This window comes from Chenopodium quinoa, unplaced genomic scaffold, assembly GCF_001683475.1.
Source record: "Chenopodium quinoa cultivar QQ74 unplaced genomic scaffold, ASM168347v1, whole genome shotgun sequence".
NCBI classification, from domain to species: Eukaryota; Viridiplantae; Streptophyta; class Magnoliopsida; order Caryophyllales; family Amaranthaceae; genus Chenopodium; species Chenopodium quinoa.
In genome coordinates, this window is record NW_018745533.1 from 2,452,177 (window position 1) to 2,524,265 (window position 72,089).

Consider the following 72,089-nt stretch of genomic DNA (forward strand, 5'->3'; position numbering starts at 1 on the left):
AAATAAATTGTGGTGACAACGATTGGGCAAAAGAAAAACACTTAAAACACATAATGATCATATTGAGATCTTATAATAAGTGCAAACTTTGATTCGATGACAACGATTGAAAAATAACAAACAGAAATTTTCTTTGTTCCACCTAATTGGATATATTGGCCCTCTACGTGTGATTGAAGCATGTGCTCACTATTTACTACGAGTACATTTTATTAGATTTGATAGTTACCATAACTTTGGTACCGTGTGATATTGTCAAAATTGTGATTATGGTCTTTATATTTTGCTTTGTAGATTGTATTTTACTTATTGATTTTGATTTATTGGATTATTGGCTTAAACGGTCTTATCAAACAATTAAAAGGCTCTGAGTTTGTAGATTGGTAAAAAATAAAAATAAAAATAACCATTTAAAAGTTATTATGACAAAGCAATTGTTGAATCTTATGTGATACATTCATATGGAGTAATATCAATTGTTACTTGTATATACAATACTTCATATTTATATGGAACTAAAAATATTAAATCTAAATTGTAAATTGGAGGTTGCGCAATTGCAAACGAATTTATTTTTAATGAACGAATGAAGTACGGTATTCTTAGTTTTATAAACAGTACAGTTCATTATGTGTCCATTTTAAAATTGTGCTTAACTTGAATTCGTGATGTATATGTGACTTCAATTTCTGCCTCTTAAATAGACTACTATTCACATCTTATTATAGAAAAAAAAAACCCTAGTTTGCTAATTTGGGGCATGTATAGTATAGTGTGTGTCTCAAAGATCATAGTATAGCCTATGAACTAGGTGAGTAAATGGGGACAAACATTAGCATATGCCTTAAGATATCCGTATTAAAAGGCCCACTAATTAGAAATTCATAAGTTGGATTAGGTAAAATGTTGTTATCACACATTGATGAAATTACTTAATCATCTTTCTTCTTTATACGAAGTTGGGAAACACATGACAGCTTCCATGAACCTAAATATCTTCCAAAACTATCAACATCATTTAGTATGGTGATGATTTCGGGTAATATTAGCGTGCATTGTACATTGTAACATAACAAGATCTCTCCATCTTGTATTCTATCCATTTCATTTTGCTAGTTTTATTCGAAATCTTTATATATATAAATGAAAATGAAATCTAAAACAACAACAATAAAGCCTTAGTCCCAAAATGATTTGAGGTCGCTAGGTCGGCTAACATAAATTGTCATAAGGAATCTACTACTTTATTGATATATATAACAAAAATCATAATCATGGGGAAATTTATTTGACCTTTTTGATGTGTAGTTTTACAATATTATTTTTGAAATATTTTTAAAATTATGGTTTAGTTTATTTTGGTTTGGAATTATGAGTATGATGTTGATTGCCAATCTTCATAGAATATGTTACATCTCAATTCGAAAAAGAGAAAAGCGGTTACATGTCTTGCCAACATACGGAAATTTCCCCAAGACTTTTAGTTTTACTTTACTTTCTCAGATGCAAAGAAACTCTTTTAGCCTTATTACAACTAATTATAACCAACTAATATAACCAGCTAGTCAAATCAGCTAACAAAATAAGATATATCAATCAGCTAGCTACCAGCTAATTACCAAACAGAAAAGTCGATTGTAAGGAACTTATTTAATTAGATGATTGTAACAGTTCGTGTAGAGGTTTGAAAGTTCATGTGAGTAGCAGATTTCGAGTTTCAACATCAGCTTACTAAATACCTGATTACAATATGCTCATTTGATTTACTACTAATCTACTACTCGTATTGTATATTATACTCTCATGTTAAAATGTACGTATCAACTTGAATTTTCGCAATGACACAACAATGGATGAAATTATTATTATTAATTTTATTATTATTCAAAGCTATTTCATTTATCAGTAAGTAAAGTAGATTAATTCACATTAAACTTTTACATTGTATGCATAATTACAACCAACCCATGTCAATAATGACAAAACCGCCTCTGATTTTACGATACAAAAATAACTCTCCTACAGTATAAAACAGAGACAATAGAACAGCAGCCGAAGGTAATATGTAAATTTTAAGATGTTAAATTCAACTGAAACAATTAGCCAAGAAAATAGAATATCAGTGATCTAAACACCCAGTAAAAACGTTGTCCCTGTAACAACCCCAGAAAAGAAACAAGCTACGAACAGTACAGCATCTTCAGGTTATGTCAACGCGCAACAATGCATCTTCTTTTCTAGACGGTCACCAACAACAAAAGTACGGGATGACAATACAGCACAAATTGCATCGACTTTCAAAATTTCCTAATGTGAGTCAGCTAGAACTTGTGAAGCTACAACAACAGCAGTTCAAGAATCACCATCCTGTAAAAACAATTTAAGCAAGAAAGTTCAATTGACAGAGTACCCAGTTTATCCATACAATACAATCAGCCCCACCAATATTTGCTTATTCTGTGATTCAAACAGGTCTATTTAACACTTGTCTGGTGAATCTAAAATATGAAGGATATTTAGCAGTCTTGCGTCTTAGCAATCAAGATGAAAAAAATGACAAAGATGCCTGTCCAGATCATGAAGAGTATCCCTATGATGGTATTTAAAATATTACTCCGTAGTCATATAATTCATTAATCCAACACGTCAGACAAGACAAAGGATATTCTTCTTCCTAATTATACCCTTTTGAATAAGAACTAAGAAGGTAAACATTTTTCTTCCTATTTCCGTTTTCTCTAAATTTGGTAATGGGTTTACCTCTCTTCTTTCCCCCACCCCCCCACAAAAAAAAAAAAAAAAAAAAAAAAAAACCCTCCTACCCCACCAAATTGACCCCCAAAAAATCACTAAATCTGCATAACATAGATTAACCTCATTTGCCTTGCCCTAATAACAAGTCAAACTAGGTTGCATAAAAGGAGGGAGTATCAGTAAAATTTTAAGAAGGGACCAACTTGTAGTTGTTTCCTTCAAAAAGTTAAGGCATACACAAGTATACAATCATAGGTTCTGTTTATTCTAGAGTTAGACACAGCACTATGGGAGTTCTAGAGTGAAAGTACACAAGGGTTTCTCCATCCTAGTATTTCTCTAGTTTGAGTTATCAAGACAAATCCAGTTTAACAGAAAAGTTTCCAGCAGCTTAGCATTGCTCAAGCCAAAACCAATAACAATTCTCAAGTCCTTAGAAGTAAATACCAGATCAAAACATTTTCAAAACGAAAGAAAAATAACTTGTGGATTTATATTATGTCCAGATTCAATACCTTCATAAAGTTGGACATAAGTGTGAAGCTTTGAACATTCCTCGTCTATATGCTTGTGAAGCATGAATTAGCAGGGCATATTTACATGAGGATGCAAATGTTCCCAGCTGCTTCATATACTATTTAATTGCCCCAGCCAACCAACACAGCCGATTGTCTTACGTGCCTGACTTTGGTCGATCAAAATAGATAAATCCAGCAGCCAGCCTCAAAATATCATTGCTCATGTGATCAGAAAGGAGATTGACACAGTGGGCATGTTGACTTGTGGGAAGTTGAAAACCATTTATAGAGGCATGCAGCATGGAATTTGTGCTTGCAAGTCTTGCAAGCAAGACGCGGAAGACTGTGGTTAGTAGTATGAATCACACTGTAACAGATGGGGCACTCTTCAACTCCTTCAAATTCCTTGTCAAAGTTACTCTTCCATATCCGTATGGCCTCAGCTAAAGCACCATTCTAAATAAGCGACAAGAGTAATGTCAATAAAGTGTCAGTTAGCCTCATCACTGCTTATATAAACATGGAAGGTTTAAGAAAAATAAAAGATGTACGTATTACATATGATGATACACAAATTAAATAAACACTTTGGAATTCACCTCAACTTATTATACATATTTATGTAGTAAGCTACATAAAATATATTATTTTATTCAATTTTATAAAATATTTCCGAATTTTATATCTACTTTCTTAATGTCTTTCATCATGTAGAAGAAAATTGGAACCATAAAGCTCTTGTATTTCTTAAAGACATGTTGTCATGCATACAGCAGAGAAAATTTATGATTAAAGGCAAGCTGGTTGCTCACATTCTAGCATTAAATGTCTGTCAAACGGTACAGTTCCTACTTAAGAAAGTGTCAAGCTGCTGTATAATTTTCAAATGATTAATGGGTAAAGAGATGGAAGCCATGCAACATTATGAGTAGTCTTGTGCACCAATTCATCAGCATTAAGCGTTAGGTATTCTTCTTGCAAGGTTATAAAGACGTAGATAATATGTGGCAGTAACATATTGCACATATTTTCTTATCATAAACGCCCAACTCTTTGTTTTTCCACAGTAGAGCTGGCAGAAAATATAAGGACTGCCTCCTCTCTTTCAGTTATGAGCTGAAGACTTTGGATAACTCATACTACCTCCGTTCTTATTTAGTTGCTACATTCTTTATGTTGACACTATTCACATAATCAACTTTAACTACCTTTTTGATTTACACTAAAGGAAAAACAGTCATGTAAAGATCTTGTTAGAATATCTCCATGTGTATTTTTATCAATATCAAATCACTATAAGTTTTGCTTATTGATGATTAAATTTATTAGTGATTGACATCGTACATTGGTAAGTGTGGCTAAAGAAATGTAGCAAATAAAAAAAACGGAGGTAATATTTTCTGGATCATCAAAACAAGAACTCAAGGTATTACCTGATTACGAACAAATGCCATCATGGACAACAGCCATTTTCTTTGCTTTACTTCACTTATGCCAAGACTCCTTGTACACTCCACATCCACAGACCTTAATGGGTAGGAAGCAGGAAGACGGATGACCAAATCCATACTGGTCTCATCCTTGGTATAGGTAGCAATGACTTCATTGGCAGATTTGCTTACACTTACAGCGAAACATTCGTCTACGAAATCAGATTTCTTTATCTGCATCATTAATGGGAGAACAGAAATTAGAGACCAGCTTCACAACTCAATTCGAGAGGGTTATCATAGAGATGCGGAACTTGGTAATGCATAGCCTAACAAATTTCAGATTAAAAACTTAAGTATTTGGCAAAATATGAGTAACTGTGTAAACAAAGTCCATGAAGTTAGCAACGTACTGAAGATGCTAACCTGAGATAATTCATCTACCATCAAATGTGGGCTGCACCATGTTTTTGTGAAAGACTCGATTGCAGATGACGAATAACGATCACGTAAATCATTGAACCAAACCCGAACGTAAGCAGGGAGAACTCGAAGCATCAAACCAAATATTGCAGCAGCAAGTGATGCCATTTTTTCTGGTCCAATAGGCCATAGTGATTCTACAGCGAAGAGTATAGACCCCGTACTTATAGCACGTGTTGCCGCAGTTGCAATATTCAAAAGCTCAGGTGGGGTTTCTAAGTCTCTCTTCTTTAATCCATGTGCTACACATAATTCAACAGGAATATGTTGGAAAAGACAGTCCAATATTGCTGAAGAAGCAGACTCCTGTATCTGTTGAACCAATTTCTCCCTATTGGAGGAAGAAGATGGTAAAGACACTAGATAGCTCAAAATTAGACACCAAGCAAGGAAAACGTGCACCTGCACATTTGACATAAATGATCATAGATTGTTAAGGTTGGACAAATTTTTAGCCACCAGGTAGTAGAACAACAGGACCAAGAAATCATTGCTGAGAACAAAAAAGCCTTACCCTTTCTTGTGCTTCCAAATCCATATCTAGTACATCAAGTGGTAGTTTGTGTATCAGGCAATGTATCCCCTCCCTCAGAGTAAAATTATTCTCAGAAGACGAATCAAGATCACGGGATTCGACATCAACAGTAGAACTTGATGAGTCTGAAATATGATCGTCCACCAAGGCCCAACTAGAGAAAGGCTGACTTGAAAGGAGAACAAAAGAAGTAAGCTGCAAGACAGACACTGGTTTGGGGGAGAACAGGATGGCCATCAAAGAACTAATAGCACCTGTTCTTAGACCCCAAAGCTCAACTGCCTTAAAAGCTTGTTCTCTAGAATGTGTGGAGGACTTCAATGCAATCGAAGATACTAAATTCCAAAAGTGAGGATAAGTGCGATGGCTCTTTGCTATTATTGACAAACTCTGGCATGAAAGCGAACTTGAAATAGCTTCTGCAATACCAACTGAAAAAAATATCCGCAAAATGCCCTCCAGGACCAGATCAATAGTTTGATGGCATACTTCTGTCCTTAAGACTGTTAAGTTTTCAGCTTTTTCCAATGCATTACATCCAACAAGCTCCATGACTAATGAAAATGCATAAAGGGCATTGGTTGCAATATTCATAAGGGATGTATCCAAATTCTGCATGATCTTCTTAAGCTTGCTTATCACAAGATCTAAGTTATCACCAGATTCATTTCCAGTTTCAAGATCCAAGCACTCAGCAGCCTCCTCCATTGTTGTAACTACCAACTCTATCCAGTGCCTCAAGTTATATAATACAAATTTCCAATCTTCTTCATCAAATTCCTCCCAACAGTACCCTACTGCAATAACCATCAAACGTGAAAGCAGTAATGACACAACTGGCAGCTCATTAGTGACAACTAATGAGTTAGCATCATGCCTTTGCTTACGGAATACAGCAAGTAAAAGTTTTTGCTCCAAGGAACTTGCATCTAATTTTAGATGACCAACATCAGCTGTTGTGCTTAAAGGATAGCATGACAGAACCAACTGGAACCATTCCTCCATCTCTGCAAGTACCCATAAAATTGTTTATCAGGCTAATCAAGATTAAAGAGAAGGAACAAAAGATAATATACAGTTGGTACCAAGAAATCGAAATTGTAAAATAGGAGTATACAGAGAACCAAATCCTAAATCTACCACCCTGTGACAGCCAGCCAAGCTTGAAGATAAATATGCAATTTTGCAATCATTTCAACAGTTTAAAATGTGTACATGACGGTAAATATTGAGTGACTCCAAAATCTATTGACTTACCTTCACCAGATGTCCATGAAATCAGGGACGGGAATGTCAGAGTCTTTTCAAGCCATTCCCGAACAATAGTTTCTCTAAAAGAATCTGGCAAGGAGTCTTTAACTAAATCACTGGATCCTTTATTATGGAACAAGAAGTGCGCAAGAACAGATACCAGGGGTGGAAGAATCCTCAAACAGTTCATATTTGCTTCTTGACCTACATAAAGCTTGTTTAGAAGCAATTCCCAGAGCCCAACAGCTTTTTCTTGGTTCCATATGCCTTCATTCAATAGTGTAAAAAGTAAAGTCACCAGGGCTCTCAAAAAAGGCTCTTCAATATAATCGAGATCTTTACTTGAAGGTGGCCATGTATTGAAAAAACTCAACTGACTTTTTGTTCCGCATACAAGAGCACCCTCCAGCAAAATATTTACGGTGGAGTCAAATAAGCAAATTAGGCTACCATCACTTTCACTTTTAGCGTGAGAACTTAAAGAAGGCAAAAGAGTATCTAAAGCACTGCCATCAGGCCACTTCCAATTGCAAAGCATTTCAGCAACTACCCAAGCTCGGGAAAATTCATGCTGAGAAGAAACTAGTCCATTGCCTCCTCTCTCCTCTACAGCAAAAGCTTGTAGATCAGAGCCAACAAGCACTCTGTTAATGCCCATTTCTGAGATAAGCTTGTCAACTAGAGCAACAAACACCTGGCTCTGCAAAATCTGCATGAAAAAAAAAAAAAAAAAAAAAAAAAAATTCCTATTGTGAGTATCCCAGCTATATACCCAAACCTAGATATAACAGTGCTTGTACAATAAGCTGCAGGAACGAAAAATTAAGACAACTATGAAACATATATGAGTGATATGACAAGCATATTTCTTAATAATTAAAAAATAGGGACTTCAATTTCAGCATTGTTAGATTCATCAAGAGCTTACAACATAAACTAATTTATGTAAGTCGGAAATTCATACTTCCTAAGCTCTTTAAAGTTGGCTACATACTCATTTTTGCCTTTTTGGTAATGTGCTCACATTCCTTAACATGTGCCCGCCAAGCATTTAGCAATTTTTAAAGAACGAAGGAATAATAAATTAGAAGCATTGCCAAAATAAGTGCCATGAAAAACAGTTTTCTCTGGCTGGCAAATACAATTTCTAGGGAATCACATGCAAAATACAAAAGCAATGCAACAAAGGTTCAAGATACATGTGCCTATTTTGATAGTCAAAAGGATGCTTATGTTTATGAAAGAATTCAAAGAACATAAGAATCCAGATTTAGCCACACTCCTCCCCACCACACAATAAAAACACATACACACTTTTTATTTTTTATTTATTTAACATAACAAAGGAGATGGAGCTTCAATTTCATCGGAGTAAATTAACCAAACATTGTTTATTTCTAATTCCATGGAACAAAAGTTTGCATGTCAACTTATTGCAAACCAAAGAAAGCCTTACAAGTCTAATAACAACATTGTAACAATTGGCTCCTTGAATTTGTGCTACAGGAATAGCCCAGGAAAACGACATGCTGAGCTTACACCTAATAAGTTAATCCCTGTAGCATAAACCTATTCCATAACCAACCTACTTCTCAATTTAGTATGTGTATTACCAGACCCCTCCAAGGCACCAAAATTTTAAGATACTATAAGAGATAAATAATATGGTCTGCACTTCTTCATATTATGAATAATAACAAACTACAGATCTAAGGACATTGGTCAATACTTAATACACATGCATTAACTTGAAAATAATACTAGAAATATAGTAAATAAAGCACATTAGCTCATAATATTCAGAACTTATAAGGAATATGGAGATTCCACTTACCTGTATATCAGTTATAACACCCTCGACTTTAAAGCCATGCTTTCTCTCATTATTAGTGTTATCTGGATTGATCCACAAAGGCCATGATTTATCAACGTTAAGAAGCAGCTCTACTAACTTCTGCTCCTCTAATTGGTTCAGACAAAGATGCTTGCTAACTTCAATCATCCATTTGCAGCATAGAGATGTGATCACGCCAGCATCAAATACATCCTGCTCGAAAATGGCAGACCTAATAAACTTTATAAGAAGATTTCCTAGTGTCATCCGACTTTGTGACACAAGGCTTCTCCAAAATTGTTTACTCATACTTGTACGGAAAGCATGCATCACTTTACCAAACTCTTGCCTGGGCATGATACTTTTCACTGAAGCACCATTGTGCTTAGTGTCTGATGCTCTTGACACATCGTATTCCCAATCAATTACAAAGATAATGCCTCCAATACCAACAAGCAACTCACTTTCCTCGCAATATGATTTCAAGCTAAAAAGGGTACTTCTGAGAACTTCTAGAGAAGTGTAAGCCATCCTTACCACGTCTGCAGAATTTTGAATCTCTGGTGTAGTGGACTTCATTTGAGAGCAAGTTAAAGAGACAAATTCCTTTACGCAAGCAAAAGGAGACTCCATAGCATAAGCTAGAAGCTTTCCAAATGCTTCGGTGTATATCTGAACGACGGCATTCTTAGACAGAAAAGAAGAATCGTTCTCCTCTGATGTACCACCAAGTACAGCCCTGAGATATACCCAAAAAAAAAAGAAAAAAAAAAGTAGTCAGAGACAGCATAAAACAAGCACCAGAACAATTAAGTATTAACACACAATACTGGTTTATATTATTGTAATGTATCAAGAATATTTGCCAAATTCAATAGATAGTTAATTAAAAAAAAGGCAGTGTACAGAATGCTATCCTCTTAAATTAACAATAGCTTGATAAAACCAAACTAGGGAGAGAAAAAACTGTTGGTCACCGACCAGTGTATAGAGGAAAAAAGTGGAGATGGGCCATACCGTATAAACTGCAAATCAGAATCTGTAGAGGTTGGAGCATTCTGCATCATAGTAACAGCAATTGAATCCAGCAGTTCATGTTGCCAATTTGCGATTTGAGAAATTTGATCATCACCAAGTTTTGACAGCCTTTTTGTCAGATTCCTAGCCTTTTGAATAAGAATTGATAACCTTCCAATGTGAGACGTTGCAGAATGGTACATGTTGGTAGCATATGTGATAATAATGTTCCACTGCTGTTTAAAACATTTATTATCCAGCAATGCAAGCAAAAGGTCCAGGTGAGCATCCATGGCACTCTCACTTCCACTGAAACACCAAGAGACAAATGTCTCCTCAAAAACTTTCAAAAACATGCTTGCTTCTCTATCATCCTGACCAGTGGCACTGCCACCAACAATTCCTTCACTTGGAACAAGTCTCAATACTATTTTCCTTGGCCCAAAGATTGAAACCACAACTGATAGAAATTTAACCACCTCAATAGATTCCTGATTTCCAAATCACAAAAACAAATCATGAGAAAAAGCTACTAAACCATTGAATACAATGCACAAATTTCTCTAAAAGGCTCCCACCAAAGGGTCAATGAATATGACATTACTCATTAGTCTATTACACTGCAAAGTAGTTGTTTCATAAAAGTACTGACTGACAAGATATAATTATATAAAACCACAAAATCAAGAGTTGACAAATTTCTGGATCAATGCATGCAATCTACAATAAAATAACTTGCAATGGGAAACAACTAATGTCCAATCTTCATCTCTAGAACAGAGTGACAATTATTCAGCCATCATCTAGAATATATTGACCAGAAGTTATGAGTAGAATTACTCATTACTATATAGTTTTGTGTGTGTGTGGGGGGGGGGGGGGGGGGTCTGGGTGGGGCACAACTGCACAGTAAAATAAAGTCATCACTTGAACAAAAAATAAGCAGACTTGTTGCCAAGGGGGGGAAAAAGAAATTTACTATGCAGCATCAGATGGAAAAGAAATTTACTATGCAGCATCAGATATTGAAACAATTCTTTTGCAGTCCTCTTAATTTCTAGTTTTCTACAACTGTCTGAAGATTCTAAGTATCGGCACCCAATATAATTCAAACATTTGACTTGCCTGCATCAGATCCTTTCAGGCCTAGCAGGCCAATCCCTACAATATGCCACATCAACTATAGAAACAATTCTATGCATACCCCTTTGATGCCAGTTATAGTCAAGTGTTCTCAGTTGATTAAAAACAAAAGTCTAGCGCTCATTGCATCAGACCTTTTAGAGAAAATTCCTACAACTAACCTGAACAGCCTTTGATCCACTATCCCAAAAACACGATTTCATTACATAAGCCTTTTGAACTTCTACTGCAATTGGAAAAGGCAAATGAATTTGGCCAAGAGAATAATTAGGACTTTCGCATCAGGGTCTCAAATTCATTATCACTGATGAAAGATGAGGCGCAAAGTTGCACTTCATTTTTTTTATTTTAATTAAACAAAATATATTTGTAATAGCTTAGTAGCAAATGTAGAGTACAAAGTAGGTCATGCTGTCCTCCCATTGAGTAGTCCCACAAAAGCAAAGATCACACTTTTAATCATTTTTTTTTTTTTGGATTTCTGCAACTACAACTACATATCTTGCAAAAGGCCATTCCTGTTCGCTCAGAATGATGTAAAATAAGTTTATTTTATCCCACAACTAACCAGTGGCCTCAAAGGAATAAGCACACTAAACTATAACCATATGCATCGTGACATTGCCATAAAAACATAGCGCCATAGCAAGCTTTTTTGTTTGGCCCCTCCAAAGTCCACACCCACAACAAAACATAATTGTAACAAATCCAAGTATCCAACACAAAGAGTCATGAAATAGAAACCAACTTGGAACTTACATGTGACATAATTAATGGAAGAGACCTTTCCAGCATAGGCCCAACCAGATAATCCAAGGGCCAACTTTCATTTCTTAAAACTGCATATTTCTCCACCAACACCAAAAAATTTCTGGCTCTTCCTATGTTCCCAGAAGCTTCCTTTACATGCTCTGTTTGCTGAAATGTCTCAAAGCAGCAGCCCTGAAATGCTCCACAAAATGGATTGAGCAGTTTGCATTCCAAAGAGTAGATAGCAGAAAGGATATCAATTATGCAGCACCCCAGATCATGCAACTGCCCTTGTTTAACCTCCAGTTGACTTTTGTCTAACAATCTTGAGGTCTCTGAAAAAGCATCTCCATTAGTACTGGAAGTGCTGACATCTTCATGCCTTGCCTCAGAGTAGACCAAGAAATCGTGCCACAATAACTTCACTAGTACATTATCAACAAGAGACATACGGAAATTGTATATTGCATCGTCTCCACTACAATATCTGGCAGGAATAGAAAAGAAAATATAAGACGCTAAAAGAATCTGGATAAGAATTGCATATCCAAGGAACCTTCATGCCAATTACTCCGTATTAGATAATGATATAAGTCATATAACAGCTAATATTTAAAAGTAACATATAACTAACATCCTTCCAGTTTCCTAAACTTAGCCTTGTGGAGCCACATGAAGGCACCAGGTTTTAAACGACCAGAAGTATAATATGAATGTCAGCCCAGCCAACAGATCTATCTAGCATCTTATATGTGAGCTGCATCAGAAGGTCAGAAGGTGGCAGAAAACATTCTTTCACCCACACAATCCCTCTCCCCAATCTCTCTCCCATGAGTCCTAAGCAGAGCAAGAATAAAACTGTCCACTTATATAAAATTGCAAACACTTGCCATAAGATACTTTCACAGAACCCTCTCTGATGTTGCAACACTCATCTCCAAGATATACGAGCAAATTATAAGCAGAAAACACAATACAGTTAACGAATAATCTAATTTTTGGAATGAAATTATCTAGAATTGCTCATTTCAAGGGAAGGAAAAACGAAAGGTAGGCTCCTGGGAACTCACGAAACAAAGAAACCTCAGTGAATAAATGCCCAACGCCTTTGTTTTCTTCATCATGTTACAGTCATGAGCCTGGGTAGAATGATAGTGAGGTAGCAGTGCCTGTTGCCAGGCACCCTACACCCATATATGTTTCCTATTCCCCAACTTTTTCTCCCTCCCTCCAACAATAGCCTATATATCCTTTATTTGGTCATCCTCACTTGTAATCTTCTTAAATTTGTATGAATTGGATAGAACCAGAGGTACAAAATGTCAAAACTGCTGGATCAATTTTATATTTCAAATCATTTTATGACACCAAATACATTCAATTCCACAAGCCCTACAGTTTTTCATTGTTTCTTCCAACCATCCTAACCACCAACCAAAGGAGACCATATCCTAAATCGATTCAGGAGCACAAAACCTCTCAGATGCAACCCAAGTGCTTTGTGAATACAAAAGTTCCTTTTCTGAAAGTTTAACAGTACTCCAAAAACGTGGTAGCTACACACTTCTGCGCTTCATAGATTATACCTCTCCAAAAATGCAGAATTCCAATAATGACAAACTAAAAGCTAAAACCTCCTACACATTTGTTTTATATCATATAAAAATACATACCTTCCACAATTATGCAAGACCCAAAGGAGACATTCTTTAAGGGCCACAAAAAATGCCAAGCGATCAGCATTACTAGGGTGAGATGCATTCCTTCCTGCCCATAGGTTTTGGAAGAAGTCAACAAAGTACTTATGACCCCCAGTTACCTCAGCTGGCAAAGCATCTAGGAGAAGTACCAAAGCAGGATATGACACCTGCTGTGATCCAAAGCAGCCATTTTTCAGGAACTGCCAAAAGCGATTTGAAAAGATTTTTTGAAAGTTAACATATGACCAACTCCCAGGAAATCTTCTGGTAAATAGCAAAAACGTTTCCCACAATGCTGTATGACAAGATGGGTCCTTTTCTTGAAAGGCACCAAGTATTGCAGTAGCAAGACCTTTAACATCTTCACTAAAAACTTCACATATATTCTTGACGAAACTTCTGAGTACTGCATATGTAGCAGAGCGAACAGCAGGGCTCTCAGATTTAAGAAAGTCTAGAAAATAATGATGAGACACGAACAAAGTCTTGGCAGAAGAAATAGCCATATCTCGAGCTTTTGAAAACTTTGTTGATTGAATGTTTGAGTCTTCAATAGCAGGTTTCTCTGATTGAACGCCAATCAATACATCTAGTAGTGTAGCAAGAGCTAGTAATGATGACGATATAACCTGATAGTCAATGGAAGCAAGGAAACCAGGCAGATGGACAATATTATTAATGATGTAAAAATACAAAGAAAAGACAACGAAGAAGAATATGCAGGCAATACAGACAATTACTGAATTGAAGGCTGTGATATATGTAACGCATAGAGCCATAGAGCATATACAATCATTCTATACAACATCTTAAGCTACTGTCTTTTTCATCCAACAAATAGTTGCCATCCAAAACAAACTCATAACAACGTAAGTCCATACAGTTATGAAGTATTAGTATCAACTGGGAAGCACATACCCTTTGGTGCATATCTGCTAACTCATCTGAAGCGGCAGCAAGATCAGCCATACCCTGCTGTGTAAGCTTTAAATTTTCTTCCAAATACTCAAATACCTCAGAAGCGCAAAATATCAGTGCCTCTAGTCTTTTCTCCTGGGTTGGAAAGGCAGCCTGTTTCCATAACAAAATGATCAGGTTTTAGCCTGTGTCCAACTGAATTATAGTCATGCTTACCAGGTAACACGCATAAAACCTAAATTGTAGATATATTTAAGATTAAGTAAAACTAAAAATAAAGTTTGGTATGAGCCTTATGTACATACATGCAAAAGATAAGGAATACATATATACAATGCATAGAACATGAATAGCTGTTTAACATTATCCTTTTGAAACAGGAGCAACAATAATCATAAAATAAATGGTGAAATACTCAATGTAACAACAGTAAAAGTCAGCTGGAAATGGCCATACCAAGCGGATTTAAGTATGTAGTCAAGCTCAGCTCAATTAAGCCCAAGTTAAGCTCACTTCTTTGAACAATGAATATTTATAAGTAAAGTAGTAAACATACCAGGGTTTCAAACTTAGTTTCAATTTATTCATGGAGATCAATGCATCAAGATTATTGTGTCTCCTCGACAATGTTAATTTCCAGAAAAAGTTTTTGCTAGCTAATTTCACAATAATAAAATGTAGGAGCCAATCAACAAAATCCATTATATCATCAAGTATGACACTCAAGAAGCAAGTCATTAGTCCAATCATGAATCCTACTAGTAAAAAATTCACTTCAAACCTGTAGTGATCGCTTAGCGGCTTGAGAAACTTCAGAAACAGAATCGAACTGAGCAAACCACCATGGTCCCATCAAAGACTTAAGATGCACAGCTAAATCCCTTCTGCAGAAAGGGAGTAAATTGTTATTGTCACCTAATTACCTAAAGCCTCTTATCAGCCTCTTATGCCTAGACATCGACAATCAGGCATTGGGTAACAATTCATTCTCCTTCCATAAGAATAGAAAAAACCAATAAAGCAATTTCAATCATATAACTTGAAGCAGGTGCTTCTTTATTAGCCCTCCCCTGTGTGTTCCCCTTCATAACCCCCCCCCCCCCTTCTTCTCTTTCGAAATGACTAAAAAAGTTGAAACCAAAGAACAATACACAAGTCATGTCTGAAAGAAACAAGGACTGACCCAGCAGCAGCAACAAGGCTCGTCATTGTTTCATGAGTTGCCCGTCGAACTTCTCTGTTGTAGTCCATCAAAAGCCTCCTGTATTCAAAACCCTGGATAACAAAGTACAGGTCAGGAAGAAGAAAAATTGACTGGCATCAAACTTTCAGGAAAATTACAAATAAAACTAAGCCAAAATTGTATATATACCAGCTTTATATAACAAAGCTAAATTGCCTTCAACTCACCACTGTCATAAGGTTGACCTTCATCATTTAAACAAAAACCAAATTTCAATGACTACTTTGGCCAAACCAAGTGACAAGAGCCAAAGCTGATATAATCCACCTCCCACAGCCCATACCTCCCCAAAACTATAACTAAGTTAAACAAAAACAGACGTGTGTAAGCAACATAGACTTAATTAAGGAATAAATTGATAAACAATGAACAAGCTAAACTGGTGGAAGATATTCAGGTTCAAGAAGTGACTCTAAGCGAAGTACTAAGACACAGAAAAGCAAATGAATGGAGAACAAATACCCATTGTGGAATTATCGGTAATACATCCTTCCCAGACTTGTTCTTCAGTAGGGCTGATAAAGAATTTAATGCTTTCAGCTGCATAAACAAAGGCAAATTAGAAGATAGAAGTCTAAATCAAGACCCAAAACTTTAATCAAGTAGTTTTCAACACAAGCATAATTGGGTAATGACAAGAAATTTGTCTCAGCTGTTAATAAAGACAGGATATCTTCAAAGAGAGCAACCCAGAAAATATTTTCACATATGTTTAAGAATCAGGTACTCCACTATACGAACTGGCAGAGGTCCATGATAGCTATTTTCTGGTAGTTATTCTTTCGTAGCAGAAACAATCAGAATGAAGGAACTAACAGGAATTAAGAGATAGCAACTCATCCATGATCAAAGAGTAAAAGGAATAGTTCTTAAATGAAGGTCTGCAACGTCATTTGAAATTAGAAGGTATGTGTGAGAACCACACATATTTTCCAGGCTTCCTATAAAAATAGGAACACTGAGGATGATAGATCCATTTAGGACAAAGCTATAATATTAGGAAAGCAATCAAAGCATAGAAGACCATTTAAGCATGTGATACAAAGGATAAACAGAATGCATTATGTAAAACATGCACTAACAAAGGCACAACAGAAAACCTCAGGTAAATCTATAATTTTGAATTCATTATGCCTAAAAGTGATCACTGCATTTCTATACATCACCATACGCTTAATATATTTGGAAAGAAAAATAAAAATAAAATAAAATAAAAAAATAATTTGTCAAGGACAGTAAAAAAAAAACAAAGAGGACCAGTGTTCAATCTATTCATTAATTTAAATTATATAGCATGATATGCAAGACCAAGCAATGAATGTTTTCACGATAAAGCAAGCACTAGGTTATGGCTTCTGCATGTTAGTCAGTTTATGTCACAGCAGTGGGAAAGAAATACTGCAAAAAGATATCATAACGTCATTAGGCGTAGACAATAACTTGGATCAAACAAGTGCATATGTTCCAAATCTAACAGAAAATCCAAAGAACTATTGCAGTCGACGATATTGAACATGCCATTACATAAAAATTTACACCCCATAAGTTGACACAGTAAGCAATCATCATATTGCCCAAATTCCAAACAATTAAACCAAACTCTATAATTGGCAAATTTCACAATTGCTAAGGGAATCAGCATGATCAAATCTCTAATCAGACTAATTTGCAACATTAGTAGGTTTCAATGTTAGCTCTCAGATGACAGCAGTAATAAGTCAATTTTAGTTATCAACATCCAATTTGAATTCGATCGTAATTACCTTTGTGACGGGATCTTTTCGAGCTAGTCTTTTCAAGTATTGTACCATTTCACCATCAATACCCTACATTCAAACACCACAAAATCTCAACACCACAACTACATTAAGTCAAAATTAACATATTCAAACACAATCTCTCTCCCACTATAATTTTAAGCATTCTACTAACACCCACAAAAATTCAATAATCATAACATGAAATCAAAAACAGCTATAACAACATCACAAACTACTAAAAAAAACCCGAAAATCATACCGCGAAAGAAGTGGATTCATCCCCATGTACAGAATCAACCCGGGAACTCCCCACATAACCTCCAAACCCAATTGGGGCAGAACCCGTAGGCACCAACGAAGCAGCAAGACTGAAAATTTTTCAACAAAAACAACAAAATTCGATTACAATCCACCAAATTAAAGAAACTCATCAACAAATTAGGAGTAAATATACCCAATTCAGAATATTTATGGAGAAATCAGAAAAAATGAACAAAGAAATTGATGGGTTTTACCTGCTGCTAGAAGCACGAGCTTTGGTTCTAGCACTTTCACCCTTTTGTTTTCCCATCGATTTTCTCTCTCCTCGTAAACTCTAGCTTTTGCGGCGGTGTTTGTGGGTGTTAACACGGCGTTGTTGGGTGGTTTTTGCGGTGGTTTTGGGTTTTGTTAGAGGTGGTGCGATGGTTTGCTGCCGTCGGAAGAATAGGTGCAAGGTCTTTCAAAGTTTCTGTACACTTATAGCTTGAGAAATGTCAAACAAATAGAGTTGATCTTACATGAACAAGGTTCTCTTTGCACCTTTACGAATGCGTCTATAAGACTATAACTCTATATGTTGATGGCTATCGGTTCTCTTTACACCAAAATTTACGAATGAGCATGAGCCTATAACTCTATACGATGATGACGATATATGGAACTGAATTATTTCTACATCGGCTCTCTTTATGCCAAAATGTACAAATGAGTCTACAAATCTATATGTTGATGAGTTATTGGTTCTCTTTACACCAAAATTTATGAATGAGTCTATCACTATGTATGTTGATGCACTAGTTTAGAGTGATAAAATAATTAGTTGTATTAAAATTTGGGCAATTTCAAAGCTACCATAAAGGGAAAGACTTTATTTTAAAGAAGCATATCAAATGGCGATGTGTAAAGGGATATTCATCAATGTGAGAACTCCCGATAACAGTCATGATTTTGCAAAATATGATGAATTCTATAGTTTAGTTTGCTAGTTTTAAATTCTATTATAAGCATCATATGATTCTAGTATAAATGAATTATTGTATAGTATATTATTGCATACATTCAGATTATATATATATGTGTGTGTGTGTATATATATATATATATATGTGTATATATAAATATATATATGTGTATATATATAAGGTTTTTACCTGCAATTGAAAAAGTGAAAAATGGATTGTTTTCGGCCACAACACAATAATATAAGCGATTTTCATAGATAATACTAAAACTGAAAATTGTTCCTTGTTTCAAAGCAAATTCCCTATATATTGCCCATGTCATAGGCTCATGGCATTGGTGGAGGATTCAAAGCTTAATATCGTTAGGGGTTTTAATTATATTGCTAGTGGTGATGATAGAGGTTTCAGGTAATATAAGACCACTAACATTAGTCGAGTTCTATTAATAAAACTTTACTAGTGTGTGTTAAAAGGTTATACTAATAAACCACTTACGATATTAGTGGTTTAACATATGAGATCAATTTTATCAAGTCATGAGTTACTATATTTAACCTAAAACTCCAACTTTATTTCCAAAATATAATCTGTAACACCATTACCATACTCCTAATCTAGAACCTCTATTGGTGTTAGGAGCTTTATATTAACTAAAGCCTCTATCACCATTAGTGATTTTGGACTGCAGAAAACAAAAATAAAGCTCAACACTTACGTGGACGGTATGTGGGGAATTAGTTTGAAAACCAATTCATATAAGAAATATAGTTCCATTTTTAGCATTATCATTATAGAAAACGCTCGGAGTAATTTGCACCATGGATGGTAAACAAAATATAGTGTTAAAAAATGTTGTTTATTCATTGAACAGTTAACAATAATTTATTAATTTTGTTACCGCGCCACTTTAAATGTAAGGTTGAATTGACTAGTATAATACAAAAGCTAACATATACAGTTAATTAGTAATTGGTAATACAACTAGCCTTCCCTACCATATAATAGGCTCATGTAAAAAAAAAAAAAAAAAAAAAAAAAGGTAGGTCATATTTAATTTTAATTATCAAAAGAAGCTGAAAAATAAAAACTATTATTAACAATTAATTTGTTGAAGTATGTGAAATGAGTAAGGTATTTTGTTATTGATGAGAGCGAGGTTCACAAATTTTTATATGCGGCTTGTTGTATCGTGTGGCGCAGGGGTTACTTTAGTTTCTTATTCAGGGGTTACTTGGGTTTTCGGGGTTACTTAAGTTTTTCGAGGTTACTTGAGTTTCTCGGTCAGGGGTTACTCGAGTTTTCGGGGTTACTTGAGTTTCTCCGTCAGGGGTTACCCAAGTTTTTCAATCAGGAATTACTTGAGTTTCTCGGTCAGGGTTACTCGAGTCACAATTTTTTGTATGCGGCCTGACCGAGAAACTCGAGTAACCCCTGACTTAAATCCTCGAGTAATCCCTGACTGAGGAACCCTTAATTTAACCAAGTGAACCCCTTGAGCAACCCCTGTCCGAAACCCTCAAGTAACCTTGACCGAGTAACTTAAGTAACCCCTAAGTCCTTGATCGAGTAATTCAAGTAACCCCAGACTGAAAAACTCAGATAACCCCTAGCGAAAAAACTCGGATAACCCCTACTGCATGGTGTGGCCTGATGCACCAAAAAGTTGTTGTAAAAGGTTTACATACTGTCTCATCCGGTATTACATCATAAGATTTTGTGGTTTTAGTATTCAATTAAATCAGGTAAAGTTTTAGAGGACGATACTCATGAGTCATGATTGACATTTATAAGAACTAATCCTTCAAAATTATTACTATTAGTTTGGTTATTAATTGAACTTAATTTTTTATTTTTCTCCTGAAAAAAAAAGGGGAAGTAAGTTAAAAGCAACATGTTCTTTCCTCCATTTTTAAATACTTGTTCTACTTTTCTTATTCGGTCGTTTTTAAATAATTGCTCCATTTCCTTATTTGGAAATATTTTACAATATTTAATTCATTTTTCTCACCTAATGTACCCACCATAAATCATACTCTGTATTTTATTAATTTTATATTCTCTCTCCTCTAATTTTTTCAGATCAATTACTTTTGCTTTTAACAATTTTTTATTCTTCCCCTACTCCACCATCTCCATATTTTGTTACTTTCTCCAATTACTTCTAAACCTCCGCGTATGGAGAAGTGGAGCAAGTATTTAAAAACGGATGAATAGTAAAAGACACGAAAAGTCAATAATACCATTACAAAGTCAATATTGATCATACTTTTTGCTACTTGATTATTATAAACTAGTTTTGTACTTTCCAAAATAAATTCAAGCTAGTTAACATAGCAATGAAAAAACCATCATTTGTAACCTAAGAAAGTTTATAGCAAAGGAATTATTTGCAAGTCGTTCTCCCTCCTTCCTACTAACCCAAAAGTCTCATCCATGTCCTATTCTTCGGGTCTAGTCCCATTAGGTATTTTCCAATCAAAATGGTAAAGCAACATGGCTAACACGAGCTCAATTGTGGCAATACTTAGTCCTATTCCCGGGCACACCCTTCTTCCGGAGCCAAATGGAATTAGCTCAAAATGCATTCCCTTGTAATCAATTGAAGATTCTTCAAATCTTTCGGGATTAAACTCTCCTGGGTTTGTCCAATGTTTCGGATTTCTTCCAATAGCCCATGCATTAATCAAAACTCGGGTTTTTGAAGGTATTTCATAACCATCAATTTCACATCTTGCTAAGGACTCTCTTGGGGTCAAGCAAGGGAAAGGAGGATGAAGCCTTAAAGTTTCTTTGATTACGAGCTTCAAATACTTAAGTGTATCTAGACTTGCCTCATTAATTAATGTTTCATTTCCTTGCAATACTCGTTGTTGAATTGACTACCTTAATATTTTGATGATTGACTTACGTAAAACAAACTCTGACTAATGATGTTTATGAGTCTTGGTTGAACAGAAAGATTCAGGTACACAAATACATGTTCCGGAGTAGGAACAACAGAGTTTGGAAGACTTGATGATGAATGCAAGCTTTCAAGATGTCCTCACAACTCTATATACTTAGTTACTCAGTGTACGAGCTTAAGAAACAAAAGTGTTGGAAGGAATGGAAGGAATTAAGAAGAAACTCGAAGTTCCTGAAGGAACCTGAAGTTCCCGAAGGAACTTGACGATTGACTCAGAAAGTTTTAAACGAAAGTTTTAAAACAGTTTTCATATCCCTTAATTTAAGGAAGTGATAAAAATCAGTTTTGAAAAAGATTTAAAAAGATTTTATAAATAAATAAATAATTCATTAATTAAAAAAGATAAGTTTTAAATTAATTAATTATTTATCTTTTAATTAATAAATAAATAATTATCTTTTTTTAATAAATAATAATTATCTTTTGAATAAGTCTTTAACTGATTTTTAACTTGGTAAATATTGGCTGCTTAAATTAAGGAGCACGTTGAATTTAGGAGTCAAGCTAGGGAAATCATGTTCCTAAATTTCCTCTGCCTACATCCCAACTTCTCAGTCAAAGAGAACGTGGGATTAAGGGGGAAGTGGGAACTTGATGAAAGCTTGGTTTAACTCCTTATAAAAACAGATCAACGTTAAGTTTTGATAGTGTGGAAAAACAATCTTAAGTATTCTGAGCATAGAGTTTCAAAGTGTTTAAAAGAGAAGTTCCTTCCATCCTTAGTCTCTTAAGTTCTTTAGGAAATACTTGTAATCATTGTGTAATTGGGTTTGGGTTGTGAGAGTTGTAAAGTGTGAGACTTGAGAGAGTTGTTTACACTGTACAAGTGATTCGGAGTAGAATCACAAAGTGTGAGAAACTGTGATTGAGGGATCACAGTTGGGTAACTTGAGTTCCTCACGGAACTTGAGTCTAGGCAACGTATTAGTGATTGTAAATCATTTTTACATAGTGAATTTATTCATTGCCTATCTCAGTGTCTTTTCTCTTAGTAGTAGATTTAATTCCGCAAAATTTACCATAGTCTACATACACTACAATTCACCCCCCCTCTTATAGTATACATTGTTCTATCACTCGTCTCACCTCATCTTGTGCTTTTTTCATCTTTATAGGATTCTTTAACAACTCAGATATTGCCCATTCGATTACTGTTGAAGATGTTTCACTCGCAGCACCAAACAACTCCTGCATAATTTTGTAATAATGAAATAATAATCAATAAGAGACACCATATTAAAACTAACATGTGTGACATCTTATGATATGAGAATTATTACTTGTTCCCTACTTAAATTCTACATAGTTTTATAAGAATATGATTTTAATTTGGATCTTGCTAATTGACGAACGCCCCAAGCAATTAAAATATTACCTAAAGTGGTATTAATTTAGGAACACATGACAAAATCACGCATAAATCGGTGTAATTAATGTTCATTTTAATTTAATTTTATGACTTTTAGTTAGCTTATCAAAAGGCCCCAAGCCTTTTAATTTATATTAAATGTTTATATTTGCGTCACAATTTCCAAGAATTATTTCTTCCATTGAAATAATTAAACACTAGGAAGTGATGGACACAACAAAATTAACATAATGAAGCAGTGTGATAAATACATATATAGATAAAGAAAGATAAATCATAAACAGTAAATTAAACTCCTAACAACCAAAACTGGAAAATGTTTTACTTATTTAAAAGCAGAGGTAGTAAGATGTTTTTAGTTGTAACTTGTAATGACTTTTACAATTAATATATACATATTTTAAAAAAAAAAAAAATTTTTGATGTAAGCAACTATTAAAGAGGAACTTACCAAAACTATGGCCTTGATGTTGTTGGTAGTAAGAGAAAAATTGGTGTCAAGACATAGGTTGTCTTTGTGAAATTTTAGAAGAACATCAATCAAGTCTTCTTCTTGGTCTTCAATACCTTGTTTTTTTGTTAGTCATATGCTCTTCAATTATAGGATCCATCAATTATTTGTCACTTCTCTTGACTATACCTTGAAGTTGCCCTTTCATTCCACTAATTGTACTTATAAATTTCAATGATGGATATAAGTCTCCAATCGAAAAACCAGAGGAAATCGCGGTCATATCTCCTATAAGTGTTTTAAACTCTTCTCCATCTTTGCCTTTCTTGTTCATTCCTATTCTGATAATGTAAAACTTATGAGAAATCGGCTAATATTATTGAGAGTTAAGTTGTATATATATGTTTTTGTGTCGGGTGATGCCTCAGTTATGGCTTATATAATATTGAGAGTTAAGTTGTACATGTTTTAGATCGAGTTTAATTATGTTAGTTTAGGACGGACTTTAAACTTGCACATATTAGTATCTTATTATGTTTAAGATTTAAACTCAATACAAATTTAGTATGTAAGTAGTCAAATATTATTAATCTGGGAAAGTTAGAAAATTGAAATAATGTACTCATAGTTAGTATAAATTTACAAATTAAAGCATCTTAAATGGATCTTGTTTTAAAGCATTTTTTTAAAATGAATTTTGTGGTGCAAAAATTACATATATATTTATAATATGTGTAATGAAAAATAAAAATTATTTAATGTCTGGGAAATATTAAAGTTTATTAAATAAGCCTTTTTCGGTATTACTATGATTATGACAGATTTTAAATCTACATGTATTAATCGATCTAATATATATAAATAAAGTAGGCTTTTATTTGGGAGCATTTAGCATGCCACCTAAGCAAATGTATTATTTCGACCAATTAAAAATTAGATTTATATTTTGTTTTTAATTAGAATAAAAAAAATCATTCACCTCCTAAGAAAAAGTGACAAATTATATTTAAGAATAATGGGAAAATTGCTCGGAATAATCTCCTTTGGGACGTCCACCCAAAATAATCCCAACTTTGGGTTATTTTTAAATAATCCGACCTTTATACCCTATAATCGCCCATATTTTAAAGTAAATTATAGTTATATGTATTCTTTTTAAAAAAATGTATACGGATATTTATTTTGATTTTTATTATTATATAAACTATTTTATGTAGAATTTATTGGAACTCTATTAAATGAATAAGATCTATTTTAAATTAAAATCATTTTCCTATCTACTAACCATAGTTTGCCAATAGTGTTATAATAATATTAGCTCAATTTTGAGTGAACACAGTCTATCTTCACCTAACCCAACATAATGTGGCCCAAAATAAAAAACTTAATCTATCCTATTAGGATTAGGAAAAGAGCTTATGCATTAAGGGCATGTTCTCTTACGTTGAAATTCAGTTCAGTTCAGTTCAGTTCAGCTCCTAATTTCCTTCTCTTATAAAATATTCATTTTAGTTCAGTTTAGTTTAGTTCAGTTCAGCTCAGCTCGGTTCAGTTTAGTTCAGTTCAGTTCAGCTGAGTTCAGTCAATGAGAACAGGCCCTAAGTCCATATCCTTTAATTACCTAATCAACCGGTTACAGGTCACTTTGGACCATTTTGAGCGGATTAGGTATAAAGGTCGTATTATTTAAAAATAACCAAAAGGTGTGATTATTTTGGGCGGACGCCCAAAAGGTGGGATTATCTGAGTAATTTTTCCTTTACAAAACAACGAATAGTGATTTATTAGGACTTGAATTATTTAAAAAAAAAATTATCCAACTTTATAAAGAACTAAAAATTTATCTTTAGATATTAGAATTTAAATTATTTAAAAACGAAAAATTATATATGTGCATCGTATATCTATATGAAAATGCGTTATAATCAAATATACATCGTATATTTAATAAAGTTCTCTCTCTTCTTTAGTTTCGGCTTGGAGTGGGCTATGCAAAGGTGGTTCGTTCCGAGGGTTGGGAGTGGTCGGCTGACTGCTTTCGAGGTTTAGGGGAGACGGTTGACCATTTTTTGATGGGCTGGGGGTTGGCCCTTGGGTTTCACAGTGGCAGAGGGGAGGGGTGGTGGTTGCTAGTTTTTTTTTTTTTTTTTAATTTTAGACCAATTAGGTGCTGACATGTGTATTGCTTGACTGTTACATAAAGTCATTGATTTGGTGTTGACCGGTTGGAATTACTAGATGAAAAGTCATAACATAGTAAGAATAACTAAGGATTATTTTAAAAAAAAATATTTAATTAGTTGAGATTATTAAAAGTAAATCATCAATAATTATTAAAGTATATTTTTCCTTTAAATTAGACAAAACGCTGGTTAATTTTCATAGAATCAAGACAAAACGTACCTTAAAGTGATGTTAAACAAGATAGAAAATATCTTGCTACTAACATTAACCACGGAGCCAGACTGAGAAGCTAAAAACTTGACAAAATCCACCACCTCATCCTCTATTATGGGCCGAAACACCTGAACACGGCGGGCCGTAAAGAGCTCAAGGGTGGTGATCTTACCAACTTGGCGCCAGTAGTCTCCGTAGGGACTAAGAGCGAGGTTACTAAGGTTATAGAACGCTACTTCGGCCAATAATATTGATGGCCTATTACAAAGCAAAGCATCATGAGTTTTCATCACTTCTTTCGCCATCTCCGCCGAGGAAATGATCACCGTAGACACTTCTTATTGAGATATGATAGTATATTATTTTGATATGATAGAATATTTCCATATAATATCTTTTCTATTTTAGTTATTTTCCTAAGATCCTAAGATATTTTGTGATACTAGGAGTAGGATTTGTATCTCCTATATATTTCCCAATGTGATTAATGAGAAGGCAAGCAATTCTATTCCAATTAATTTCTAATTCTCTCTAATTTGTCATGGTATCAAGAGCAGGTTAATTTTTTTTCCCTTCAAAAATCACAACCATGGCCAGTGGTGAGACATCACCTCCGTCCCCCTTACCTATAATTGTGGGTAATGCAAAAATTCATGAAAATCATCTACATCGTCAATTTGATGATACTTGTTGGATTATAGATACCAGAGCTACTCATCATGTTACCGGCAATAAATCTTGGTTATTTGACACTCGTTATATTGAATGCCCCGTTGGATTGCCGAATGGTGACAGTGTTCTTGCTACTTTGGAGGGATCGGTCAAATTATCCGATCAAATAACTATCTCTGGAGTTCTTTTTGTGCCACATCTTAATTGCAATTTAATTTCTGTTACACAACTCAGTGATCAATTAAATGTTGTTGTCCAATTTCTCATATATGTGTGCTATACAGGACCGATTGAAGCAGTTGATTGGAACGAGAATTAGGCGAGATGGACTATATTATTTCTTTGGCAAGTCGGATGTGGTGCAACGTGTGTCTGTGGTTGAAGCAACTTCAGATTTGGAGCTTTGGCATAGAAGAATGGGGCATCCTTCGGAGAAAATAGTTAAGTTACTTCCGCACATTAGCAATAAAAGTACTTTAAATAAAGGTTGTGAAGTATGTTTTCGTGCTAAGCATCCTAGAGACAAATTCCCCTCGAGTGAAAATAAAACATCAAGAATTTTTGAGAAAGTACATTGTGATTTATGGGGTCCATATCGTCATGTTTCGTCGTGTGGGGCTCGTTATTTTTTAACTATTGTTGATGATTATTCAAGAGTTGTATGGATTTATTTGTTGGTTGATAAAACAGAGGTTTTTCAGATGTTTATGGCTTTTGTTTCTATGGTTGAGAGGCAATTTAATCAAACAATTAAAATCGTTCAAAGTGATAATGGAACCGAATTTAATTGCTTGATTGATTTTTTTTGTCGCTACTGGAATTATTTTCCAAACTTCATGTGTGGGAACCCCTCAACAGAATGGGAGAGTGGAGCAAAACCACAAGTTAGGTTTAGCCACTGGCGCAATTCTCTCTGATCCGGAGCCTTACATGCGACTTGTTGGTCGTCTAATTTATCTTACTGTAACGCGTCCTGATTTGGCGTACTCTGTTCATATTTTGTCTCAGTTTATGCAGCAACCACGTAGTGAACACTGGGATGCTGCTTTAAGGGTGGTTCGGTACTTGAAAGGGACTCCCGGACGGGGTATTTTGTTGAGCTCTGATTGTGATTTAAATCTGCAGGGTTGGTGTGATTCAGATTGGGCTGCTTGTCCCCTGACTCGCCGATCTTTATCTGGTTGGCTTGTTTTTCTCGGTAAATCACCTATTTCGTGGAAAACCAAGAAGCAACCCACGGTCTCCTTCTCTTCTTTGGAGGCCGAATACAGGTGCATGTCTTCGTGTTCTAAAGAGCTGAAATGGGTGAAGGCTTTGTTGTTAAGTCTTGGAGTACACCATCCAAAGGCTATTAAGTTATTTTGTGATAATGAAGCGGCTTTGCACATTGCAAAGAATCCGATTTTTCATGAATGGACAAAGCACATTGAGATTGATTGTCACTTCGTTCGTGATGCAATTACTGAGGGGTGGTTATCTACATCTCATGTTCCGACTTCTTCACAGCTTGCGGACATTTTTACAAAAGCTCTTGGGAAAGCACAGTTTGATTATCTTCTTTTCAAGTTGGGCACTTACGATCCAAGCGCTCCAACTTGAGGGGGGTATGAGATATGATATTATATTATTTTGATATGATAGAATATTTCCAAATAATATCTTTTCTATTTTAGTTATTTTCCTAAGATCCTAAGATATCTTGTGATAGTAGGACTAGGATTTGTATCTCCTATATATTTCCCAATTTGATTAATGAGAAGGCAAACAATTCTATTCCAATTAATTTCTAATTCTCTCTAATTTGTCACTTCTCCTAGGCGGAGGTGCATGATTGGGCCGTGCATACTCGCTAGCTCGGCGAGGCGGCGGTGTGGGAGGGTGGTTTTTGATGCTAGTTGATGAAGGTTGCCTATCAAAGGTAGCTTTGGAGGCCCTGGTGGTAGATTTTTAGGTGATTGTTGTTTCTTAATAAAGTTGACAAGTATAAAGAATGAAAGGATGAAGAAGAGTAGTGATACTAACCAAAAAGGCTCCATTTTTGTGTTTTATTTTTGATTGATTTTATCAGTTAAATGGAACTATTTATACAAACATGTGGGAGAATAGTTTTATTTATTTATTATTTTTTTTTTAATTTAATTTAATTTTTTTGTTTATTTTTTGGGAGTATTAAGTACTTGTATATAATTTATGGGATTAGATTGATAGAACTTGATTCATCATTATTAACGTTGGAGTGACAAGTGATGCTGACATATATACGTACATAGTAGACTAGTTGATATTATTTTTTTGAATAGATGTAGTAGATAACTAGATATTATAAACATGTGAAAAAAAATAAACATGTGGAAGAAATTCTTTTTTGTTTATCTATAAGAATATATGGACTTGATTTATTTATTTATTTATTTTTTGTGGCAAGTGACATATAGATGGAACACATAAATATCAAAACATGTGGGAGTAATTCCTTTTTTGGTTTAATTTATTTATAAGTATATTGGGAGTAGCCGAGTAAGTATTGATTTATAGTAAGAATTAAGTTTTTTTTTTTTTGTCAAAAATCACCCTATAAAATTCAATATATGTGATAAACTACTGAATTATAAAAATATTGTAAAAAACTACCTAGTAAAATATGGTAAAAGACCACCTACTACGTCATGTTGGAGTTATAATATAAATACATCATAATAACATTGATTTAGTGGACCAACAACTAGCACAGTTTAATAGGATAATGCCTTGGGGGATAATACACAAGACAAGATCAATACCCGTCAACATTGTCATTTTGTTTGAGTTTATCAGATAATATTTTGTCAAAAATGAGACAAAATAAGATAAAATAATTTGAAACAAAAGACCATTAATAATTAAACATACATGTAAATATTACAAGTAATGAAGTATGATCCCGAGATCACTTATTTGAAAGAAAATACTTTGTATTAGATTATTGCCATACAAAACCAAGATGGTTTATTTATATAGCAACAAAAATGCTATTTATATCATTTGAAACCTGAGAAAGTGTATAGCAAAGGAATTACTTGCAAGTCAATCTTCCTCCTCCCTACTATGCCAAAATTCTCATCCATGTCCAATTCTTCGGGTCCAATCCCATAAGGTAACTTCCAATCAAAATGATATAGCAACATGGCTAGCACGAGCTCGATTGTGGTGATACTTAGTCCCATTCCTGGGCACACCCTCCTTCCAGAGCCAAATGGAATTAGCTCAAAATGCATTCCCTTGTAATCAATTGAAGATTCTTCAAATCTTTCGGGATTAAACTCTTCTGGGTTTGTCCAATGTTTCGGATTCCTTCCAATAGCCCATGCATTAATGAAAATTCGGGTTTTCGTAGGTATTTCATAACCATCAATTTCACATCTCGTTAAGGACTCTCTTGGGACCAAGCAAGGGAAAGGGGGATGAAGCCTTAAAGTTTCTTTGATTACGAGTTTCAAATACTTGAGCTTATCTAGATTTGCCTCATAATTAATTATTGTCTCACTTCCTTGCAATACTCGTCTCACCTCATCTTGAGCCTTTGCCATCTTTGTAGGATTCTTTAACAACTCAGAGATTGCCCACTCGATTACAGTTGAAGATTTATCACTTCCACCACCAAACAACTCCTACATAATTTACATTAATGCATATAATCTTATTCTATAATAGACATTAAAACTAAGTGTGTGACATCTTATTAGAATTATTACTTGCCCCTACATAATTTTTTGCTTAGTTTTATAAGAATATGATCTTAATTTATGTTAGATTTTATTAATTTGCATCGCAATCATCAAGAATTACTTCTTCCATTGAAAATAAGTAAAACCCTAGGATGTGACACGAAATGAACATGATGAAGCCCTTGTGATAAAGAAACATAGAGAAAGAAAAATCACCAACGATAAATATAACTCCTAAAAACCAAAACCAAAAAATGTTTCACTTATTTATAGGCAGAGGTAGACTGAAGGTAGTAACACTTCTAGTTAAAATGACTAAGACTTGTTCACTTTAACTGAAAAAAAAAAAAAAATATTCAGTAAAAATAATTTCATTTTAGTAAAATTAATTTCAGTTCAAAAAAAAATAAATTCAGTTCAGTAAAAATAATTTCAGTTCAGTAAAAATTAGTAAACTCAAAGAAGAAATATAATAGAAAATCAATAAAAATAATTTCAGTTCAGCAAAAAATAATTTAAGTTTAGCAAAAATAGTTTCAATTCAGTAAAAATAAGGTGAAATGAACAGGACGGCCTTATACATATCAAAAAACAATTGATGCAAGCAATTAATTTAGCGGAACTTACCACAACTATGGCCTTGATGTTGTTGGTAGTAAGAGAAAAATCGGTGTTAAGACGTAGGTTGTCTTTGTGGAAATTTAGAAGAACATCAATCAAGTCTTCGTCTTGGTCTTTAATACCTTGTTTTTTCTTAGCCATATGCTCTTCAATTATAGGATCCATCAATGTGTCAATTCTCTTGACAATATCTTGAAGTTGCCCTTTCATTCCACTAATTGTACTTATAAATTTCAATGACGGATATAAGTCTCCAATTGAAAAGCCAGATGATGCTGCTGCCATATCTGCTATTAGTGTTTTAAACTCTTCTCCATCTTTGTCTTTTTTGTTCATTCCAATTCTGATGATATAAAACTTGTGAGAATTCGGCTAATATTATTGAAATCTAGGTAAATGCTCAACTTAATATGTAATAAAAAAAACAAGTAATAAGTATATTTGTGTAATTAGACAATTAAACATGGCGATAACAATTTACAAATACTTCCTCCATTTTATTAAATCAAACTTTTGAGATTTCATTTTTATAACTTTAATAATATCTTAATTTAAGTTGTATCGTAGTAAAAATTATAGAAAGTTGATATAATATAAGTATATTAGGAGACAAATCTAATAAGGTCTTAGATTTTTTATTTTATTTTATTTTTTTGTTAGAAACTACCTAATAAAACCTAGATTTTGTGGAAAACTTCTTTATAAATAAAAATGTTGGAAGAAACTACTTTTAGGGAATAAATTGTTATAATTTAAAATACTACCTATGACCAGATTTCCACCATTGACCTAACAACGTTGACTCACCTCAAAACACCCTCAGAACTACCATCTCATAGCCTGAAAATAACCCCACTGACTCGGAGTATCCCTAAACCACCTTGAAAACAGTCTTACCACCTTGAAAACAACCCTTGCGGTGATTTCAAGGGTGTTTAGTGGTGGTTCAATGCCGAAAAATTTGGTCAACAAATAGAGGATCTTTGGCCATAGGTAGTATATTTTACAACATTTTACTTACCTTTTTATTAGGTAGTTTTTTATAGTAATTTTTTTATTAGGTATTTCTCATAAAATTTGAGTTTTATTAAGTAGTTTCTCACAAAAAGTCTCAACATCTGAAATAACCACTCCATATATCTTTTCTATTATGAGTAAACTAAAAAAATTTAAACGGTATAAATGGTGTAAAATTCCAAATTTTACCATAAAAAAAAGGAAATATAATTATCCCTTAAGAGTGCCACCAATTTTGAATTACTCCATCCTATATGATTACTATGAGTATGAGTATCATTTTAATTTGCACCACGTTTGTCCATGTTAAATTATTCCATACACAACAAATACATACGAGTAGTATTTCATCATACTATTTGTGGCTGATTTACTTAAATATTATTGTGATTATATTTCTTTCCTTTGATGTAACCAAGGCCAAAATTAAATTATCCAAATACGTGTGATGTTGAACTTGAACATTGGACCTAACTTAGCCTGTTAGCCATTAGCCTTAAACGTGTGATGCAAAATCAGACAAAATAAGTTCAATTAAATCGATTGATACTTCACAAAAGTTAAAAAAAAGCCTTTAATTTCTTTTAATTTTGTTTTTTTCTATCTCCTTTGTTCTTCAATTTCACTCTCCATTCTCTTTCCTCTTCATTTCTCACCCAACTTTCTCTCTCTTCTGCTCTCAATTTCTCTTTTTTGTTCCCAGTTTCTTTCTCTTTTGGGATCAATTTTTCACCATTACAAATCCTCTCAATTTTCTAGGTTTTACTCTACTTTTCGATTCCTAATTTTAATTTTTTGCATTTTTCTTTTGATTATGAAGTTCCAAATGTATCAATGAAGAAGATTAGTACAAATCCATCACATGCAAATATGTAATTTGAATTACTTTACGGTATATCAATATGATTTATATGTGTAAAATAAGCGGAATTGTGTTTTTGGTTTTCAATTTCTGTATATTTATTACTCTTGGTTATCATTACATTTATACACAAAGAGCTATGATAAATAAGGAAATACAGCTAAGCAGAATATATTCCTAACATAATTACAACCTAATTAACTCCTTTGATTAAGGAGAATCACTTATTTCCTACACTCCCCCTCAAGTTGGGCATCCAGTACTCCAATGCCTAACTTGCTAAGTGCTTCTTTAAAGGCCTCAGAGTTGACCGCTTTGGTCAAGATATCTGCAAGTTGATCTTTTGATCGAACAAATGGAAGTTCAACAATTCCCCCTTCTAATTTCTCTTTGATGAAGTGTCGATCAATTTCTACATGTTTCGTTCTATCATGTTGCACTGGATTTTCCGAAATCCTTATAGCTGCTTTGTTATCACAAAACAGTTTACATGTTGTCTTCTGAGGAAAGCCAAGTTCATTCATTAGCTTCCGAATCCATAGAATTTCAGTTATCCCTTTTGCAATTCCTCTGAATTCTGCTTCTGCGCTTGATAAGGCTACAACATTCTGCTTCTTACTTCTCCAAGTGACCAGATTTCCTCCTACCAAGGTAAAGTACCCTGAAGTCGATTTTCTACCATCCCGGTCTCCTGCCCAATCTGCATCAGTGTATGCAACTAAATCCAGGTTATCATTCTTGTCAAAGTAGATCCCAGTGGTGCTAGTATTTTTCAGGTATCTCAATATTCTCATTACAGCTGTCATGTGGTGAACTTGAGGCATATGCATAAATCTACTCACAACCCCTACTGCGTAGGCAATATCTGGCCTTGTGTGGGCTAGATAAATGAGTTTCCCTACAATCTTCTGATACTGTTCTCTGTTGGTTGCTTTCTCTCCTTCTAAGATTTGAAGTCCATGATTTGCAACAATCGGTGTTTCTGCTGGTTTACACCCTAACATTCCTGTTTCGGCCAATAGATCAAGTATATATTTCCTTTGATGAATAAAGATCCCTTGTTTAGATCTTAGTACTTCTATTCCTAGGAAATATTTCAGGTTACCCAAATCTTTCATTTCAAATTCCTGGAACAGTTTTTTCTTCAAATTAGTTATTTCTTCCTCATCGTCACCAGTAATGATCATATCATCCACATAGATGATTAAGCATGTGATTTTTCCCTTTGTTTTCTTCAAAAATAGAGTATGATCAGAGTTACTTTGAGAGTACCCAAAAACTTTCATGGCCTTTGTAAATCTCCCAAACCATGCCCTAGGAGATTGTTTTAAGCCATATAGAGCCTTCTTCAATCTGCACCCTTCTCCTACTTCAAATGTTTCAGCATATCCTGGGGGAGCTTCCATGTAGACTTCTTCAGCAAGGTTCCCGTGAAGGAAAGCGTTTTTTACATCGAATTGATAAAGAGGCCAATCTTGGTTTGCTGCAATAGAGAACAGAACCCGAATAGTATCTAATTTTGCTACTGGTGAAAAAGTCTCCGAATAGTCAATTCCATATGTCTGAGTGTAACCTTTTGCTACCAGCCTTGCTTTGTGTCTCTCAATTGTACCATCTGCCCGGTACTTCACAGTAAAAACCCACTTGCACCCCACAGTTCTTTTTCCCTTTGGGAGAACACATTTCTCCCAAGTTTCATTCTTCTCTAGAGCCAAGTATTCATCTTCCATAGCCTTTCTCCAATCCTTACTAGCAAGAGCTTCTTCCACTGTTTTAGGAATCTCAGTAGAGTATAGGGAAGCTGTAAATGCGATAGCATTACTGGCAAGATTCTCGTTGCTGATTTTTCCTATAGGATATCTGGATCGGGAATCCTCATATTCTGGATCATACCTCTTTGGAGGAACTCCTCTAGTTCTTCTAGGAGGTAACTCATATCTGTTCGGACAATTTTCACTAGGAACAACAGGATCAGTTATAGGTAAATCACAAAGGTCAGAATTTTCTGTGTTTACCTCACTTGATATAACTACATCCTCGGTTGGATGCTCAGTAGGTGAATCTGGTGTGGACTGAAGAGGAGATGAGGGAACTGTTACCTCTGGAGAAGCAACATCGGTGGTACTGTCTACTTGGGTTGTTGGATCCTCAAGGTCCATCACTTCTGGATATGTCAACCAGCTAAGGTCATCACTACTAGTCTCCCCCTGAGGACCAGGCTGGGTGTAATAATAGGATTTTTCAAAAAACTCACAGTCAAGGGTAGTGTGTATTTTCCTTGTAGTCGGATCATAGCATCGGTATCCTTTCTGGTGAACCCCATATCCGATAAAGACACATTTAATAGCCCTTGGTTCCAGTTTGTTTCTATAAATCTTTGGTAGGTGGACATATACAACACATCCAAACACTCTTGGTGGTAGGGAGTGAGAGGATGGGATGGTGGTGTGTGAAGAAAGGGTGTCAAGGGGAGTTTCGTAGTCAAGGGTTTTTGTGGGAAGTCTGTTTGTAAGGTATGTGGAGGTAGCTATGGCTTCAGGCCAAAGAAAAACAGGAACTCCCGATTCAATCATAATTGCCCTTGTAATTTCTAATAAAGTCCTGTTTTTCCTTTCTGCTACTCCATTTTGTTGAGGGGTATCACGACAGGATGTTTGGTGAACAAGTCCCTGGTCAGCAATAAATTGTTCCATATCTAGGTTTATATATTCCCCCCCATTATCTGATCTAAGAATTTGTGGTTTTGCATTAAATTGGGTACGAATCATATTATAGTATTTAACAAACACATCAAATACTTCAGATTTGTGTTTCAAGAAATATACCCAACTCATACGAGTACAGTCATCCACAAATAAAACAAAGTATGAAAAATTATGGATTGCAAACTCTGGGGCAGGACCCCAAACATCTGAGTGAATAAGCATAAAAGGTTTGATAGCATGAGTCAAACTAGGAGAATAAGTATGTTTATGACTTTTGGCTAAGGCACACGATTCACAGTCCAAAGTTACATCAATGTTTTTAAAAGAAGGAAATAGTCGTTTAAGATAACCTACAGAAGGGTGACCTAGCCGGCGATGCCACATCCATAGTTGATATTCCGGGGACCCATGAGCAAGCAAAGCATTGCCGTGTTGAGTCGCCTCATCCAAGAAGTACAATCCTCCTCGTTCAGTACCACTCCCAATAATCCGTCCCGTCTGAGCTTCCTGTACCATACAACCAGAGGATGTTAGTAAAACAGTACAATCAAGTTCCTTAGTTAATTGACTAACAGATAAGAGTTTATGAGAAAGACTAGGAATTAAAAGACAGTCGTTTAAATGAATATTGGGTGAAACATCAACTTTTCCGGCTCGATCAATAGGAATTAATTCCCCATTAGCAGTTTGTATTTGGGTACGTTTAGTGGGATGGAAAGATATAAAGTCGGATGGGTCATAAGACATAGTGTCTGTTGCCCCACAATCTAAAATCCAGCCCATTGATTTACATAAGAGGCCCATATTTCCGGATTGGATAAATGAGTTTTCTGAATTTTTATCTGAATAAAAGGAATTTCTTGGTTGGGTTTCAATGTGGGTCGTGTGTTTTTGATGGGAATTAATAGGAGTTGAAATTGTGGGTTGTTTTATTGTGTGGGCCATAGGTTTTTGAAGGAAATTCTTTGAGAAACCCTCAGATTCCTTTGCCTCCTCGTAAATAGTTTCTTTTCCAGAAACTTTCCCAAACCTTTCATCCTCTTCCGTCACTTTCCCTTTCTCTTTCATTGCTTCACCATGAAAATTGGCGATGAGGTTGATACCTGTACCTGTTGATTTTCCGGGTGTGTTTTTGGTTGTGGGTGAGCTTCCATCGTCACCGTCGATTTCCCTTTCAGAAGCAACAAAATTTGCCTTGCCACCGGTCCGGTTTCCGGTAGCCTTGGCGGCGGCTTTTCGTTGTCTCAATTCGTCCCACCACTCAGGGTAACCGATGAGTTTAAAACACCCACTCTTGGTGTGTTTGGTTCCCCCGCAGTGGCTGCATTTTAACATCGTCTTGTCTTCTAACCGGGATGACTTTTCCGACCGGTTTTGCGCCACCAAGCCACTCCCAATTTCTGAGGGACTCTGTCCCGATGATGAGTCGCCGGTCATTATGCCGCGACGGGCAATTTCCCGTCGAATTGTAGCATAAGCGGCATCTAGGGTTGGGAGTGGGTCTAAATACAGTAAATCCCTTTTCTCTTTGTCCAAAGAATTATCAATTCCGGCTAGGAATTGATAAAGCCGTTGTCTCTGAATGAAAGAATTGAACAGAGTAATGTCCTCTGAACATTTCATCGGATTTGGCATTCGTCTGTCAATTTCCTTCCATAATATATTCAGTTTACTGAAATACATTTCTATGGTGTCTCTCCCTTGTTTAATTGATGCTGCCTTCAAGTTCAGATCATAGATTTGAAGTTCGTCTCTCCCACTACTCAAGAGAGTCTCTATTCCTTTCCAGAGATCTCTGGAAGTTTTATAATCAAGGAATTGATTAACTAGATCTCCGTCGATATTCTCGATTATCCACGAGAACACTATTGAGTCCCGTTGGGCCCATTGGGCGTATTCTGGGTTGTCTGATGTTAAAGGGTTGCCTGTGATGTGGTCGAGTCTTCCTCGGCCACCAATTGCAATTTGCATCAACTTACACCATTTGGTGTAATTTGTGTAATTGAGTTTTTCTGAAATACGCACACTTTGTGCATTTCCAGATTCTGGGTTGATTGGGTTTTTGTTTAATTTTTGAAACATCTGGAACATTTGTTCCATCTGCTCTATTGAAATCAGTTTTTTGTTGTCGTCCGGTGAGTCCCCCATTTTAAGGTAACCTTCCGGTAGATGATGAGACTAAATAGGTTTCGGTTTCCCGAAGATCGGAACCTTACGGCTCTGATACCATGTGTAAAATAAGCGGAATTGTGTTTTTGGTTTTCAATTTCTGTATATTTATTACTCTTGGTTATCATTACATTTATACACAAAGAGCTATGATAAACAAGGAAATACAGCTAAGCAGAATATATTCCTAACATAATTACAACCTAATTAACTCCTTTGATTAAGGAGAATCACTTATTTCCTACATTATATGGTTTTGCTATTGTTGAATTTTGATTTCAATTTTTAATTGCGTTACTTTCGTTGTTTTTCTGTACATTTTTACATCGTGTATTAAGTTTTGTGAAAATAAAAGGGTCAATTTTGTGAAATAAAAAGAGTCACTTTTGAAAAAAAAAGGTCACTTTTGTAAAAAAAAAAAGTTATTTTTGTGAAAATATGGATCACTTTTACAAAAAAAAAAGGCCATTTTTGAGAAAATATGGGTCACTTTGTGAAAAAAAAGGGTCACTTCTATAAAAAAAAAAAAAAAAAAAAAAAAGGGTCACTTGTGTGAAAATATGGGTTACTTTTGTAAAAAAAAAGTCTTTTTAAAAAAAAAAAAAAATCAATTATGTGAAAATATTACGGTTTACACACGTAAAAAGTTCGATGTACAATAAAATTATTGTAAACCGGGGGCATGCAAAAGTTTTTGTTGATACTTTGCTAATAGAATAAATTGGTTGAATAAATATGTGTGATACTGTGATGTTGAGCTTGAACATCAAATAATACTTGCAATTTGCAAAGTATCAATCAATTTATTCACATACAAGACAAAATAAATCGTTGACATTGACGTAAATCCAAAGTAATATAACCCTAAAGCAGGATCCGTGAATCAAATTTAACTTATCTTATTTTTTAAAAATAAAAAAAAAAAATTTAAAAACAAAATATAAGAAAAATGTTTACATATACGAAGTATGATATATCTATTCAATTCTTGTCAAAAAAAAAATATATCTATTCAATTAACTGAAACTAAAACAGAAAACTGATGACATAATCTTCTCTCCAAACTGTATATGTGTCGCTTTTTCATAAAAAAAATTCCTGCCAAATGCACTTATAATGTCATATACTACATCGGGATCATATTATATGCAAATTTGGGGTATTATATGTAAGATATAAAAAATTCCAAAGTTGCATATAATACGATCCGGAGGTAGTACTTATATTTTTTTTTTCTTGAGGAATTGGTTTTATTTTTAATCATTTTCATTTCAATATTTTGAATGTGTCAATAAATAAATACGTAAATATTTTTTTTTGTTGGAATAAATAAATTGATATCAAGATAATTAGATTTTAGGTGACTACGATTGATTTTTTTAATTTTTTTTGGTTTTAATGTTATTATTAATTTTTTTTAAAGGATGCTATGAAGTAAATGTTAGCAGTGTTTTGTGTTTTCAAGGTGCTTCTATTTAATTAAATTACAAGTATTTTTATTTTGTATTTGAACACTTAGATATGGAGTATATAAATTGGTATGCATATGGTTTGATTAGATCACATTGGCTTTCATTATTAGATTTTGTTACTCATGTAATTTATTATGATAGTTAGATATTTTTTTGTGATCTAATTTATTAGTATATGCGGGAAAATAAATAATAGAAATAAGCTACTATTTCATTTGAATAATTTTTGTAATCCGTGCATAGCACGGATCTAATCTAGTAAGTTAATAATGCAAGATCGGACAAAATAAGTTCAATTAAATAACTTTTGACACATCTATTAATTTTTTTTTTTGACACATTAGGTTTTTTTTTTTTTAAAAAATAATAATTTCATTCACAAATAAGACAACTTAAAAGATAATAAATTAATAATATTGATAGTTGATTTTTTGGAGAGAATAAGAGGATAGTTGATACAAAGTACTTGATATTTTACAACATTTTGTATTTAAAATTTTAAATAGGTAGTTTATTACAACATACTACATCCGTTTGTGAAAGTTTGACTCACTTAATATGTGGTTAAAATAAAATAAATTTGACCATATTTTATGAATATATAATCAAAATAAATTAAGAAGTTTGATCTTATTAGTTTCCTTTATGATACATTTTTAGATATCAACTTTTTAAAAATGTTACTTATACATAACCGAAATTATTAATGGTCAAAGATGTTTATTAGAGGCAGTAACAAAGTGAGCCGAACTTTCAGAAACGGAGAGAGTATTATTTTATATTATTAGTAATTTCTCACAAAAAAGATTTTTATTAGGAAGTTTATGAAAAAAAAATCCTAAATAATTTAAATTAGAATTTTTTTGACAATTATAACCTACAATTGTTGCTATTTTAGAAATTACTACCAACAGTTTTTTTTTTTTTTTTTTTTTTTTTTTTTTTTTTTAATTTACCACGTACATTTTTCCAGAACACTAAAAATTTCCTACCACTTTGACCAACCCCTCAAAGATGACGTCATCCTTGCTATTTCACTCCGTTTTCTTTAATTTCTTCACTCAGTTCTCACTTCCTTCTTCTTCCACTTCCATCTAAATTGAGGCATAACTTGAAATAAAATTGCTAGAAATCCTTTTTTTTTTGAAGATTCGAAGTAAAAAAAAAAATGACTTTCAATCCTTAATTTTTTTTATTTTTGCAATTTGATGATTTTAGTATTTGTGCAAAATTAAAAAGGAGATAAAGAAGAAAGACCGAGTATTGAAAGAGGAAGGAAAATGAGGTAAAATGAAGACCGTTTGTGGGCCCCCCATGTCGTCATCTTTTAAAATGATGTAAAGTTTTATCATTTTCAAAAAATGTAGGTGGTAAATTTTAATAATAATATGAAATAACAAAAAAAAAAAAAAAACTGTAGGTGGTAATTTCTAAAACAACAACAGCAATTTTAGGTAATAATTGTCAAAAAATCCTTTAAATTATCTAGATTTACAATTTTAGCAAAAAAAAAGCTAATTTAGGGTTCGTTTGGCATTGTTGTGGTTTTCTGTTTTTTGATTTTTTGTTCTCTAAAAGTATATGATATGAGTCCCATAATGAATCAAATATCATATAAACTTATTAAAATTATGATAATTATGAAAACTGACAACGGAAAAGTGGAAACTCCTTTTTCTTGTTTCTTGTTTTTGGTTTTAAAAAAAACAGGAAACTAAAAACTAAAACTGATGCCAAACAAGCCCTTAGTTTTTTTTTCCCGAAAAAGTTCTTTTTTACTCTTTCAAAAAAAAAAAAAAAAAAAATTTACCCACATTAAATTAAAAAAGTTGTTTTAAAAAAAATAAAAAATACTTCCTCTGTTCTTTTTTTACTTGACCTGTTTCTTTTATCACGCTTGTCAATGCAAAACTTTGACGGTTAATAACTTTAATTCTCCATAATTAAAAAATATAAGAGTTATATATTATGATAGTACTTATTGAGACGAATTCAAAATAATCCAACATAAATATGTTTTTCCTTACATATTATTCACAAAACATGGTCAAAGAAGGGGGTGAATAGTGTAAAAGTCAAAACGGGTCAAGTAAAAAAGAACGGGGGTAAAAAATTATAAAGTTAAAAGCACAATTATTTAAAAAGTCATTTACCAAAGACGCAAAAAATACATCCATATTAGACAAACGTACCTTAAAGTGATGTGAAACATACAAATTGTTAAATGGACCTGGTTCACACTAATTTATTGTGGACCACTAACATTAGAGAAAACAGGGTTGTTTTATTAATAAAAAAATGGTCACTATAATTAAAAAAAGTTCACTATATTGAAATAAAAATTTATTTTGGTAATATATATGCCTAAGTGGTTATTTTTGTAATGAAATACTTTATATACTGATCAATATGAATAATAAAGGCCATTATGTTAAAATTAGGGTAATAGCGTCATATTTCAAGTTCACAATATTATTAAACGTTGTAGTAGTTTTAATAAAGGTTACTAGGTTAAAAATAAGGTTACTATGTTAAAAATAATGGTCACTATGTTCAATATAATGTCAGTTGTGTGTGTATAGACCTCGGGTCCACAATAATATTATTGTGGTTATTTTGATTTTTACCACCTTCAAATAACGACTTTATTGAATTTACCACCTCCAAAAAAAAAAAGATTTACTTTACCACCTTATACAAAAATTAAACATCAGTTTTCCCACCTAAGCCTAACTCTGGTGACGGAAACCACCAGTGGGGCCCGCCATAACAGCTAGTTTTTGAAATTATCCCTAAATTCTCTCGATTTTCCTCTTATTTAAACAACCTTCTTCATCTCCACATCAAATTGTTGAAGATTGAAGTTTTTTTTTTTTTTTTGCAATTTTCTTTACAAATCCTTAATTTGGGTAGTAAATGAGCCAAAGTTCATCTTATAATTTGCTTATAGCTTGGTTTTTGGTCTGATTTGTATCCTTAATGGCTTAAGGATTGCAAACAAAAACGTGTTTGATCTTATAAATACCGAATCCGTGGATGAGCAACAACAATTACTCGTACCTGAGCTGCTTCAATTTCTGTTTCCTGAACCTGATTGTTATATGACAGAGGTTTCAGAAAACAAACGGCGACGAAGAATAGATTCGACTTCTGGAAAAAAATTGTTCTCGTAATTCGGAGGTAGTGTGACCATTTCTACTGCCAAATTTTCATTGAATTTAATTGTATTTGAACACAATTACCATAATCTAACCTTAATTTTACTGCCTAATTGAAATATCAAAAACCCCCAAATTAATTTACACTTACATGAACCCTAATTATTTACAATATGAAATTGGGGTTGAATTAATAACAGAAAACATGCAATTTCAATTATACTTAGCAGTTGTAACATAATCACGCAAACAATTGCAAAAAATTACAACAGAATTCATGAAAATTGCTTACCTTTTCGCTGTTTGTCGTCGAACAGTTCAATTGATTCAGGGCCGAGTACAATCTTCAATAATTTGATAATTTGAGGATGTGGGATTGTTAAGGATCACCCAAAATCCGAATTTGTGAAGAAAATGGCAAAAAAAAACTTCAATCTTCACGAAATAGATGTAGAAATGAAGAAGTTAGGTTTAAATCAATGGGAAATCGGGAGAATTTGGGGATAATTTCAAAAACTAGCTGTTATGGCGGGCCCCTCTGGCGGTTTCCGTCATCGGAGTTAGGCTTAGGTGGGAAAACTGATGTTTAATTTTTTTATGAGGTGGTAAAGTAAATCTTTTTTTTTTGGAGGTGGTAAATTCAATAAAGTCGTTATTTGAAGGTGGTAAAAATCAAAATAACCTATTATTGTGGATCAGGTCCACGCAAGTCTTTTTGTGTTAAACAACATAGAATATATCTTGCTGCTAACATTAACCACGGAGCCAGACCGAGAAGCTAAAAACTTGACAAAATCCACCACCTCCTCCTCTCTAATGGGCCGAAACGCCTGAACATGGCGGACCGTAAAGAGCTCGAGGGTGGCAATCTTACGAACTTGGCGCCAGTAGTCCCCATAAGGGCAAAGAGCGATGTCACTAGAGTTATAGAACACTACTTGTGGCATTAAAATTGATGGCCTATTACATAACAAAGCATCATGAGTTTTCATCACTTCTTTCGCCATCTCCGCCGAGGAAATGATCACCGTAGACACTTCCCCTAGGCGGAGGTGCATGATTGGGCCGTGCACACTTGCTAGCTCGGCGAGGCGACGATGTGGGAGGGTGGTTTTTGATGCTAGCTGATGAAGGTTGCCTATTAAAGGTAACTTTGGAGGCCCTGGTGGTAGATTTTTAGGTGATTGTTTCTTAAAAAAGTTGACAAGTATAAAGAATGAAAAGATAAAGAGTAGTGATACTAACCAAAAAGACTCCATTTTTGTGTTTTACACTTTTATTTGTATGATTACTTGATTTTGTAAGTTTGATGGAACTGTTTATATAAACATGTGGGTGGGAGCATAGTTCCTTTTCATGGTTTAAGTATAAAATATATGGGAGTAACTAGATCTTGATATAATGACTTATCATCTTTAACGTTGGAAATTTGGAATGGCAAGTGATCTGATGACAAGCAAATATAGATATATAAACATGTGGGCGTAATTCTTTTTGGGTTTATCTTTATCTTTATCTATAAGAATATAGCCAATATATAGAATCAAAAACTTTTGTATACACTCGGTTTACACTAATATTAGTGTACATCGAGCAGTATAAGAATACCTTTTAGCTAATTTTAGGATAACTTTTTGCCTTTCTTTGGGTAACTTTAAACATAATACAATTTTTATACTACCCTCGTTACAGGTTATGTGCAACGATTAGACATTTTCCCTCTCTGCTTTATGTCAAATCGTTGCACATAACCTGTAACGGAGGTAGTATAAATAGATAACAAGAAAAGTTTTATAGAGGTAATTTAATTACATTCAATCACTAATAATTGATTTTTAGTCAATTAAAATGTGATTCTTTACTAATAAAGCGTAGATAATTTTTATTTGAATTGTGTTACTTTTACGCATATTGGGGTAACTCTTATTCATCATTTCAGGGGTAACTTTTAATCATTTTATGCTATCTTTATAATTATAATGAATGTACAATAATTATTGTACACCCGATTTTTTTTATATAGAATAAAGGAAATTATTGATAAAAATATTATATATATCATTGAAATAGTATAATTATTGATAAAAATATTATATATATCATTGAAATAGTATAAATTGGCCATTCCAATTCTTGTCACATTGGTTAAACCTTGAAACTCTTACCCAAGAGACCCGGGTTCAAGTCCTTCCATAACATGTATTCTTTTTTTTTTTTAAAGACAAATCCTTTAACATGTATTCTTACAATTTACAACCACGTGATTATTAATGTGGGTTGTTCTTGGCCCGATGGTATGGCCCAAATAAACCTAGCTAAAAACAACTAGTATTTTTTTTAAATAAAAGTGGGAGTTCAAGTTCAACAAAGTACGGAGTTCTTTCCTTCAAAAAAAAGTACGGAGTTCTTCGTCCAGGTTTTTTTTTTTGAATTTGTAATTTCATTAAATTAATAGATTCTTTAATGTGATTTATATGATTACTATGATTTGTAGTTTTACTTGTTTATTTCATTAAATAATCTTCTATAATTAGAAAAATTTGGATTCAAAAAGTAATTTGAATGATGATAATGAGCAAAACACAAATTTTGTTGGGGCAAAAAAATCTAGTACTTCAATTCCTAAAGTAAGATTAAACTAATTTTTTTTCACCTTATTTTCACTTTTGTAAAGTCTAACAAATTTAGATAAGTTAAGTTCCTAAAAAAATAAGTTTTCATAATAAGGATCACCCAATTCATGTATAAATTATAACTGAAATAGGTTTTGATAAGAATCGCCCAATTCACGTATAAATTATAACGGTTTTGATAAGGGTCACCAACTACCAAAGTATAATTACAACTAAAATAAATTTTGAAAAGTTCAAATAGGTCCAGATAGGTTCAAATAAGTTCAAATAGGTAAAAATTAGGTGAATAGAATACATGCTTAGTACATTAAATTTTTTTGAACCGAAGTATTGTTTAACAAGTCCGGCACCCAGGACTTAAAAATCCTGGCTTCGCCCCTGGTCAAGATGTAGTTGCGTCACACCAGATTGTAGCTTCCGAGTTCTTGGAATTTGATGATGAAGATGATGATGATATGATGGCTTAAACCCATTCGTTTGATCTGATTTCCTTCTTCAATTGATTTCCTTGATGGAATTTAGTGGCCTAATAATGTAGTATTAGCGGGTAGTAGTTTACAAATTAGGGATTATCTAAGGTTGTTGCTACTCAACAGTTGGTGTTACTAATTTCAAAACTTTTAGGCCCTGTTCTTTTGAGCTTCTGGGCAGAGCGGAGTTGAGCAGATCATAGCATAGCAGAGCGAGCAAAACAAATTTCATTATTATTATTATTATTACTATTACTATTATTATTATTATCACATTATTATTATAATCATTAAATATTATTATTAAATATTAAATATAGTTATAATAATAATAATTATTAAATATTATTTAATTATTATTATTATTATTAATTAATAATTAGTATTATATTTAAATATTAATTTTTATTATAAAAAATATAATAATAATAATAATAATAATAATAATAATAATAATAACAATAATAATAAATTATTAATGATAAGTATTATTATTACTATTATTATTATTATTAAATATTAATTATTATTATTATTATAATAATAATTATTTAATATTAATTATTATTATTAATAATATTATAATTATTAATTATTAATTATTTATTATTATTATAATTCAATATTAAGTATTATAATTATTATAATTATTGAATATTATTTATATATTTTTATTAAAAATTGATTTTTAATAATATTATTCTTATTAAATATCAATTATTTATTATTATTATTAAATATTAATTTCTAATTATAATATTATTATTAATTAATTAATTAGTTATTATTATTATACATTAATTTTTAATAATAATAATATTATTAATTATTTATCATTATTATTATTAATTATTTATTTTTAATAATAATAATAATATTATTAAATATTATTTTTTAATAATATTATTATTATTAAATATTTATTAGTTATTATTATTATTATTAAATATTAATTATTAATATAATAATTTAATATTTAGTATTATTTTTAAGCAGAGCAGAGTAGAGAAAGGCAAAGTAGAGAAAATTTTAGCAGAGCAAAGCAGCTCTAAAAACCGGGGCCTTAGTCAATAACAATGGAGCTTGCAAAGAGAGGAGAGAGATAGAACGAAGAGAGGAGAGAGATAATGGAGGAACTTCAAATTTTAAAAAAAGGAAAGGGATGGGTTTATTAAAAGTCACTTGCAAGGCACGTGGGTAGGGTCAATGCCGGAAAATAGACTTCTGTGGCATTTGGCAACAAATTTTTAAAATTGGGTGGTTCTGGACAACAATTTTTTTTTTCGGGTGGATTTTGACAAAAGAAGTGTTTTTAATGGGTGGTTTTTGACAAAATTTCTTGGAATAAATAAATAAACATGCAGGAGTTTTTTCTTTCTTGGTTTATCTATAAGAATATTTTGATTTTTTGTAATAATAATAATAATTATTATTATTATCCCGTCGAAAAAAATTAGTATTATTTTATTATTATTTTAGATTGTACTGTGATATTTTCCTAAAAAAAAAAAAAAATTGTAATATGATATGATTTTAATTAAGGAGTGAACAAGTGTAGTTGTATAAGTGAATACTAGTGTTGTAATTTACTGAAATTACCTTGACCCGAGTTTAATTTAAACATTCACCACTAGGTTAGCCTCATGTAATTTACTAGTTTAATAGTAGTCATGTACGTTTGGAATTATCTCATAATAAATATTACTGTAATTTGGTGGTGCAGTTAGCATAGTTTGGTTGAATAATATTTTGGGGAATGATATATACAATGGGATCAATTCGGCCTCGTCAACATTATTACTTGTATTTTGTTTGAATTATTTTGTGTGTAATAAGATTAGATATTTTGAAACAAAAGATACATAATAATTAAACATTAAACATACATGATATGTTAATAGGAAAATTTGTCTAAAAGGTACTTATATGTTTACCTTTTTGTGAAAAAGGGTCTTATATGTTCAAAGTGGTGAAAAAAATCCTTATATGTTACTTTTGTTGTGAGGAGGGACCTTGACATCGGAATATGACCACCGACTTCACTTTTCCGGCATTGACCATCATGCAATATGCACGTGATGTTTTAAAAATGTATTTTCCTTCTTTTTTTCCTCTTGTTTTTAAGGAAAGAGAAGGGATTTTGAGAGAAAATTTGGGAATCGTAAGAGAGAAAATGTGAAAACTTGGGGGAAAAATGAACGAAAGGGCCTTTTTAAAACATCACGTGCCATGTGAGTGATGGTCAACACCGGAAAAGTAAAATCAATGGTCATATTCCGATGTCAAGGTCCCTCCTCACAACAAAAGTGACTTATAAGGCTTTTTTTCACCACTTTGAACATATAAGATCCTTCTTCACAAAAAAGTGAATATATAAGTACCTTTCTAACAAATTTTCCATGTTAATATAACAAGGAAAAAAATTGATCACAAGATCACTTATTTGAAAGAAAATACGTTATACTATTATTACCATTGCTCATAATTAAAGCCAAGATGGTTTATTTATATAGCAACAAAAAGAGCATCATATTAATTGAAACCTGAGAAAGTAGATAGTATAGGAATTACTTTCAAGTCATTCTTCCTCCTCGATATTATGCCAAAGGTCTCCTCCATATCCAATTCTTGAGGTCCAGTTCCATTAGGTAACTTCCAATCAAAATGGTAAAGCAACATGGCTAGCACGAGCTCGATTGTGGCTATACCTAGTCCCATTCCCAGGCAAATCCTTCTTCCCGAGCCAAATGGAATTAGCTCAAAATGCATTCCCTTGAAATCTATTGAAGACTCTTCAAATCTTTCAGGATTAAATTTTTCAGGGTTTGTCCAATATTTTGGACTTCTTCCAATAGCCCATGCATTAATAAAAATTCGAGTTTTTGAAGGTATTTCATAACCATCGATTTCACATCTTTCTATGGACTCTCTTGGAACCGAGAGAGGGAAAGGAGGATGAAGCCTTAAAGTCTCTTTGATTACAAGCTTCAAGTACTCTAGCTTGTCTAGACTTTCCTCATTTATTAATGTCTCGGTTCCTTTGAATATGTGTCTCACCTCATCTTGTACCTTTTTCATTACTCTAGGGTTCTTTAACAATTCAGAGATTGCCCACTCGAGTACTGTTGAAGATGTTTCGCTCCCAGCACCAAATAACTCCTACATGCATAGTTTTATCACAGTAATTTATCATAATATATGCAAAAAAAAAAAAAAAAAGTGATAGAGAATTTTTTGATAAATGTATATACGTTGAGAAAGAAGAATCACAAATATTAATTAAAATTCCAAACAATAGTTGATGTAAGAGAGAAATCAATAAATTAAATTGAACTTACAAAAACTATGGCCTTAATGTTGTTGGTAGTGAGAGAAAAATCGGTGTTAAGACGTACGTTGTCCTTGTGAAATTTTAGAAGAGCACCAATCACATCTTCGTCTTCAATACCTTGTTTTTTGTTAGACATATTCTCTTCAATTATAGGATCCATTAAATTGTCAATTCTCTTGACTATCCCTTGAAGTTGCCCTTTTAGTCCACTAATGGTACTTATGAATCTCAATGATGGATATAGGTCTCCAAATGAAAATCCCGAGGTAATCGCTGTCATGTCTCCTACAAGTTTTTTAAACGCATCTCCATCTTTGCCTTTCTTGTTCATTCCTAATCTGTTGTTACACAACTTATGAGAAATCAACACATATATAAATTGAAATATCTACTGAACATTCAATTTTACATGTAACGGAAAAAAAAATAAAACAATCAAACTAATATGAATAGAAGGACAACTAATTTAAAACTCGTTAGATCATTTGACTAAAAAATAATTCAAAAGCCAAAAATATAATAGTTCGAAAAAGGAAAAAAAAAAGTCATTTATCAAACATATATTAAAAATACCTACCTTAAAGTGATGTCAAACAAGAGGGAAAAAATCAAGCTACTAAGGTTAACGACCGAGCCATCTTGAGAAGCTAAAGATTTGACAAACTCGACAGTCTCCTCCTCTCTTATGGGCCGAAACACCTGAACACGGCGGTTAGTAAGGAGTTCGAGCATGGCGATCTTACGAACTTGGCGCCAGTAGTCTCCGTTGGGACTAAGAGCGATGTCAGTAGAGTTATAGAACGCTACTTCTGCCAACAACATTGTTGGCCTATTACAAAGCAAAGCATCATGAGTTTTCATCACTTGTTTCGCCGTCTCCGCCGAGGAAATGATCACCGTAGGCACTTCTCCTAGGCGGACGTGCATGATGGGGCCGTGCACACTTGCTAGCTCGGCGAGGCGGCGGTGGGGAAGGGTGGTTTTGGATGCAATTTGATGGAGGTTGCCTATGAAAGGTAACTCCTGAACAAGTACGTAACCTATGACTAAACTCTCAAGTAATTTAACCTCTGACCGAGTAATTCATCAGGTAACCTATGACCGAGTAATCCCTAATCGAGTAATCTCTTGAGTAATCCCTAACTAAACCCCTCAAGTAACCCCTAACTGAGTAATTTTTGACCGAACCTTTCAAGTAACCCCTGACTGATTAACTAGAATAACCCTGACCGAGTAACTACAATAACCCTTGACCGAGTAACTCTGGCCACACAGTGTGATCAGCAATATATATATATATATATATATATATATATATATATATATATATATATATATATATATATATATAAATTTGTGTTAGAGTTATGCATGATTAGACTTCATCACTAACCCTAACTTTTTTATTTATTTACTTTTGTACTTTTGAAACATGACTAACCCTAAGTTGAAAAGGGTTACCCTGAGACGGATAATGGATCAAATTCGACAACTAATTACAAATTTTGAAGTGTATGTACGTACTATACACAATGTCTAGATAGATCAAGTCAGTAGGGCTTATCTTTCTAGATATCGGGCCAAATCATAGTTTATCAACATTTAATTTTATTGTTTAGTTTATTGATGTGCTAAGTTCATGCCCAATTAAAAAAAAAAAAAAACCCAACTCATCAACAAAAGAGTAAAGAGAGGTGTTTTATGTTGAATATGGGAGATAAACTATTAGCAGTAAGTTAATGTCTTAACGACGACCATCTTTTTTCTGTTTTTTTCTATATTTTCTTTCAAACTATAGAAAGTATATAACAGACAAGACAAAATTAATAGTCTAACTTTGACATCAAAAATCCAGGCCAAATCGTCAAGTAATAAATAGTGCAATTAGTAAAAATATGAAGAAATAATACTCCGTAATGGATCTTTTATTGAAATGATTATATATCAAAATTATTAGTCAAAATTCTTGACTTGGAAGTTGGAATGCATACATTCATTGAGCCATAATAAGTGTTTTTTTTAAAAAAAAAAAAAAAAATCCTACCAAGTACGTGGTGTTTTTTTTTTTTTTTTTTTTTTTTTTTTTTTTTTTCTCATTTTTTTTTGGGTTTTTCTATATTGTAACCACGTTAATTTCACCTTTCTACGTTGTACCCCAATATATATCACTCTACACACTATAACCCCAATATATATTTTGTTTCCATACATACAGTAATCTTACTGTTATCCCGCTGTTAAAAATTTCGTTAGTGGGGTCCACTCTCAATTTATTAATATTTTTTTTATCGATTTGCGCGTTGGAAAGTGTTCCATTAAAGGTTTTCGGGGCTATTTTTGCCCCTTAAGAATCTAAATTGAGATCAGATTTGGCAAAAAAATAACTTAAATGCCTTGTTTTGCTTATTAAGTAATGTCTCGATTTACATGTTCACGTTTTAATACTTATAACGAGGCATTTACGTTATTATTTTTGTGAAATTTAAGTTCACAAAAAAATAACTTTAAATTTTTTACATAAGTTCTTAAAATTATAAATAGAGTAAAAATTATTGGACATATATATCGAATTTTGAATGGGTGAAATCACAATAAAACGGACTCACTCAATAATTGGAAATGTTTTGATACTATAATTAAGACCAATTGGGTGTTGGTGTAGTGGTGATTGGGACTACACTTGGTAGGGAGGACCTGTGTTCGACCCCCCGCAAGTCCGCAACAACAATTGAGAGGGGACTGGAACCTAACCACCCAGAACTGATCCTCGATTCCGGATTAGCCCAAAGGGTGAACCGGGTAGAACACCAAAAAAATAAAATAAAAAAAATAAAAAAATAAGACCCAGATACCATTTTGGTTGAGATTTCATTTACTTCCAAGTTTATTGGATTTGCGTTCTACCCTATGACTAATTGACTGTAAATCTGTAATTGTTTGTTTTTTTTTTTAATAAAACATTTAATTGATTGCTACTATATACTACGAGTACAATTTTTTTTTTCTCTGAATATTAGTATGTTAAAATGAAGTAAACAAGGCCTAAGTATTTAATTTTGTATAAAAAATAAGGAAAATGTTATACATAGCTCTTAGGGCTACATATAAGCATTAAAAACAGTCTTGAAAATTGTATAAATTTAGAAAATCATGACAAAAACACACTTATTACACTGATCTACGTGTGTTTTTGTCATGAATTCCTAATTTCATACAATTTTCAATAGTGTTTTTAATGCTTATATATATCCCTAAGGGCTATGTATAACATTACCCTATAAAAATATATTAGAATTACGTCAGTTGCCTAATTTTTCTTTTCATTTTTCTCTAATTCAATTTCACGTGTTCTCCTCTTCAATTTTAGTCTTCTATTTCCTTTAAATATTAACGGTGAAGTTATAAAAGCTATTGATTCATACATTATTTCTGAGATTTTTTAGGTCATATAGCATGACAATATATAGTTTTTAGAAACGGTGAAGATTATTGATTTCATGCAATGTTTTTGAATTTCTTATATAGTTCTATGACATTTTTTCTTTTTTTTTTTCTTTTTTTTTTTGACAAAGATCAACACACAAAACATAACAACTAAACTAGAAGGAAAGATAAAGAGAATGACGTTTCCTAGCTGAAACCGTTAGCTCATGAGCAGGCCTAATAAAGTCCATGGTAGCCTTCTGGATAGAACAGGCTGAAAAGAGAGGAATAATATCCTCAATCTGCTGATGAATCCAACTAGCAGAGATGTCTTTTGAGCAATGATCCCGAAGACTGAAGAAGACACCCAAACAGTCAGTATGAATTCGAAGTTGAGTAAAACCACGATTCTGCGCCATCCTCAAAGCCAAAAGACAAGCAAACAATTCTTCTTGAATGGCTGAAAGAGCAAAGCACGCCTGTGCTCCACCCCCAAGACATTGAGAAATATCTGCCTGATAAAAACACCAACCCGTACCAGCTCTACAATCAGTAGAATCCCAAGCCCCATCAAAGAGTAAATCAACGACATTTTGGTCACTAAAATGACCACAGAGGATAACCAAGAGAGGTCGAGGATGAAAACCAGGAGGAGGAGAAATATCCTCAACATCCAATTCCCTGACTGAAGAACTTCGAGATTTCCACTCTTGAGCAATCCGAAACACACATAGAGGATCAGGAGCCAAGTCCTTAAATCGAACACCATTCCTACAACTCCAAATAGCCCAGGTAAAAGCTAAAATAAAATCCAGATTACTCCAATTCCCATGACTCGAAGAGAGGGTAATCAAGGTGGAGAACCAAAGGGCAAAAGAGGGGAAATTCTCAGGTGGAAGATGAATACCCAAAGGACCACATCTCCAAAGTCGACGAGTAAACGGACAATGTAAAAATAAATGATCGATCGTCTCCTGAGAAGAATGACAAAAGGCACACTAAGGATCAACAGGGATACCCTTGGTACATAATAAGGCCGCCACAGGAGTGACCCCATGTATCAACTTCCAAACAAACATTTTCTATTTAGGTAAAATGGGAAAGGCCCAGAATTTCTTCCACCAAGAGATTAAAACGGAACTCCCATCAGAAGCTGCAAGAGTCGAGCCCTGAATAAGAGTAGCATAGGCTGATTTGGTAGAAAAATTCCCATCTTTAGAAAATTTCCAGTAGACGAAATCATCCATTAACTGGGTCGGCCGCTCCAAACTCAGAATTTTAGCTGTAGTAGAAGAATCAAACATTCTATGAATCTGAGAGGAATCCCAAGTGTTAGAGCTTGAATTGATAAGAGAGGACACCAGAATCGGGTGAACCGTTCCAACAAGAGAATTCTTAGGGGTCACTAAAGAGTCGGGAACCCAAGAATCCTCAAAAATTCGAACCTTAGTACCATTCCCAATTTTCTAAGTAAGGCCAGACTGAAGAGAGTGGAAACCATGAAGCAAACTATTACCCGCCCAAGAAGGGCGAGAGAGTCTAGAAAGGAAACTGTGATCCATGAGATAAGGATACTTCGCATGGAAAATACGAGAAACAAGAAGCTGAGGATTATGCATGACACGCCAGGCTTGCTTTGCCAACAAAGCAGAGTTGAAAAAACCCAAATGGCGAAGACCAAGACCTCCAAGACCCTTAGGCCTATAAAGGACAGAAGAGGGAGCCATAGCAATACCTCTAGAGTGGGGAGTAGATTTCCACCAAAACCTAAGAAAAAGATTATTAATTTTGTCTATGACTGTGGAAGGAATCTTCAAAACAGACAAAATATGATTGAAAGAAGTCACAAGCACATAATTGATTATGACCAATTTAGCAGCAGACGAAAGATGAAGGGAAGCGAATCCACTCAATCGATTAGCAACCTTATCTATTAAAGGCTGAAAAGCTTTACATTTGTGTCTACCAATATCAACCGGAAGACCCAGATAAGAACCAATAGAAGATTCCACCCTCAAATGCATAGAAGTTGCCAAGTAATCCCGATAATCATCCGGAACATTAGTACTAAAGCGAATAAAGGATTTTTGAAGATTAACCATCTGCCCGGAAATATCACAAAAGTTCTAAAGTACTTTAGTCACTTCTAAACAGGCCGCAGGAGAGGGCTGGAAAAAGATAAGAGCATCGTCTGCAAAGAACAAATACGAGTAGGGGTGTCCATAATTCGGATAAAAACCGAAATCCAATCCAATCCAACCGAATTATCAATTTGGATCGGATCCGAACTTATAAATCGGATCGAATCGGATTGAGATTTTTTGGAAATTCAGATTTTCGGATTGGATCGGTTGACCCTAATTGGATCCAATCCAAACCGAAAACCGAATTGTAAAATTAAGCTTGTATAAATATGGATTTCTATATATTTTGAAGTTTAACTCAAATACTTAATACTACATAAAATAAATTAGAGAAAATTTGTATTAATTAATTAATGACTTGACGTTGAACTATGTATTTTAATCATGATTTTGAAGACTTTTATTTATAGTAAAGCTTTATTTTTATAATTGTATTAGGCGCTTAAAAAAATAATGTATTATAATTCGGATTTTCGGATCGGATCCAAATAACCGAATTTTAATTCGGATTGGTTCGGATTGGACCAAGAGAGAAATTCGGATCGGATCGGATTGGAAAATTGAAAACCGAATTATATTTTGGATTGGATCGGATTTGGACTAAATCCAAACCGAAAACCGAACGGACACCCCTAAATGCGAGACCGAAGAAGAACGTCTGCAAACTTAATACCTCGAAACAAACGATCAGTTTCAGCTTTGCGAAGCATGGCCGAAAAAACTTCCATACAAAGAACAAATAAATACGAAGAAAGAGGATCACCCTGTCGTAGACCCTAACTGGACGAAAATTTTTTGTAGGATTACCATTGACCAATACTTGATAAAAAAACTATAGAAACACACTGCTGAATTATGTGAATCCAACTTGGAGGAAAATCAAAGGCCTTGAGAACTTGCCACAAAAAGTCCCAATTAATCCTATCATAGGCTTTATTCATATCTAATTTCAAAGCTGCACACATAGTACGACCTCGAGATTTATCCATATAGGAGAGAATTTCTGTGCAACAAGACTGTTATCAGACATGAGCCGACCCGGAACAAAGGCGTTCTGAAAATCCGAGACTAACTGAGGGAGAATTTTCCGAAGAGGAGCTGAAATACATTTTGCTATACATTTATAAAGAACATTGCAAAGACCAATTGGGCGAAATGGAGAGGCAAACTCCGGTTGCTCCACTTTGGGAATAAGAGTAATGAAAGTCCTATTCCATTCTCTCAGCATATGACCATGATAGAAAAAATACTGCACTGCATCTATAACCGATTTACCCACAGTGGACCAGTGCGAACGGAAGAAAGCAGAAGAAAAGCCATCCGGTCCTGGAGTTTTCGACTCATCAATCTGAAACATAGCAGCCTGAATTTCTTCTGCAGAATCAGGCGCCAAAAGATCAAAGCCATCCAGATCGGAAACTTGTGGTAAATTTAAATCATTCCAAACAAAATCCGACGGAAAGACTTGTTGATGTGGAGCACAGAACAATTGAGAGTAATAATTCTGAACAATATTACTAATACTCTGCTGATCATGAACCCAAACCCCATCCGAATCCTTAAGACCATGAACTATATTTTTCCGTTTCCGAGCTTGAGCATAAGAGGAAAGTAAATGAGAGTGAGATTCTCCAAATTTATCCCATTTAACTTTTGCCCTTTGTTTCCAATATAAATAAGCAGCGTAAGAGTGAGCAATTTTCTCTTCCCGAGTAGAAATAAAAAGATGACGATGGAGCTTTGAATCCAAATTTTGAGCCAAAGGATCCAAAGAAGCATGAAGCTCTTTCCAATTGATATATACCCCACGATTTTTTGTTGTTGACACACCACGAAAGCAACTTCGAACGGACCTGCTCTAGTTTTCTCGAGATAACAAACATTGGTGAACCTACCAGCATCATATCCCAGATAAAAGCAATAATCCGAGAGACATCCTTCGACTTTAAACACCAATTATCTATGCGATATGGTCGTTTAGAAGCAGAGGAGGGAAGTGTTTAGGGTAAAAATACCCTAGACACGTGGACCAATGAGAGGAGGCCACGTGTCGAGTTCAGGATGGCCCACATGGCTTAATATCCTCTTGACACATGGCCCCCTTTGATACATCCCTGAAATGGCGGCCTTCAAGGGCCCAAATCCCAGGAAGCGTTGTAAAACGGCGCAGCCCACTGAAATCTAGGTCAAGTGACCTAGATAGGGGCACGTCCTCCAATGATCCTATAAATAGGGAGATATTTCCCCATTTTGGGGACACATTCAATCATTTATTACACCTACATTCTCTCACATCAGAGAAACACCTGAGCTTGGAATCCAAGCAGATCCCCATCTAAATTTCCGCATTCTTTACTCTCTTTCAGGTTACTAACTTGATCGTCGGAGGCGGAGCTCCAACCACCCGGATTCTCCGTTGTTTTGCAGGTATAACTCATCCGGATTAGACTTCGTGACGTAACTCTCCCGAGGGACAAAATTACCCAAAACATTTGGCGCCGTTTGTGGGGAGAGTACCTCGAAGATGGTTCAAGAGTCTGTACCACCTCCTAACCGTTTGGGCGATGACCCGAAAGTTTTTACAGACCAGGAGGATGAAGATCCTCAGGTCAAAAGCTATACAACCAATGATGGCTCTCTGATAACCAAGCACATCCGGCCCAGAGACACTTTGGAGCGCGGTGCCTCCCAGGCGGGTACAAATCGACCACCTGGGCAGCCGGAAGGGGAAACCCATACGGCAGCTGGATCAGCACCTGTCACCCGAGACGAACTCATGAGATTCATGACAAGTTTCAAGGGTGAAATTAAAGAACTGATCACTAAGAGCCGGGCTGGCCCAAGTAGGGGTCAGTCAGCCAAGAAGACTCCTCTGGAAAAGGGGAATTTAGTTAGAGATCGACAGCCCACTCCTTACCAAAGGAGAAGGCAGCCGGGACCATTGATTGGTCCAAAATTCTTCTTCCTAAGAGGAATACCAACAATACCCGCCGGACCCAACAGCCGGTGGGAAGTAAAAAATCAAGTCTTGATGCCTGGGAGATCATCAACCGGAAGAGAAATCAACAATTGTCTGAGTTGGCTTCTACGTCGAACTTTCCCGACAACTTCAACAACACCTCTGCAGGGAATGCACTTTCCCTGCATGAGAGCTAGACAGGCGGTAATACCGTCCATTCTGGCCCTTAGATGATTGGAACTGTACCGTATGTACCTTCTCAGGTCTACGGTCAGTATCCTCCTCACTTCATGCAGCCGGCCTTCTTCGGAGGTCAGGCGGCATATAACAATATCCGGCCACTGGACTGGCAGCTTCGTCTGCTCCGCCTGGGTGAACAACCTTCTGCATTCACCTGGGAGATAACCGAGGCGGCACAGCCGGCCAAGGTTAAAAATGTGCTGGTAGGTACCTATGATGGTACCACCAACCCGGAAGATCACCTCATGGCATACATCAACCTCATGTACTTACAAGGGTTGGATGATGCCACTTGGTGTCGATGCTTCCCGGCTACATTGAAGGGCATTGCCCAACAATGGTTTGGCAACTTGCCAGCCGGGTCCATTGATAGTTTCAGGAAGCTTGCCTTCCTGTTTGCTTCCAACTTCTCAATGAACATCCCTGCTAAGAAAATTAGTCTTGACTTGAGCACCATTAAGCAGGGAGAAAGAGAAGGGTTGCGCTCCTATGTGAGGCGGTTCAATCTGATCAGAATTCAGATTCAAGGACCGTCTGATGAGGTAGCTTTTACAGACTTTTTCAAGGGTCTGAGAGACGGGTCGACCTTTAAGTTCGACCTAGTCAGAAAAGGGGCTTTCACTTTACAGGCGGCCCTAAGGGAGGCGGAAAGCTACATTGAAGCAACCGACCTCTGCTCGCCTGGTAACCAGTCGGACTCCAAAAAGTCCGACAGGCAGAAATACAGCTGGCCTGCTCAGCCGGCCAAAAAGAAAGAAGAGAGCAAGAAAAGAAAGGAAATCTGGGCGGTTAGTGACTCTGACTAGTCGTCCCAGAAGAAGAAGAAGGAATTTAAACCGTACGTTCCTAAGTACGAGTTTAACAAGGACTGCAACTCCATCCTCATGGAATTCAAGGACCAGCTGTCCCTAGAGAAGCCGAATCCAATGAAAAGTTCCATTCAATCAAGGAACAAAAACAAATTCTGCCAATACTATGAGGAGGTTGGCCATGACACCAACGACTACTTCAGCCTTCAACGGGCGTTGGACCGTCTGGCTGACAAGGGGATGTTAAATTCCTACATTACTAAGTCCAAAGGGACTAAAAAGAAGAATCTGGGGCAGTCGTCTAAGACACCCCATCCTGCTAGTAGTTCGGACACTGACAAGGAGCCGGTCTACACAATAGCAGGCGGGTTCTCATGCGGTGGCCCAACCATCCGGGGCACCAAGAGCCATCTTCGAAAGATGGACAAAGATGATGATGAGCAGGCGTCTGCTAGTTCCTCCTTCCCAGACGTCCTGATCACTGAGAAGGACAGGGGCAGCGTCCGCCGTCCGCATGATGACCCGGTCGTCATTGAATGTAAAGTTGCCAACCAGCTGGTTGGACGGATCCTTATTGCACCGGCAGCTCATCAGACATAATCAGCCTCCGGTGCCTGCAAAAGCTGAAATACAATGTCAACAGCATGCCTCCGGTCACCCACCCCTTGGTTGGTTTTGGGGGTGGAATGGTTTACCCAGTCGGAAGGGTTGATTTACCAATCCGGCTGGGTGAGAAAGGAAAAGGCGACACCTGGTCGTCAAGTTTTTGGTCGTTGAGGAGCTGACCGCCTACAACATTATTTTGGGTCGGCCAACCCTCAACGAAGCCAAGGCTATAATCATCCCTTCCCTCATGCTCATTAAGTATGAGAGGGATGACGGCTCTGTTGGTTCCTTGAATGGGGGTCAGAAGACGGCCCGGAAGTGCTATCTCTCAGCCGTCAAAGATATTGTGGCCCCACACGACCAAGAACCAATAGACCTTGACAATGTCATGGATGCCGACCCAGCCCCACCAGCAGCCAGAAAGAAAAGAAAGGCACCTCTGCTGGTGGAGGTGAAGAAAGAGAAAAAATAGCAATCACTGACCGGTGAACGGTCAGATGAGCTCCGTCCCCAACCGGCTGGAGAACATGTTGATATACCTCTGGACGAAAGCCGTCCGGTGCGTACTGTAAAGGTTGGGACGGTTGGGCTTATATTAAGTTGGGTGCAGAATTGCACGTTCTGCTAAAAGGCGAATGGCACCTGGCGTATGTGTGTTGATTACACAGATCTCAACAAGGCATGTCCCAAAGACAGTTATCCGCTTCCTAAGATCAAACAGTCTGGTCGATTCGACAGCCGGGCAAGCCTTGATGAGTTTTATGGATGCCTACTCCGACTTCCATCAGATACCCCTGTGGAAGAGAGATCAAGAGAAGACGGCTTTCGTCACTGATCAGGGGTTATTCTGTTATACTGTGATGTCGTTTGGCTTGAAAAATGCGTCGGCTACATTCCAACGGATGATTAATACGGTCTTTATTAATCAAATTGGGAGGAATGTGGAGGCGTACATTGATGACATGATAGTCAAATCCAAGCAGCAGGCGGATCACCTTGCTGATCTTCGAGAAACCTTCACCACACTTAGGCGATATAAGGTTATGTTAAATCCTAAGGAATGCGTCTTTGGTGTTGAGTCTGGGAAGTTTCTTGGATTCCTGATTGATCAAAGGGGGATAGAGGCTAACCCCGAGAAGATACAGGCGGTAATTGACATGAAGTCACCCCGCATTGTCAAGGAAGCACAGAGACTAACCGGTTGCCTGGCGGCCTTGGGGAGATTCCTCAGCCGTTCAGGTGACAAATGCCTTTACTTCTTCCAAGCAATCAGGAATAAGACCAGATTTGAATGGGGGGATGATGCTGAGGCGGCTTTTCAACGGCTGAAAGAACACTTGCACTCTTTGCCAAGGCTTGTTAGTCCACTGTCTAAAGAGGTGTTATACATGTACCTAGCCGTCTCAGATCATGCCCTCAGTGCCATTCTCCTTGCTAAGAGAGACGACGTTCAGCTCCCGGTGTATTTCATTAGCCATGTTCTAAAAAATGCTGAGCTCCGGTACCCCATGGTAGAAAAATTTGGCCTTGCTCTATATATGGCCTTCAAGAAATTGAAGCCGTATTTTCTGGCCCATCCGGTGGTAATTTACACCAACCAGCCCCTCAAGTGGCCAGTGTCTACCTTGGAATCATCCGACAGAATGCTGAAATGGGCTATTGAAATGCAAAGTCTTGAAATCACTTTTGAACCTAGAAAGGCAGTGAAAGGTCAGGCGTTTGCCGACTTCATTGTTGAAATGACATGGCCGGTGCAACTGGACAACATTGACCAGGTTTGGAAAGTGTATGTAGACGGGAGATCAATGAAGAACGGCTGCGGTGCAGGAACTTTATATGAGTCCCCTGAGGGGGACATATTTGAATATGCACTGCGGTTTAAATTTCAAGCCTCAAATAACGAGGCGGAGTATGAAGCCCTGCTAGCCGGAATCTGCATGTGTAAGGCAGCAGGGGCAACTAAAATTGACGCCTACTCTGATTCACAGTTGTTCGTTAGCCAGTATGAGGGAAAATATGAGGCAACTCATCCGGCTATGATCAAATACCTTCAGGCAGTCAAAGAAGAGGCTGGGGCACTTGAGGAATTCCGTCTGAATCAAGTGCCTAGGTCGGATAAAAATCAGGCGAATGCGTTGTCCAAATTGGCTTCATCCGCCTGCCACTAGGCGAAAATATGTAATGGCCACCGGTTGAAACCCCCCCATTGCCACCGGTTTTGAACCGGTGGTCATTTGGGGGGTGGCAATAAATCAACGCAAGGCCACCGGTTCAAAACCGGTGGCAAAAGTCCTTATGGCCAACGGTTAACCGGTGGTAATAATAATTATGGCCACCAGCTAACCGGTGGCAATGTAAATGGCGCGGTTTTTTTTTTGGATTAGAAGACTGACTTTTTCCACCGGTTTGAACCGGTAACCGGTGGCAATAATAGGGATCTAATTTTTTTTTTGCCTGCATTTATTCTTGCAACTGATCATGCTATAATATTCTGCCATATTATTGCTATAAATTCAGCCATAATATAATTATTATTAATAATCGTAACAAGAATTAAAAATATATATTTAGACATTTATAATTAAAAACCAAATGCAATACAACAAATAAAGTGTGATATATACATAAATACAAACAATACTAACTAGTTAATATTGTAGTCTAAAAGTTAATAATTAACAAAGTATAAATTCAAAATGATGCCACATTTACAAATTGAAGGTGATGAAAGATGCCAACATGTCTCGAACTTCATTAAGGTCCTTGCTTGTTAACGGATCTCCCTTTTGCACCTTGAAAAACTTGGAATATATATAAATTATGTTAGGATAAATTAAATTAATTAGCTAAGTTAAACATGTGAGTAATAAATATGTAAAAAATTAAATACTTAGGTCAAAACGGTCAAAAAGAAGGCCTAAAAGACTTCTACTTGCTCATTTTCTACATTTTTTAACTAATAACCATATTGTTTCTCATAATATGTCAATTATATTTAGTTATAGGTGGCTAAGCCTTGAAATCAAAGAAAAAGAGCATTTTACTAAGTTAAAGGTCGCATTTTCATCCTAAATAAGGCCTAAATGACTTCTACTTGCCCATTTTCTGCATTTTTTAACTAATGACCATGTTGTTTCTCATAACATGTCAATTATACTTAGTTATAGGTGGCTAAGTCTTGAAATCACGTAAAAAGAGCATTTTACTAAGTTTAAGGTCGTACCTCATCAAGATGTATGGTGTTGGTACAATGAGTCGCTATATCAAGCATGAATCTCATCACGTATAATCCACAATTGTTTCGGGGTTTTCTGATGTCCTGCGGGAGAGTTACAATTCCGAGACTGGGACCGGACGCCTGTACCTGCAAAACAAACGGATGCTCCGGATGATTGGAGATCCGCCTCTGACGGTCAAGTTAGTACTTGATTAAGGAGTAATTAATGCGGAAATTAAAGTGATTGGGTCTCTCTAGGTGAGAGTGTTTAATGTGTGTAATCTGCGTTTTTAGCGTGTTATCCCCCTTAATGAGGATTAAGGGAGGTATTTATAACCTCGGGAAACGTGTCAATCTAGGTTTAGGTTAACCTTGGGCTGATTGGGCTTCCCTCGGAAGTTGGGCCTAGGTGACCGGTTATCCCAGGTGTCATGGGAAGGACACGTGTCGTGTCGTAATTGGTCCATAGTGGACGGATCACTGCTTGACACGTGGCAGGCTCCTATTGGCCCATGTGACGGACACATGGCGGAACCTGATTGGTCCACTTGTCAGATGGTGATTGGTGGGGAAAAATCCCCTAATCATTTGCCCCTCACAGGTGGCACGTGACTGGTCACGTGTTACCTGTGACAGGTATCGCCCTGTAACAGGCGACGGCCTGCTACAGGTGTCACTCGGCGAGAGGCCGAGAGATTCTCCCGCCAAAATTTTGAATTCTGGAAGTGACCCTTCGCCTTCTCACTTCGCCTATATAAAGGAGTGTTGACTTCGGTCATTTTCACACTTGAAAACTTTGTGAGAGAACATTCGGATCCCTGAACTTGCTCTGACATTTTGGACCCTTTCTGCCTACCGCCTGCTCTGACAAGCCGACTGCAAAGGATTTTCAGAACTTCATCAATCGTCACTCGTTCAGGTAACCGTCGGTTCTCTTACTCTTAATTTTCTCTTTACTTTATTCTTTTTGGAAATGGCACCACGGAAGCACACGACACGACCTAGGTTAGTGATCAGCCGGTCACCGGGGACGGCTGAATCTAGGACTAGGAGTGCCGCCTGCCCTTTTCTGGACCCATCTTTGCCCTTTATACAAAGTCCGACTGTATCTGTGTCTATGCAGAGCATGATGGCCAGAACAAAAAAGACTGCCAGGATCTCAAACTCAGACAGCTCCTCCCACAGGGTGCCGATTAGTGAAACATCTGACCAGGCCCCAGATGTGGAAGTGAAACAAAGCGGCTTGAAAGCCGGCAGTTCTGAGGGAGGAGTCAAAGTGACCCCTTCCCATTTTACAGTTGACAATTCTACATTCTCTCCTGCTCCTTTTAAAGGAGAGGAGGCGGGCCCCTCCGGGAGAGGGGAGGATTCGTCCTCTTCGGACTCGTCAGAGGACGATTCCGAGTCTAGCTCTTCTGGCCATGCTTCCCTGGACACAGAAGAGAAAAAAAGTCTCCTACAAGAGGCGAGGCTTTCTCACGCAGTTGAGAAGGGGGAAAATTGGGCGGAGCCATCCGCCTCTCACCGAGAGCAAAATACCCCCTACTACTGCACGGTACCTCGGGGCCGGATCAAGGCCATACAAGAGAAAGTGGAGAGCTTTATCGCAAACCACACAATGGGCCCCGGCTTTTTAGTGTTCGTGCCGGATCCAGAAGACACAGTCGTATGGCCGGCTGGTACCAGTTATGATGGCGCCTGCTTTGGCTGCTACGAGGCGGCCATCAAGGCTGGGCTGCGCTTCCCACTACATCCAGCTGTTCAGCGGATCTTGGATGGGTATGAGTTGGGGTTATGGGAGTTAGCCCTGAACTCCTGGGTCAACGTACTCGGCTATGTGGCCGGGTGCGAATTGCACGGGGTGGAGCTGAGCTTCGAGGCTTTCGCCCACATGAACTACCTCTGCCGGACCCCTAAGGCAGGCGGTACCGGCTGGTATCAATTGACGAGCCACAGGGGCTACCTCATGACGAGAGGTAAAGCAAACAAATGGAAGGACTGGCGGAGCACCTTCCTCATCATTGAGAGTTCAGACACAGAGCTGAACAAGCGCTTCAACAGGTGGAACAGGAATCCGCCCCTTCTTGCAGGCGGCCGCAGCATGCCGCTTGTTCCCCCCAAGGCTAAGAAAGAGATCCTAGATAAAGGACTCTTCAAAGTAGAGTCGAAGGTGAACTCTACTTCAGGGGTACGAGAGCAAGTACCCCTGCACTGCGTCCCGAGCTTCAAATGGCTCTACGACGAGTACTTTTTGGCCGCCTGTGGCCTCAGCAGTCGGTGCTCAAGAGGTAGCCGGCCTGTCGAATACTCTGCTGTTCCGTGCATTTCTTGTTATGACTTTTATTAACTTTGCTATTTGTTTTTGCAGTGGACGCCATGAGCAAAATTACCGCCTCCAAGACTGCGGCGGCCATGTTGCGGGCCTCCATCATGCAACAGTCTTCAACCGAATCCCCCAACAAGGGGGCACCCTTGGTGGGATTCGAACCTTTCACCCTCTTTTTGGAGTTGTGTTTATGCATATACTGACTCTTTTCTTCTTTTTTAGACGGGCGCTCCAAGAGCTTCTTCTTCCCAACAGCCGGACCCCAAGGCCTGGAGGACGACTGTTGCGAGCTCTCCTGGTTCTGCCAGGAAACATGCGGCGGCTGAGAAACAGCCGGCCACTTCTTCTAAAACTCCAGCTGGGCCACCTAGAAGTATGAAATTGTCCTTGTAAATTTTAGACTTGCTCCCTTCTTTACTAGGTCTAATCCGTTTGTTTATGCTTGATGCAGCCGGCCCTCAGGAGCCTGACTTGGTCGAGGTGGCCAAGTCTATGATCAAGGCCGTTCCTCCAGCTGAAAGGGAGGCGATCAGGGGTGTCGGCACCCTTGACCTAGACGGGATTGCAGGGGTCCTTTCTGAGGTATACTTAGCATATTTTTGAGTATTTGAATTCCAGGACGCCTGTTTTCTTTTTGTTTGGAAACTGACGCGTGTTCCCCATTTTACTTAGGCCCTGCTCCGAGTGAACGGCCTTCGCAAGCCGCTTGAGCGGAAGAACAAAGAGGTAAAGGCTGCAAAAGCTATGGCCGCCTCTGACTGTGATAAGGCAATGTTTCAAATTGCCCAAAATGAAGTTCTGGCCATTGATATTCTTTATTATCAGGCGCAGGCTACCGCCGCTATCCGGGCTCAGTTAGAGGCGGCCCAGAAGAGGAATAGCGAGCTGGAGGCAACCATCAACAACCTTAAGGCCGAGCTGAGGCCTCTTCGCCAAAAGATGTCCTCATACGAAACCTTGGAGAAATCCTTGGCGAGCGTAAAGGTACGCCTGGTGACCCAGAAGAAGAGTCTTACTCAGGAGCTCTCGGAAAAGGCCGAGCAAGAAAAGAAAGAGCTGGTCCGGGAGATGATGGAAGACTCTGCTCAAATCCAGCGCATGACTTGGGGCCGCCTCTTCCCCAATGCCGTCTTTGCCTCATGGGAAAAAAACGTACCGCCAGTGTTTTGATAGATATAATCAAGAGATCCTGGCGGCTGCTGAGGAAGAGGCGTTGGAGGAGGAGGAGGAGCCGGTAGTGGCGCTTGTGCCGCTTGGGGGTAATGCATCAAAGAAGGATGCAGCTGAAGCCGAGTCCAGCAAGAAGAGTGTTGACCAGGCGGCAACTGCTGATATTGAAGATCTGCCCCCTTCTTAAGCTTTATGTCTTCTTCCCACGGCCTGCGTGCCGTTTGTTTGTGTTTACCAGGCCAGGGGGCCGGGGCTCTGAATATTTTGCCGGTCTTTAATGACCGGCTTCCTTTTAATGAATATTTTTGTTTTGCTTCAAACTTGTTCAAGTATTGAATATTCTGATATCCAATTGTACACTATACCGACTGTTTTACATGGCCGATAGTTGCAGACAGGTACATATAGTTAGTCACGCCGCCTATGCCCCTGGACGACTGGTCGTCTGTTTCCAGGCTAGACGACCAGTCGGCTATTTATCCAATCGGTATTCGAACCATTTTAAAGACTGGATCCCCTTTAGGCAGGCGGTCCTGTCATTTGTAAAATTAACCAAGTAGGAAAGTTGTTTCCTACTTGTCATGCTTTTAGGCTAGAGACTTTAGGCCGTCTAGGCCGACTGTTCCCCGCCATATTTAATCTAGTGTGAGTCGGTGCTGTATGAACACCTTTTTAGTTTCATACTAAATTTTTAAGGAGTGACCAAGTAAACATGATTGTTACCTAGTCGCCAAGTAACTGAGTAGTAGAGGTATCAAGCGGTGGGTACCGGTTGTTCCCCTTTATTCGCCAATGTTTGTTGGCTTTTAACTCATAGGTTGTTAACCTAGCAGGAGTAGTGGTTGAGAGCCCCTGTTTGCTAAAAGCAGGCGGACGACTCATACCTTTTAGGCTCCATACTAAGTTTGAGAGAGTGACTATGAGTTAACTTTGGTGTTACTCAGTCGCCGTTACTCCTGCTTGAGTAGTAAAGGTACCAGGCGGCGGAGGCCGGCTGAACCTTTTGATTCGCCAATGTTTGTTGGCTATTAACTCAAGAGGTACCCCCTGCATTTATCCCAAGTAATACAGGCGGTCATCTGACTCAGATGTCAACTGCTACCACTGGTTTGGTTAGTGATAGAGTTATCCTTGTCTCAAAAACGGCTACGTGGTTGCCCTTGGGGACAGTCGTATAGGTGCCGTGTAATTAGTTTATAGAGCAATGTTCCACCCAAAAGGGAGCTGCTCTCTGCGACGAATTTCATCCGGAAGGATGCCGCCGGACGCCTGCTATGATGTTGGGACAGGTCGTATTAGTTTTGAAGATTGGATCAGTTGGCTTGGCGCCTGGTCTGATCATTCGGCCTGTGGCCTTGGTTAGTTCTTGGTGAACGTAGGTGCTAAGTAAAAGGAGGGTAGCCGCCTGTTTAGGCACAGGGTCGGCCAGGCCCTGATCATTTTTAGTTAAGTATAAGGGGGGTGGCTGTGTGTTTGGAACCAGTCAGCCCTCTTCTATGGAGAGTAGCCGACTATATGTCCAGACGGCATGCCCCTATGGTGATAGAGTAAAATATTCAATGGAGAGTAGCCGACTGTAAAGGTACAGGCGGCATGCCCCTCTGAAGATAGAGTAAAATATTCAATGGAGAGTAGCCGACTGTAAAGGTACAGACGGCATGCCCCTCTGAAGATAGAGTAAAATACTCAATGGAGAGTAGCTGACTGTAAAGGTACAGACGGCATGCCCCTCTGAAGATAAGAGTAAAATACTCAATGGAGAGTAGCCGACTATAAATGTATAGGCGGCCTGCCCCTCTTAAGTAAGAATAAAAATTAAACATGGAGAGTAGCCGACTGTTTGTTAGTAGGCGTGCCCCTCTTAGTACAAAATTGAATATTAAGTATGCAAACTTTTATTAAGTAGCCCTTGACTATTTACATCATTCAAAAGAAATATTTCTTAAGATTATCTACATTCCAAGTTCGAGGCAACGGTTGTCCGTCTGGTGTTCCCAGACGGTAGGTACCGTCCCTGACCTCTTCACAGATTCGGTAGGGTCCTTCCCAGTTGGGAGTTAGTTTGCCAGACTCATTAGCCCTACCAACTGCTTCCATTTTTCTAAGTACAAAGTCCCCCACTTTGAGAGGACGCCTGTGTACTTTTTTGTTGTATGATCTAGTCATTCTCAGGCGGTAAATTTCATGGCGCAAGACATCATTGCCCCTCCTTTCAGGAAGTGAGTCTAATGCAAGGCGCATGGCTTCCCAGTTTGCCTCTTCGTCATATAGCATTACTCGAAGAGTCGGTTCGTAGTGTTCTATTGGAAGAACAGCTTCCGCACCATAAGTTAGGAGGAATGGAGTTTCTCCAGTCGCTCATTTTTCAGTCGTCCTAATGGCCCAGAGAACATGTGGTAATTCATCCGCCCATAGGCCGCCTGCTCGTTCAATCTTTTTCTTGAGACCGTCAGAGATGATTTTATTGAAAGCTTCTACCTGGCCGTTTGCTTGTGGACGGCCGACTGATGCAAAGTAGTGTGCAATTCCTTGGTCACCCAACCAGCTTTTGAGAACAAGCGTCTCAAATTGGGGACCATTATCAAAAACCATAGACATGGGAACCCCGAACCGAGTGATGACATTTTTCCAAATGAATGAAATTACATCCTTCGTCTTGATTCCCTTTACAGCCTCCGCCTCTACCCATTTAGTGAAGTAGTCGACGGCAACAAGTATGAACCTCCTTCCGCCTGTAGCAGGCGTATATGGACCCAGAATATCCATGCCCCACTTAGCAAACGGTAGTGGGCTATGAATGGTAGTGAGGTCAGTAGCCGGACGGTGAATTAGTTTGCCAAACCTTTGGCACTTGTCACATTTTTTCACCATCACCATCGCATCTTCTTCTAAAGTAGGCCAAAAGTAGCCCTGCCGCCTTGCCCGTTGAGCAAGCGTCCTACCGCCTATATGGGAAGCACAATAACCAGAGTGAAGATCGTCTAGTATCTCTCGTCCCTTTTCTGGAGTAACACACTTTAAGAAGGGTTGAAGGTACCCCCTTTTGTGAAGTTCTCCCTTTATTATTTCAAAACTGGTTGCTGGTTTTTTCAGTGCTGCCGCCTGTTGATGATCATCCGGCAGGGTACCATTTGTCAGATATGCCTTGATAGGATCCATCCAGGTTGAGCTTCTGTCTAGGATTCCAATAGGGTCTTCCTCGATGCTTCTCTTCTCCATTACTTCCCAAAAAACAGTTCGAGGAGTATCACAGGAGGCGGATGATGCTAATTTTGAAAGTGCATCCGCCTGGTTGTTTTCTGATCTCGGCACTTGGGTCAGATGGAAATCCTCAAGGGAGCCGACTGCTTGTCGGACCGCCTGTAAATACTTGATCATGGCTGGATGGGTTGCTTCGTATTCGCCATTGTACTGACTCACTATCAATTGTGAATCGGAACAGGCGTCTATTTTTCTTGCTCCTGCCGCCTTGCACATGCGGATTCCGGCTAGTAAAGCTTCATATTCTGCCTCATTGTTTGAGGCCTGAAAACTGAAGCGTAGAGCATAATCGTACCTGTCGCCCTCTGGCGACTGACATATGACGCCTGCTCCACAACCATTTGAAGTAGAGCTTCCGTCCACATATACCTTCCAGACTTGGTCTGTAACTTGAGAGTCAGGAGGACGAGTCATCTCAACAATAAAGTCAGCAAAGGCTTTCCCCTTCACTGCTTTTCTAGGCTCGAAAGTAACTTTGAGGCTCTGTATTTCTATGGCCCATTTGATCATTCGGCCTGACGACTCCATGAGTGGTCAGTGGCCGCTTGATAGGTTGGTCTGTATACACGACGATTGCATGTGCCAAAAAGTAGGGCTTCAATTTTTTAACAGCCATGAAGAGTGCAAGACCAAATTTCTCCACTAAGGGATACCTCAACTCGGCATTTTTCAGTACATGACTGACAAAGTAGACCGGGAGCTGACAGCCATCTCTTTCAGCAAGGAGAACAACGCTTAACACATGATCAGAGACGGCCAGGTACATGTAGAGTACTTCTTTGGGCAAAGGGCTGACCAGCCTCGGCAAGGAATGCGAGTGAACTTTCAATTTCTGGAAGGCCGCCTCAGCATCCGGCCCCCATTCAAACCTTGCCTTTTTCTTAATTGCCTGGAAAAAGTATAGGCATTTGTCGCCTGATCGGCTTAGAAATCTTCCCAAGGCCTCCAGACAACCTGTTAACTTCTGAACCTCTCGGATGGTACGAGGTGACGAGGGTTAAATCGGTCGCTACAATCTTACTCTCAATCAAACAATACTTATACGAACACCCTATAACCAAGTACAATGGCAAATAAAGGTTCGGTCCACGAGGAACGAGAGTAATTGCAAATCAATCTTAAACCTAAGCTAGTTCGAAATCAATGGAAAATGATGTTCTAAAATACTACTAATAAGATGGAATAAATCAATAAACTAAGACACTAGAGAGAACGGGAATTCACCAAACCATCGGTAACTACGCAACAAGGAATTACAGAGACAAACGGGATATGCAAAGACTATATGTCTGATCAATATCATGTGATAGGAAGACAACGGGCAATACTAAGCTTGGAGTTCTCATGCACTTAACATTACTCGATACATAATCAAACCACATTCAATAATGAAATACTCAATTCACAATCTCTTGTTCAAATCAAGGATATCATGCAATCAAATTCAAGATTCTAGGTTAGCTACTCCTATTATAATGAATTAACATGCAATCGCATATAATCAATTTAATCACAATCCGTTTATCAAAATCAATCCTCAATTATATAGATTACCTAGGCCGGGTTTCATCCCGAAACCCTAGCTAGGAGACTACTCACACATATTCATAATCAAAGCAATAATGAATTCCAAAAGCATAATAGATATAAACATGAATTCTGATTAAGGAATAATAAAGCTTGATTAATAAACAAGAATGAATAATACCAATTGTATTGATGCGAATCAATGGAAAAGTTCAGAACTTTGATGTCCATCGTCAATGAATAATACAAAGAATCTTCACAAATCTTGCTTCAAATCAATCCAAGAAAACTAAAATCGCTAGAATAATCTCTAAGAAAACTAATGAATATCTAAAACTAAGAACGTTCTCCAATAACTCTCTACAAAGGCTCTCAAAAACTATCTCTAAAAAACTGTCTGTTAACCCTTACAATCGGGCTATATATATATGTTTTAAATCGGAAAGTAAATCGCAGGCTGCCCTTCGTGAATCGGCACGGCCGTGCTGGAAGTGGCACGGCCGTGCAAGCATGGCAGTAGATGATCCGCAATATCTTCAATTATGGCACGGCCGTGCTGAATTTGGCACGGCCGTGCTAATGCCTGGCACGGCCGTGCTGAATCTGGCACGGCCGTGCTGAATCTGGCACGGCCGTGCTAATGCCTGGCACGGCCGTGCTGAATCTGGCACGGCCGTGCTAATGCCTGGCACGGCCGTGCTGAATCTGGCACGGCCGTGCTGAATCTGGCACTGGCACGGGCATGGAAATTGGCTTGGCACGGCCGTGCTAATGCCTGGCACGGCCGTGCTAAAAGTGGCACGGCCGTGCAGCATAGGCAGGAAGGTTGCAGGCACTTTGGTCTTCTTAAAACAGTCACAACTTCTTATCCAGAGCTTCGTTTGAGGCGTGCAATATATCGTTGGAAAGCTCTTCAAGTCTACTTTCCAATGCAATTTGAATCACTCCATTATCATTTGTATATCGAAAGTTGTGAGCAAAATAGTGCACAGGTGTCATATTTGTGAATTGTTCTGCCTTGCCTGCTACTTAACTTGCCTTTCAAGGCCTTGAGAACCGCAACAAAGCCTTAGCTTGGTGGACTAGGATCGATAATAGCCTGATTACGCACCAATGGTTCGGGACTCGACATAACTTGGTCAACTATACCTGTTAACACACCAAAAACAGACCGAAACCCGTGAAGCACGTAATATGAAGGAAACGAGTGTAACAAGGCAATAAACGACCAAAACGGGCCTAAATACATCCAAAATCACCCATTTATATGCCTTAAAGCGCGCCCTAATGTGAGCTTGTCACGAGGCGACTGCATGTCAATGACCGCCTGCACCTTCTCAGGGTTCGCCTCTATTCCTCTCTGATTGATAAGGAATCCGAGAAATTTCCCAAACTCAACTCCAAAGACACATTTCTTGGGATTGAGCATGACATGGTGCCGCCTGAGTGTGGCGAAAGTTTCTCGGAGGTCCGACAGATGATCTTTCTGAAGTTTAGACTTGACAATCATATCATCAATATATGCCTCGACATTTCTCCCAATTTGATCAAAGAACACAGTGTTTATCATTCGCTGGAAAGTGGCCGGGGCATTCTTAAGACCAAACGGCATGACCGTGTAACAGTATAACCCCTAATCAGTGACGAAGACCGTCTTCTCCTGATCTTTCTTCCATAAAGGAATTTGATGGAAATCAGAGTAGGCGTCCATAAAGCTCATCAAAGCATGGCCGGCTGTTGAGTCGACCAGGTTATCAATTTTAGGCAGAGGGTAACTGTCTTTGGGGCACGTCTTGTTTAAGTCAGTGTAGTCTATACACATTCGCCAGGTGCCATTCGGCTTTTTAACAAG

At 36.6% G+C, this 72,089-nt stretch overlaps 4 protein-coding genes and 1 pseudogene across 6 annotated transcripts; all 5 read right to left on the reverse strand.

The window, feature by feature from the left end:
* Positions 1 to 1,898: 1,898 nt before the first annotated feature.
* Positions 1,899 to 18,253, reverse strand: LOC110715945 (E3 ubiquitin-protein ligase listerin-like). The gene is made up of 17 exons (XM_021894562.1): positions 17,852 to 18,253; positions 17,596 to 17,704; positions 17,340 to 17,402; positions 16,039 to 16,116; positions 15,517 to 15,608; positions 15,115 to 15,217; positions 14,334 to 14,486; positions 13,389 to 14,044; positions 11,725 to 12,202; positions 9,823 to 10,313; positions 8,806 to 9,544; positions 6,978 to 7,680; positions 5,700 to 6,727; positions 5,129 to 5,587; positions 4,706 to 4,936; positions 3,270 to 3,728; positions 1,899 to 2,367 (listed from the first exon to the last, which is right to left on the reverse strand). The coding sequence occupies exons 1-16, from the start codon at positions 17,905 to 17,907 to the stop codon at positions 3,501 to 3,503; spliced, it is 5,667 nt and encodes a 1,888-aa protein (XP_021750254.1). The 5' UTR covers positions 17,908 to 18,253; the 3' UTR covers positions 1,899 to 2,367; positions 3,270 to 3,500.
* A 2,675-nt stretch (positions 18,254 to 20,928) lies between these two features.
* On the reverse strand, positions 20,929 to 28,473 carry LOC110715905 (annotated as a pseudogene).
* Positions 28,474 to 29,273: 800 nt separating this feature from the next.
* Positions 29,274 to 42,756, reverse strand: LOC110715720 (premnaspirodiene oxygenase-like). Of its 3 annotated transcripts, XM_021894325.1 has the most exons (4): positions 42,414 to 42,756; positions 42,024 to 42,053; positions 30,745 to 31,081; positions 29,274 to 30,060 (listed from the first exon to the last, which is right to left on the reverse strand). In XM_021894325.1, exons 3-4 carry the CDS (start codon positions 31,072 to 31,074, stop codon positions 29,431 to 29,433), a joined length of 960 nt encoding a protein of 319 aa, XP_021750017.1. In that variant the 5' UTR covers positions 31,075 to 31,081; positions 42,024 to 42,053; positions 42,414 to 42,756; the 3' UTR covers positions 29,274 to 29,430. The 3 variants fall into 3 exon arrangements, with proteins under 3 accessions (XP_021750017.1, XP_021750016.1, XP_021750018.1); XM_021894324.1 differs by lacking the exon at positions 42,024 to 42,053; XM_021894326.1 differs by lacking the exon at positions 42,414 to 42,756 and having other exon boundaries at positions 42,024 to 42,407.
* A 5,000-nt stretch (positions 42,757 to 47,756) lies between these two features.
* Positions 47,757 to 49,638, reverse strand: LOC110715906 (cytochrome P450 71D9-like; the record flags this gene model as incomplete). Its single annotated transcript, XM_021894526.1, has 3 exons — positions 47,757 to 48,383; positions 48,563 to 48,893; positions 49,133 to 49,638. Coding segments are annotated over 3 exons (1,464 nt in total), but the record flags the coding sequence as incomplete, so codon positions are not given.
* Positions 49,639 to 52,154: 2,516 nt separating this feature from the next.
* Positions 52,155 to 54,080, reverse strand: LOC110715907. Its single transcript, XM_021894527.1, has 3 exons — positions 53,495 to 54,080; positions 53,115 to 53,260; positions 52,155 to 52,952 (listed from the first exon to the last, which is right to left on the reverse strand). Exons 1-3 carry the CDS (start codon positions 54,078 to 54,080, stop codon positions 52,155 to 52,157), a joined length of 1,530 nt encoding a protein of 509 aa, XP_021750219.1.
* Positions 54,081 to 72,089: the final 18,009 nt, after the last annotated feature.

Excerpts from the sequence above, each read along its gene's own strand:
- LOC110715945 (XM_021894562.1), bottom strand. The coding sequence starts at position 17,907 with ATGGGAAAACAAAAGGGTGAAAGTGCTAGAACCAAAGCTCGTGCTTCT. Across the intron at positions 15,609-16,038 it reads TACCGATAATTCCACAATGG|GGTTTTGAATACAGGAGGCT; the intron begins GTATTTGTTCTC and ends TTTGTTATCCAG. Across the intron at positions 14,487-15,114 it reads CCGCTAAGCGATCACTACAG|GCTGCCTTTCCAACCCAGGA; the intron begins GTTTGAAGTGAA and ends TTATGGAAACAG.
- LOC110715720 (XM_021894324.1), bottom strand. The coding sequence starts at position 31,074 with ATGAACAAAAAAGACAAAGATGGAGAAGAGTTTAAAACACTAATAGCA. Across the intron at positions 30,061-30,744 it reads ACATCAAGGCCATAGTTGTG|GAGTTGTTTGGTGGTGGAAG; the intron begins GTAAGTTCCGCT and ends TAAATTATGTAG.
- LOC110715907 (XM_021894527.1), bottom strand. The coding sequence starts at position 54,080 with ATGGTTAATCTTCAAAAATCCTTTATTCGCTTTAGTACTAATGTTCCG. Across the intron at positions 53,261-53,494 it reads CTCTCGCCCTTCTTGGGCGG|CTAAAATTCTGAGTTTGGAG; the intron begins GTAATAGTTTGC and ends CTTCTACTACAG. Across the intron at positions 52,953-53,114 it reads CAGCTTCTGATGGGAGTTCC|GAGACGATCGATCATTTATT; the intron begins GTTTTAATCTCT and ends CATTCTTCTCAG.